Genomic DNA, 71,732 nt, shown 5'->3' with positions numbered 1-71,732 from the left:
TAACCCATTCCATAAATATTGTCACAAACGAACATAAGATATTTAATCCTTTGAACTATTTGAAGGAAAATACAAATGAAAACATAGTAATGTTTTTAAAAAAAACATAACCCAAAAGGAAAATCTAAAATCAAAACCAAAAACGGAAAATAAAAAACTAAAAGTCAAGCTGGCGCTACCAAAAATATATCCTCACATGCACCCATTCATCCACACACATACGTACACACATCATTTACAACCACATACTTTCTTGAACCAGTCTCTTTATCCTTAGGTAGAGGTATGACCTATGTAGTTATATTTGAGATGTTGGTTATCACGGTGGGATAGCGGTGAAAACACTAAATTTGATATTATGCAATATGACAATATCTACATCTATATATATATATAGATAGACAAGTGAGTATGGGGCTGTTATGCACCTAACTTGAGTGAAAAACCCCTCACATATCAATATTTTAATATTTTGAATAAATGTTTGGCCCCCCATGATTTTTATGGTTAAAAAAACGGTATGTGATGGGTTTTTCACCCAACTTAGGTGCCTAACAGCCTTATATTCTCATCCCCACATATATATATACATATATATATTTATTATAAATATATATATGTATATATATATGTGGGGATGAGAATATGAGGCTCTTAGGTACCTAAGCTTAGATGTCGCACACTAACATATTAATTTTTTAAACCATAAAAATCATAGGGGCCCAGGCAATTATTCATTAAACAATATATAATAAAATATTAGTATTTGAGGGGTTCCACCTAAGCTTAGGTGTCAGACAGCCTTATATTCCCTTTTCCCATATATATATATATATATATATATATATATATATAGTATAATAATTAATACTAAATAGAAATATCAAAAGTCTAAGCTTGAGAGTGTTGATATCTGATACATGATATAAACAAATCATAAGTCTTGGATAGTTTCCTTCGAGTCCACATTACCTAAGGCTTAATACTTGTAAAATATATATATATATATATATAGGGTAGAAATCAAATGAGAAGGTTCTTAAGGAAAGAAGGTCCTTTTTTTTTAGCTTGTTTTTTTTATTTTTTCACTTTTTCCATTCTTTCTTTAATTAACTCAATCCATAAAAAATTTTTAATAAAAATTAAATTTTTTTTTTTAACCCGAGTTAGTGAGTTATACATGTAAGGGTACGGTACGGGGCTTTGCCCTTAAGGATATTAATAAGGGGTAGCTGGTGGGAGTCATAGGTCATAGAGGGGTGATAGGTTATAAGGGGTGATCGGTGATGGGGTGATCTACCGAACAGGCTTCGCCCTTAACCATCATGGCTCCACCATAGACCGAGAGGTTTCGCCTTAAGCTAGCTTACGGGCTACGCCCTTTGATTTTTTTAATTTTTAAAATTTTTATATGGAATTAGTTAATTAAAGAGAATGAAAAAAGTGAAAAAAAGTTTAAAAAAAAAAGCTAAAAAAAACATCAAAAACGAACCTTGTTTCCCTTCTTTCCTTAAGGCACCTTCTCATTTGATCTCTATCCTATATATATAGTATAATAATTATATATATAAACTAAAAACCAAAGTCGGCTGCTGAGGGGGTGTTACTGTAGCTAAAAGTACACCCCCTCATGCAGGAGGTACAACTTGCAATAGCACAACTAACAAACTAACGGCGGTTAAGTCAGATTTAACGACAGTTAAATGTTAGTTGAATAACTAACGGTAGTTACAAAAGAGTATTTTGATATTTGCCACTAAACTTTTGATTTAGTTACTTTTTGCCACATTACTTTTGTTTTTTAAACTTTCGTCACACATAATTTGTTTTCAAGTTTAAGTTTCTTCACTTTTCTAATATTTCTCATGTAACTTTGTGTTTTTTAACTCCTTTATCACATAACTTCTGGTTTTTAAATTTTGTTACCAAAATTTTTTTTTCTTTACTTTTGACCACAACTTTTGTTTTCTTAACTTTTGCCTTCGTTTTCAGCTTAATGTTATTAACCTTTGTCTCTAGAGTTTTGTTTTTCACTCGGGGCAACGCCCGAGTAAAAATACTAGTTAATACTAAATAGAAATATCAAAAGTCTAAGCTTGAGAGTGTCGATATTTGAAACATGATATAAACAAATCATATGTCTTGAATAGTTTCCTTCGAGTCGACATCACCCAAGGCTTAATACTTGTAAAAATTAGTGTTTATTATGTTATGTCAAAGTTTGTGCCAAAAAAAAGTAAAAAATAAAAAAAGGAGAAAAAACCTAGGAAACTGCTATAGCACCTGTATTTGGACCGCTATTTTGACCGATATTCGTGGGATACTGGGATATCGGTAAATAACACCAATAATAGTGGGACCACTAGCCTGAAGCCTAATAACAGGTTATTAGCAGCCATAGCGCTGCTATTGACTACACAGGGTATGACTATCTACATTTTAACTTAACTACACCCTATCCATGACAAGATTGGGTATCGTTGTACAAAAAAATGTTGTAATGAATAAAGGATATTTAATATCAATTCATTTAAAATTTAATGTGAAAGAAACTTTATTACGGAAGACTTGGTATTCACCTATATATGGTAAGTGGGTGGAACCCTCTCGTTTCATGTACCGTCTTGGTACCCAGAGCACACACCACATAGAACTCATGTACGGTGGAGCACCATTCTTATACATGAATCACAAGATATAGTTTCACCACTTGCCTTTAGCAAGTTTCGAACTTGTGACATGCTGCCTTCATTTGTGGGCCCATGTGGTCACATGTTAACGGTACCACTAGGGTGGTGGTATTGGTCTCTATATAAAGCACATTGTGGTAGAAGAGGTGAATATCAAGGTAGTGTTAGTGCTTTGTTTTCTCCCTATCTAGCATTTTACGATAATTTGTGGTTTTCGTTTTTCTAGCATTTAGAAACATGGGTTCTTCAAGTGAAAACATAGGTGAATGGTCTTTCTTATCAAAGTTTTCTTATCGTTTTATAACTTTCTGAAAATACTCTCCATATCAAATTAGTTCGAACAAAATCAACTTTTTAATTGAATCCGTCAGGAGTGTTCATTTTGTCAATGTGTTTGAAGTTTAATTCATATTTGCTCAGATATTTCTCTCCTCCATAGAGTTTTTAATCATATGAAATGTATCGTTCAACTTGTCTTTGTATCCATATAACATTTGTACCCAAAAGGAAATTTTCAAATTCTTCACGTATACCAAATTTAGTGTTCAAAAGTCAATCTTTGCACATTAATTTACGTAATTGAAGTTAAATTCATACGCTCTTTGTACTTTTCATTGGGTACATTGTTTTTAATCAATGTTCATTTTTAATCTTTCATTTAACCTGTCCATATATGTCTATAAACATATCTAACGCTTAGTCAATATCCCCTGAGAAGATTGGTTTGGTTGTTGTCTGTAAGGCTTAGTCAATTGGCTGTTTTCATAACTATAATGAGTTTGAAGTAAATTTCATGTTTTTTCCTTGATGTGTAATTCTGAGGAATTTTTTTTTTTTAAATCTTTTACCATGCCATTAACACAGAAGAAATTAATAATTCCATCGTTCTGCTGACTTCATTTTTAAATATTTTGTTTTTATAGTTTTAGGTAATGACGAGATTGATCTACATAATCAACTATGGTTTCAATGTGCTGGCCTCACTGCCAAGGTCCCTTCTGTTGGTGATAAGGTGTTCTACTTCCCTCAAGGGCACCTTGAGCAGGTTGGGTCATCGCTTATTTGATTTTTTCTGAAGTGAAGATTGTAATCTTATTAACTTACTTAGATATATAAGCACACGTACTTTAATTCATTTGTAATCATGTATTAGACCACATTCAAGGCACTTTAGATTGCAAAATCTCAAACTAGATGTATTTTAAGGTAGACCATTCTGCGATGATCTTGAATTTCGTTTTAGGTTGCGGCATGCTTACATGAGCAACTCGGCTTGGAGATACCCACTTATGATCTACCTCCAAGGATTCTGTGCAAGGTCACAGATGTTCAGTTAGAGGTATGCTTGACCATTGCCTTCCACTTGATCAATCATTAAATTTTGTTAATTAATGATGCAGGTCTTGCAATATCTTCGCCAATCTTATTGTTTCATTTGTAACTTTTGCAGGTGGAAGCTGTAACGGAAGAGGTTTTTGCAAAGATTACTTTGCTCCCGGATGTAAGATTTACAGCTGGAAGGAGTTTATGTCACCATCTTTATAACTAAATAGTTCATTTAGAACAGTTTTTTGTTGTATTTTTTTAACTGTGGATCTGATCTGGAAAACTGGATGATATAGCTTGAAGAACCTGGGGAATCAGCTGTTCCAACTATTCCTGAAAAGGTTAGTTCGAGCACTTTCCGCAAGATATTGACTGCGTCTGATACAAGCACGCATGGGGGATGCAGCGTACCGAAGATACCTGCTGAGAAAACCTTCCCGGCCCTGGTATTTAATTATAACATCTCTTCAACATCTATCTTGTCAAATTCGTATTTTATATTTAGCTTTGTCATCTGCGTTAAAAATACATACAATTTTCATCACCAGTATTTTCAAGACATGAGAGCAAGGTTAAATGAAACCACTAGTAGTTTTTGTGAAGAAAAAACGAAACTCTTTTTACGCCTTCAATCACCATCACAGTGGACTGTGAAACTTATATAGAGATTATAATCACTCTCTTTGTTGGTGCAGGACATGAGTCAGGAGTCACCATCCCGTGGGTTAGTTGCCAAAGATTTACATGGGGCCACATGGAATTTTCAACATGTCTATCGTGGTAATGTCATTGGATGTATTTCATTCAAGTGAAAAACATCTTAACTATTCAGTCTGATTTCTTTTTTCACTGTCATGCAATTGCAAGCAATGTTGCACGATGTGGGATTAGTTGATTGGCGTTTTTGTAAGTTATAAATGCAATGAATTTTAATACTGGAACTCATAACGTGCCCAGTATGGGTAATAATATTCAATGAGAATTTCCAGTGTGGTTTATTTGCAATAATTCCTATTTTCTAAGGCACCAAAAATCCTGAATGATTTTCATTAATTATTTTTTACTTGAAAGTATAGGTACTCCAAAAAGACATTTACTCACGAGTGGTTGGAGTAACTTCTTGAGTGAGAAGAGGCTTAGAGCAGGAGACACTTGCATTTTCATGAGAGGGATGTAAGTATGCGTGTTTGTGTGTGTTGCGTTGCCCGATTGACAAGATTTGTCACCATAGTTTATTGTGTTGTATGCACTAATTATCTGTATAAAATGACCATCTATTTTCTTGTCACAGAGGGAGGGATGAAATTTTGATCGGGATAAAACGAGCTGTTAGACAGCAAAATCTGTGTACAGGCATATTATGGCCCAACGTGCAACATGGCATCCTATCCAGTGCACGTATAGCCTTGGACACTGGAACCGAGTTTACTGTGTATGACCATCCTCAGTAAGCTTCTTTATCTCCCCTTCCTTTTTCCTCCCCAAAGAAATGCAAAATAGCTATATAATATGATATTGAATCTATGGATTACCACAGATCATCCGCTCCAACTTTTTTAGTGGGATATGATGAGGTCATGGAGTCATTAAAGATCAATTATTTACCGGCAATGCATTTTGAAATGCAACTGGATATAGGAGAAGACGACCCCGAGCAGATCTTGAAAAAGTTAGCACTTTCGCTTAAATATGAGTATGTTATGTATATTTTATAACTTTTTAAAAGCTAAAGCAAATGCCCCCACCAGATTTTCAGGGACCATAACTGGCAAGGATGATGTTGATCCTGATAGGTGGCTTCATTCAGATTGGCGATGCTTAAGGGTAATTGAAATCCACATCTTAAGATAGCGAGGGATATGATATTATACGTATGCTAATATTAGAATTTGCTATATGAGTAGTTACCAGATACTACCTCCATCTCAAAATTATTGTGCAATTAACCGAACACATGTATTTATCCTTTCAAAATCATGTAGGTTCAATGGGATGCCAGGCATGCCGCATTTAGACATTTGCTTCCTACCCGGGTTTCTCCGTGGAGCATCAAACTTCTTCTTTTAGCCATCCAACATCAGCCACCATCTGTTTCTGTTCGCCAGAAGAGACCAATGCCTTTCGATCCAGACATTCGTAACAAGCCTAGCTCTTCGCGTCAAGATGGGACAAATTCAGCCCATAAAATCAAGCTGTTTGGAAAATGTATCGGATAGCAACACGAGTGAATGTAGGTATGGTAACCTCACTTATAATTATCTTATTCAATATGTGGATAATGATCTAATGGTTGAATGTTCTAGCTGCAGAAGCATGGAACTGTTGTTGGAACTCCATGTTCAATTTTGGAGATGGCAACAGTGTATGGCTGGTAGCATTTCGGTGATAAATGTGGCATGGTGATTTCCCGTCATTGTAAGTACCTAGTAAGTCTTTTTTCTTTAGTTTTCCATATGCAACACAACATTGTTAGTTAAGGGCAATATCAACCTACATATGTGATTATGTTTTTAATATATTTTTACTAAAAGCTAATGAGCTAAACATTTAAAAGTCAGCAAGCATATTTAGTTGTTCACAGCCTTCTAAGTTGCTCTCTTTTATACTAAATTGGATCATCTTCTTATATATTGGATTATCCACCTTTACTTTAACGAATTTATACTCATTACCCAACCCATTCTTTTTGTCATATCTATTTGTTAGTTTTGCAAGAATCCAAGCTAACTTTGCAATTTTGTACCATGAGCAGGCAACATTAAGTTGTGGTACGTTAGAATTTTCCTTCCTACAAAACAAGAGGTTGCTATGGTGAACCGTGGTGGCTAGTCATGTAGCCAGCAAAGATTGATGGCTTTGGGCATCCAGTCCCTTTCATGTATTCACCTCTTGTTTATGGCTTGTTATAAAATATATTCATAGCTTGAAGAATGTTTGTAATGTATTCCTCGTAAAAGAAAAATCCAATTGTACTATCGTGTATGGTAAACTTAATGTATCTGGTCGTGGGTTAATTGTGTGTACACCAGACCATGTATCCTGGCGATGGTTCAACAAAATTAAAAAAAAAACGGTCAAGTAACCGAGTCATATATATCAGGTTAAAAGAATATCTAATCTAAAATTTGAATAAAGCTATGTGTCACTGATTCATACAGATCAAGCTAAAAGAATATCTAATCTAAAATTTAAATAAAACTATAATGATCGATTGATGGTTTCTGCAATGTAGCATCGAAAATATTTTTTGGTCACTTCTCGACTTGTCTGACATTATTATGAGATATTAAAAATGATATTTATATGATTTTTTAATGTATATCTAGTTTGTTAGAGTTTACAAAATAGATTAATGATTATTTAAATTAGATAATGTTTGAATTTAAATTGATCTTAATAAATATATGGGTTTTGCTAAACAAAGCCCTAAAGGCTTTTGTTAAGATGTACGAGTGTTAATTAGTTGTACAATTACCATAAAAATCAGGTGGGCCGTCATTTAATATAGAATTGTACAACCTTTTAAACACGTTAAATGAAGCATTAAGGACTTCATTTATCATTTTTTTAAATATAAATAGTTTACATTTAACTTTAGTTGACTATTAAGAGATTAATTATACCCGTAAAAAAACACATTAATAGAAGAAAGGGACAACGATGCTAAAGTTTGAGTGGAAGTGATTAAAAATATTTTATTTCAAAAAATCTATGTGTTTTGATTATATGAAATCTAAAATTTTTATGAAAACTGGAAAACTGGTCAAAATACATTGTGATTTAAATTTAACACAATGTGTTTTTAATGTGTTTTTAGAAAATATATTATGTTAAGTTCATATCACAGTGTGTTTGAACAATTTTCTGATTTTCACATGCTATCAAAAACACACTGTGATTTAAAACTTAACACAATTAAAACGCATTGTGTTATATTTAGATCACATTATGTTTTAGTCAGTTTTCTGCTTTTCACATAAATTTTAGTTTTCAAATGAATATTTCAGCTCCCTTATTATACTATATATTCTATTTTTGTAATCTTTTAATTTCTTAAAATATTTATAATATATATCTTTTATCTACTAAATTACTTTCATGAACTCCTTAAATCACATAAATTATTTTACATCAATTATCTATCTTACTCGCCGTCGTTCCCACTACAAGTTGTCACCGCCAACACCAACACGCCGCCTACACCGCCGCATTGTACGGGTATTCGTCTAGTTTATATATAAGCAGATATTATGTTTGCAATATATTAATTTTAAAAATGGACATTATCCATTCTAATTAATGATATTTTGTAACATGTCAAATCAAGTGAATTTAGTTATGTTAATGTCAAAAATATAAATTCATCTGAAAATGTTAAATTGAATCTTATTTAATCAATCATGGTATATAGAAAAAAATAATTTTATCTAACATGGAAAACACCAGTCTTAATACTAATAGAGTTATATAACATTTCCTCTTTGTCATATTGGTAGAATTCTTTTAATCAAATTTTAACAATCAATGAAATATTGTACAGTATAAGACATAAACTATATTAAAGATTTTTTTTTTCCTTTTCTTAACAAAGAGTATATTGGTCACATGTAATGTGAGTTGTTAAATTTAAATGATATTTGTTGTCATCTTGGAAACACATGTTTTATGAGGTAAAAAGGAGCAAAAATAGTTCATGAAATAACATAATGTATTATCGTATTCGTATTTATATGAATGAGAAATGTGAGGCCTTGTTCATGTGGCTTTATATGTTTTTTTGCTAACATATAACACATGTTTTGTGAGTGTGTATAATGAGTATGAGTTAATGTGAATAGCAAAAGATGCTGTATTTTCTATTTTTATAAAAGTGTATCTTTTTCATATTTTATTTATAGCATATGGCTTTACATAAAATGATATTGGTGATATCTTGGTAACACATGTTATATGAAGTTAGATATTATGGTTCATATGATAAGTGTGATGTGTATCAATATTATTAATATTTTTTTCCTTTCTAAATTTAATACACATATTTCATTTGGCTTTTGTTTTTAGTTTAAACTTATTTTATTTGTATATAACTCTTAGAAGACATGATTTTCCTCTAATATGTTGTCGTGTCTTTAGTGAACTTTTAGGGGGTTTTTCTTCTACTCGTATTTAATATTGAGTGAGCGGACTTTCTAACTAAAACCCGGTTAAGACAAAATAATCTAAACTTTTCGTTGTGATATTCAATTCGTACTTTGAAAAATAAAATAAAAAGATGTAATGATTCCTCTTCAAAGGGCATTGCTACTGATATATGTTTGTAATAAAGATGAATGATTTTTAATTTCTAGCAATTGTTTTGTATATAAAATAAAAATATATATTCTCAAACTTAAATCCTATTATCCATAAAAAAAAAATAGAAGAAAAAGATATGATTTTAATTGGTCAACATAAATTATTTTTATTAAATTTACTTTGACTATAATGATATGAAGATTATATATAAATACTATAATATATAATATATATCATATTAACTCATTTTCTTAAAGCAAGAAGGTTTTAGCTACGAGCACTATAAGATTAATAAAAAAAATAAAAATTAATGTCAATTACAACAAGGCCTAAACATGAAGGAAAAAAAACCCAACAATTTAAGGTCGATTCATATTATCACTTCATATTACATTACAAATTACATCATATTATTAAACATTTAAAGACAAACTTAAATACATTTACGTTTTGATTTTTTTTTTCTGTACATTATATTTGCATTACATATTATATTGCATTGTAATGTACATTACATTGAACTATACATTACATTATGTTATATATTAATATTACATTATAGTATACATTACATTAAAGGTAGAAAGGCTTTAGTTGTGAGCATTACAAAATTAATTAAAAAAGAAATTAATGTCATTTACAACAAGGCCTAGATATGAAGAAAAAAAAAACCTTCAATAACTTAAGATCGACTCATATTTTCATTCATATTACATTACATTACATATTGCATCATATTATTAAACATTTAAAGACAATCTTATATACATTTAAGTTTTAGCTTTTTTTCATTACATTATATTATATTACATTACATTGTACTATACATTACATTACATTAAAGACAAATAGGGTTTAGTTGTGAGCATTACAAAATTAGTTAAAACAAATTAATGTCATTTACAACAAATAGATATGAAAAAAAGACCTCCAACAACTTAAGGTTGACTCATATTATCACTCATATTACATTATGTTACATATTATATTATTAAACATTTAAAGACAATCTTATATGCATTTAATTTTTGGCTTTTTTCATTACATTATATTACATTACATTAAAGGCAAATTAGTTGTGAGCATTACAAAATTAATTAAAAAAAATTAATGTCATTTACAATAAAGCCTAGATATGAAAAAAAAAACCTTCAACAACTTAAGGTCGACTCATATTTTCACTCATATTACATTATGTTACATATTATATCATATTATTAAACATATAAATACAATCTTATATACATTTAATTTTTGGTTTTTTTTCATTACATTATATTATATTACATTACATTGTAGTATACATTACATTAAAAGCATAAAGTCTTTTAGTTGTGAGCATTACAAAACTTATTAAAAAAAATTAATGTCATTTACAACAAAGCCTAGATATGAAAAAAAAAAAAAGAAAAAAAAAGACCTCTAAGAACTTAAGGTCGACTCATATTTTCACTCATGTTTCATTACATATTACATCATATTATTAAACATTTAAAGACAATCTTAAATACATTTAATTTTTTTTTTAACTTTTTTTTTCATTATATTTGCATTAATTACATAACATATTTTATCACTTTATGTTATATTATAGTATATATTAAAAGATTAGTATGTGTGATAGTTCTATACATACTTATACTATAATATTATTTGTAACCAATAAATCTCTTTTATTACATTTTTTGTAGCTAACTTTCATCTTTATAAGTTTATACTTATTTTAATATCTAATTTTACACTTAATAATTTACAATTTATATATATAATATATTTATAACAAAGTTTTTATAAGTAATTTGGAATACAAATCTTCTCTATATTAAATAAAAAATAATTGTTATGAAATAAACATTATATAAAAATAGCTTATCACGTTCTTTTTAAAATTTAGTTTTTTTTTCAATTACTTATAATCTTATAAGAACTTCTTTAAAATTTTTTATTTCAATTCAGTTTTTATTATTTATGATGACTCTTTCTATTTCACAACAACCTTAAAATCTTAGAATATATATAAAGGATGAATGTTATATAATTTTTTGGAACCAATATAGTGTTTTATCATATTAAATGGTGAGTTTATTTCATATTATTGTCAAGTAACATGCAAATCTTATAAAAAAGAAGGCAAATTTAAGACTAGAATTGTGGAAAGATTTAAAGTTTATATTTTATCATTCAATCTATATTATAAAAACGAGATAAATAATATATTTTAACAACCTAATAAATTATTTCTCGTCGTTGCATTGCATTGCGTTGTTATCTTTTATTACACTAGCTAATCAACCTGGATTCAATCCAGACTGTTGCAAATATGTTTCGTTACAAATACAAAATATATATTGTAATAAGATACAAACTTTGATCTTAACATTACCAAACATTGAACTTAATAATAAACAAAATATCATAACTATAAATTTGTAATTAATAAAAATTGTTGTAAGTGTTGATATTAATAAAGCTGAAACTTCAAAGCCGTAAAATAATATTAACATCATAATCAGTAGATAATAATTATAATATAACCTGCAACCTATAAAAGCAAAACACGATTTAAGTATCTATAACCATAAAATCAAAACATCAAGGGAGCTAAACCTATATGGTTATGTATTTTAACTTCATAATAAATTTTTACGGAGATAGATATAGAAGATATCATTAATTTAAATTTATAAATATTTAATCAAGACTTAAATCATTACTGTAAATTTGTAATTAATAAAAATTGTCGCCAAGAGAGCTAAACTTATGTAGTTATGTATTTTAACTCCAAAATAAATTTTTACTTGAAGATAGATATAAAAAAAATATCATTAATTTAAATTTATAAATATTTCATCAAGACTTAAATGAAAATTTTGAACTATGATAGACTAAAGAAAATATATGCTAAATTAGAATAAATGTATTTTTGTAACATGTCATCATCTTTAATTATAAAAATTGTAGGAAAAAGTTATAGAATGACACATCATATTTTTTCTTCTAGAAACAATTCTTCTTTATTAATAATAGAGATTATAAACATTTGAATAGTGTCTTAAAATTTAAAATCCATATTTTAAAATGTCTAAAATGCTCTTAATATATCAACATTTCTAACAAGTATATCAAAAACGCCCTCAATAAATTAATTAACAACATTTATCCTTTTAACTTATAAAATAACTACACTATCTTCATTTATATTAATAACATACACCTTTAGCCTCCGTCACCTTCATTCTTGCCGCTGCATTGTGCGAATATTTATCTAACTAGCTAATAACCCGGGTTCAACCCGGGCTTATTAATAAAAGTTTTGTAATACGGAGTATTAAATTACGTCGATTTCTAAGAACTATGAGATAGTTCAACCATACTCATAATCTCGAAATAGTATACCTTAAATTTCGAATATAAGAGCATGGTACCTGAGCAATGCGATGACGGTGGTGGGGAAGACGGTCTAGTGGTGTCGGTGATGGTACTATTAGTGGTGGTGACGGTGTCAAGTGGTGTAAGTTGATGTAATTGTGATAGTGGAAATTTTTTAAAAAATAAAGACTTAAAGTGTTGATTATTAAAATAAAGATTTAGAGCATAAATTAATTCATTAAGGGCAAATTTGGTTTTTCATAAAAACTTTTTCCATCGTGGGTGTTTATTAAGGGTACTTTAGTAATTCCGTATGTAACTATCTCTAAAAATGGAGGGTGTGATAATATTTATAAATGAGTATAGATATAATTAACTTATTAACCTGCATAATATGTAGATAATTTAAAAATCTATCATGATTAAATTATTCAAATGATGAAAATTTAAAAGACCATGTATAAATTGCTAGAGTTTTCAAAAGAACATAAGAACTTAATTTTTTTTTATAAAACTGACATCATAAATAACAAAAATAAAAATGAAATAAACTTAAAGAAAGAAAGTTTAGTATCATAAGTAAATTAAACAAAAAAATCTGGAAAAAATAAATTAAATAATTACATTTTAATTTACATTGGGCTTACGTTAGAAAAAGACAAATTATAAATCAGTTAGAAAATAATTTAAACTTTAAATATAATGATGTCATAAATCAAAAAGGTAAAAAAGATAAACTTGACTTAAATAAGTGTAATAGTGACAAGTAAGCATTATTTAAAAAATAATGATGTCATAAGAATCTTATTTTATTTATATAAGAGATAATGCAAAATTAATTACATTAAAAATTCAAGATAACAATAAATGAAAAAAATATTAAAATAAAATAATTTACTAGCATAATTCGTCTCTTACGAAATTATAAGAAATTTTTACTACATTATAAAACATTTTGGATCTCTATTTATGGTATGTCTTAAAACTCATATTTTAAAAATGTCTAAAATGCGTTTAATATATCAACATTTCTAACAAGTCTATCCAAAATACCCTTAACAAAGTAATTTACAACATTTATTATTTTAACTCATAAAATAACTATACTATCCTCATTTACACCAATAACGTACACATTTCGCCGTCGGCACCTTCACTCTAGCCGCCGAATCGTGTGGACATCTATCGAATAATACAAAATTAATTACATTAAAAATTCAAGATAACAATAAGTGGAATAAATATTAAACTAAAAAAATTTACTAGCATATAACTCCTCTTTTACGAAACTATCAGAAACGCTAGAAGTCGTCAACTTCAACCTTTTAATAATGTGTTCTTGATAAACAATATTTGAAACATATTCAGTTGCACCGCATTGCATGAGACACTTCGTGTATAGATACTAACAATATTGTATTAAGTATTAAGAGGATGTTTAAGATTACATTTTAAAATAATTATGGTGATTAGAGTATTTGCATTTTCATAAACACAAAACGCAGCTTTAGAAAGTTAGGTTGGAACATGTTTTTCAAAACACAATTTTTAAACCCGATATTTATTTTGCAAACGCAATCTCAAGTACTCTGCATTTTATTAATTGTATTTATTTATTTATTTATTTCGAATTTAATACCACTCCCTCTATAAATTGAGGGATTTGATACAAGCATACCACACTCTAATCACCATCACAAAACCTTAACAGAAAAAAATATTCATTTTCTTTCCTTTGCATTTTCATAAATCAAAAGTATGGAGTCAACTAAGGTTTTTCAGGGAGTTCTAATTATGCTAAGCACAACAAAGTAATCTATGAAATCAGTGCATAGTTAATTTATTTCATATTTTACTGTCTTTATAATTAAACAAAGATTTATATTTGTCATGACATTTTTATTCACAGGAATCTCGAGCTCCACAATTTCCATCTCCAGCTTCACAATTTCACACCTCATGATCATATGAAGAACATCCATGAAAGTGGAAATCATTTCATGGACCAAAAAGTCTATAAAGAAATAGTGAGCATTGATCTAGCTACCTGCTTATCATCTTTTCATCCATATACATATGGATATTATATATACGAGACTATTCAAGTTTATACTATTTGAAACATATCTATAGCAAGATTTTCATTTTGTGTTTATAATATTTGAAACACATCTATTGCAGTTACTACAGTGCTTCGTAGTTCAAGTTGTATCGGTAATGGGACTTATTACGGAAAATCATTACCTTGGAGGGCTTCAATCAGGTTATCATCTGCTAGCTACTTTATAAATATCATGTACTAATAAACTTTCCTCAAAAAAGTTGAACTTTCATTAGATCTCTTGAATAAAAATCTTGTAAACAAAATTTAGGGGAACGTTGTTATGGGCTTTAACGCGGGAAAATTGATTTTGAACTCAAGCTAGAAATTAAAACAGGGGATTTCCTAATATAGTTATTTGGAATGTACGTGGTCATTCTACGCGCGTAAATGCTAAATTATCCAAATAAGATTTTCATCCGTACGTTCCCTTAAAGCGGTTCGTTAACCTCTTGTTTTATAAAGATATCATAACCTAAACCAAACTACATAATGCAGATGAACAAATAAGCTATATAATCTATCATTCATGTTTCTTCTAATTAATTCTGCATATCTTTCTTTCTTTTCTTTTGTTGTAATGTATTTTTTTTTACAGGGTCCTTGTATGATGTCCTCCGGGTTTACTACTTCCCCAAAGGTCCCGTCACCAAAGCAGTGCCTCTGATATCGAGGAAGGACGATATCATCCAGCACATTTCATTGATTGATCTACATAATCAGCTATGGTGTGAATGTGCTGGCCTCACTGCTGAAGTTCCTTCCGTAGGGGATAAGGTGTTTTACCTCCCTCAACGGCTCCTACAGCAGGTTCAGCCATCTCTTTATTTGGTTCTTGCTTAATACTAGTTAATTTGTGTTACTAATTATCTGTAATCTTTCAACTAGACTAAATTTAAGACACTTCATACTGCACAAGTTTAGCAATGTAATCTTTCATTTAACCCAACCCATGAATAAAAATCTAAAGATGTTCTGTATTTATGTTTCCTTGCAAAATCATGTAGGTTCAATGGGATGCCAGACATGCCACATTCAGACTTGTTGCTTTGGCCGTCCAACATCAGCCGCCATCTGTTTCTGTTGGCCACAAGAGATCAATGTCCTCTGACCCAAACATTCTTGACAGGCCTAGCTCTTCACATCAAGGTGGGACGAGTTCGGCTCATAAAGTCAAGCTGTTTGGAAAATATATCAGAAAGGGGCAAAGGCGAATAAAGGTATATATATTTTGTGATATACTTATAATTAATCTTTATACAGTTTGTGAATAACGATCTAATTGACTAGCCGGGTGTTATAGCTGCAGAAGCATGGAACTGCTCTTGGAACTCCATGTTCAAGTTTGGAGATGGCAACAAGCAATGTGGATGGTTGGGGAATTGCGTATACAGAGGAACCTGTGGAATCAATCGTCGGTACTAGTCCTGAGAAGATTAGTGCAAGCACTTTTCGGACTGAATCTGATACAAGCACACACGGGGGATGTAGCCTACCGAAGATACCTGTTTAGAAAAGATATCCGGCTCTATCAACTATCAAGTGATCAATGTAACCAATTAAGGCCACCATATTCCAGCACCAAGTTTATCCTCATTCAAATACTTATCAGTTACGCCCTAGAAATGGAAATATATGACATGGTTCTGTATCAAATAAAACAAGTATTAAAGTAAAACAAATAAAACAATCATTTTTTCTTAACAGAAAATCATTGTATATCATGAAAATTTTCGTGTATTAGTGTATGTACTCTGCTCTATGAATCTTCGTGCATTTGTTTTATCATTATTTAATGGTCAAATTCTTCTTTCATTTGTTTTACCTTAGTATTTATTATATAATAACTATATATATTAGTACTTATTTACTCTTGAGGCCGTTTTTTTTTTTAGGCATTAAGTGCTGAATGTATAAAAGTGGCATGTTTATATGAAATTTGACTGAATGATTAAGTTGTTAACTATTAAGTTTATTAAGTAAGATAACATCAATTTTTACAAAAAAATTTTATTTCATAAACAGCTTATTTTCAACCAGCATAATGGTACAAAAACTTGAAATGAAGATTAAACCATTTGACCCGAGGTAAATGAATACGGAGCAAAATCTATTCAAGTTGCCCACTTTCTGTTTTTTACCTCCAAACCCTAAAATGTTATCAATCAACTTCACTGTCTACAATGAAACTACGGAAAGGTAAAATTTTATAAACTCCTTTTTTTAATCTCTAATTTCTTATATATTCATTTGTGTGTTTTTCTTTTTGCATTAACCAATGTTTTATTATTATTATAATTATAATTATTATTAGGGTTTTGTTTTCTTTAATGCAGACAACCAATGACAAACACTTTCTTGAATTTTATTTTCTGGAAAAAATCCTGAAAAACTCAACTTAATTTGTGTATTTTTATAAAGAATTAACACTTTAGCATAAGTAGATAACTAATATATGGTAGTGTTTTGAGCTCGAGTGGTTATCGAGCTTTACAAGCTTAGGCGTATTATCGCGATTTTTGAACTTTTGAAGCTCATGATGTCTTGTGGAAAGCTTTACAAGTTTGTTGTTTCGTTATTGTTATCAATATTTTTTTTGGAGTACTGGGTTTTTGGATCTAGATGATGGATACATCCAAAAGTTTCAGAAATAAAAAAATATTTGTAACTAGCCGTTCGTTTTATGAAATATGACATTGTCTATCAAATAGGTATTTCGAATATATGCATATATCGTCGTTGGCAATACTTGTAGTTGGATTGCCAGTCTGCCACACATGGAAAGAGAAGCAGGGCGTTGCTATGAAGTTGATCCTCTTCCTAAGGTAAGAAGTACTTTTGTTCCTAATCCTGTATAAAGCGTTAATCTTGTTGGCCGTCCCAAAGTTGAAGACGATGGTCTTAAAAGTTTTAAATAAGCACAAAATCAATTAAAGTCGTTAATTGCACATAGGAATAATGTTGAGATAATCTGCATTTCCTGTTAAGTGTCTGGATTTTGCTTGCCATTTGCTAATATGAGTATGTAGTTCATTATCTCTTCAACAGGTTCCTTGCTAGAAAAAAAATGATAAAGCTTGCCAGCATATAATCCGGTATCTTTACCATACCATTTGTACCTAATGCTTTGGGATTTAGTTTTAAAATCAGCCCGCGTACTAAACATACCATTACCTAAATACGTAACTCAAGTTATATTTGATGGGTTGTTACATAGCTAAGTAGTATAAACCTTCACAAACGACTAATATTTAACAACCTAATTTGCTTCCATCTTTAATCAACAATCACTTATTTGATTTGCAATATGTTATTCTTAGGTTGTATTTTTAAATGTTATGATGTTAAATTAATTAAAGTTGGGTATTTTCATTTTTTTCTCTAATCCCATTAAACACATATTTCAGTTAAAAGGTAATATCAAGGGTATTATAGTAACCTCACGTGGTTAATGGATGTATTTGGAAAAATATAGCAACCATAAGGACGAAGTTGGGAAATCTAGACAACCACAAACATTAACAGTAGTGAATTCTTTGCAAAACTAGTAAAACATAAGGACGATTCTTGAAATTTACCATTTCGTGGATAGTGTTTCAAAACCTCATCGAACGCTTTCATTGAGATTAACTATATGAGACCCACGTGATGCGGCAGCGACAATACACATGTGCGAGTTGTCGTGACGACGTTAATTCCAAACCAAATACTTGTTTAGGAAAATGATAGCATATTACCCACGGAAAGTATTAGAAGATAATGTTTCGATGAATTAAAAAATATATTATTATTTATAATCATAAATTATAAATTATTCTATAATCATAAATTATAAAATATAGATTATATTAAATTAAATTGATAATTAAATAATGTAATTGCAAAAGAAGGGAAATTTGAATAAACGAATAAGGTTGATATAATTAATAAAGGTATTATAGGTATATCAAGTGAAAATGTTTTAAATAGTTAACAAAATTGAAGGGCAAAATAGAGATATCAAGTCATGCTTCGAAGAGGAGAGGAGAAAAAGGGGGGGATGCTTTGATAAGTATTATAGATAACTATATAAGTTGTAAAGTTTTCATCTATATTTTAAGTTAATAATTGGAGTAGTTATTTCCAATTCTTGTCAAATATGAAGTTTGTAATTCATCTTGTTGTATGTCTTTGTGTGTTTGTAACTTTGTATGATGAAGCTATTAGTATAATGGCAAAGAAAAAAATGCTCTTACTAAATTTGGATTTTTGTGATATGAAATTGAATCTTGAGAATAATTTTGCTATTATTACTACTAGATTCAAGTAATATGAAATTGGATCTTAAGAATATATGTTAAACATTTTTAAAGAAAGTAATGAATGTGACATATATTTGGTATTGAAACTGTGTTGCATCATCTGTCTAGCTAAGTTATGCCATGTCATTTCTAGGTGAACAAGATCTTATCGTCATCTTAGGTATTCCAATCACACAATGGTAAAAAAGGGATAAACTTGGATGGTTTTTGTGGAATCATTAAAGTAATTCGCTATCGCTAATAACATAGTGTGCTCTTAAATAATCAACCCTTAATGATTTTACAGATCTTAAACAGAATTTGAAGTGTCAAAGAAAAGAAAGTTGCAATTCTCGGTTGGTGCATATATAAATGCATAGTTTTGCATATGTGAGTATCTCGATTGTATTTGCGGATCATGATCAATTGACAAGAGATTATTGCTAAAATAGCAACCTACTTTCTTGCTTTTAAAAATCGCGATTTAAGCGCGATTAAGCGCTAGCTTAAACGCTTTATAGTACATCAAGCGTAGGGTGTACAGAAAGCGTGCGAGTTGATGCATATATAAATGCATAGTTTTGCGTATGTGAGTATGTCGATTGTATTTGCAGATCATGATCAATTTACAAGAGTTTATTGCTAAAATAGCAACCTACTTGGCTACTTTATTGTTTGTCCCGTCTAGACCATCAAGTTTACTTCGTTGAATTAATTATGTAAGATGTTTTGTGTTCTTTTTGAGCCATTGAATTTTATTGTTTAATGAAGTATCTTATTATATAATAGTTATCTTTGATTGCAAGTCTAGTGTTGTTTTTAAATTTATCATTTATTTATAATATATTTATAGGCATTCTATGAACTTATTCTTTTACATAAATTTGATTTGAAAAAAATTAACAGAGTTCCTTGTTTGAGTTGTGTACAACATAACCAAAGGCTCAACTTTTTGCACTTAAATGGTTCATAGCTTTGGTGCTATTGGGTATTTTTGTGGCCATTCTCAGAATTTGTTTTTCTTGTACAAAATTTGGAATCAAGGAATATCAAGTGAAAATTTTCAAATGAAAGTAATAAATATCACGTTTTACAGCACGTTACACTTTTTGCATGAAATTTTGCACAAGTTTTGTCTTTTAAGTCGTTTGTAGATTAAAAAAAATGGATGCTTTGAGGTTATATTGTCACATGATATTTATCTAAACATAACTTACTTTCTCATTTGTCCATTGTAAGTGATACTTTTTTCCTTCCTTCTTAAGTCATGAAAGTATATTTGGGACTCGTTTAGTCCATTTGGTAAACAGGAAACTAAATTAACTAATATATTCTTTTTTATTTGCATGTTTGAAGGTTCGGTTGGTCCAATATATTTAGCTTATGTATTATAGTGTCCCTTAGGTAGACTTATATAAACTTAATTCATTATATGCGTAAGTTCATGTATGTCTATATGTTTTGCATGCTTTTATGCTTTTAAATGTTCAACATGTACTCTATATTTGCATATGCCCACATACACTCACACACTTACATAAATACATAGTAGCGTATCCTTTGGAGACCCAGTTTGAACAAAAGAATTTTATTGAGGAGCTTATACAAAAATTTGATGGACCCTCGTTAAATAATCCAGTATAGAATGGACTATCGACCACCTTTCAATTAAAATTCTATTACAAAGAAGCCCAAGATGGTAACAAAAAAGACACTATTCATGGACTATGCATAACCATTGTATTAGCTCTTTCATAATCCTAAAATAGGTGTTAAAATGGATTCTTTCTAATATTTGCTTGTTACATTTATGGTGGTATGTATGTTAATCTTTTATGTATAGTTTCTATGGGTCGATACTTAAAGATAAACATATATTAAAATTATGTGTTCAGTGTGAAGTTATTGGTTATGGGAACTGCTTTTGGATGTTTATGGAATTGTTATTTTTTAATTCCAGAGTAGGGATTGCAATGAGACGGGTATTATCGGGATCTCAATCCCCATCCCCGTCAGGGAATTAACTTACATCCCAATACCCATTCTTATCGGGTAATTGAAAGTATCATGTTTAAATAAATATAAATTCACTTTCATAGGCTTGATATGCATATATACTTGTGAAATGAGAACTAAGTGAAAGTGTTGCTCGACCTTTTCATTCATAAAGTACAAAATTATGCACACTAACTAATATCTATGTTAATTGATTGATAAACAAAGTATGACACATAAAAAGTTGGGTTAAGTCAATGGATGAACAATGTACTTTCCCTCATTTACATGGTTGCCCGTTGAACTAGATTATTGATGTTTATCACCCATATACTTTTCAATTTTTTTTACATGGTTGACCAACTGTTGACCTGACCTGCTATAACAGGTTAATCTCTATTTACATGGTTGCTCATTGAACTGGATGACTAATTTACTTTCCCTCATTTACATGGTTGCCTATTGAACTGGATTATTAGTATATATCACCAACATACTTTTCTAAATTTTACTTTTGACTAAATGTTGACCCGATAACCTACAATAATAGGTTAAACTCTATATTTACTTTTTATTTTTCTTTTCATCATCTTCGTCAATTTTCAAGGCGAAAATTTCGATAAAAATTCCGGCAACCATGTTCTTTAGTTTCAAATTGACCCAAACGTCCATAAACTGGCAGTTCAGAAATTTGGGTGATACTGGACTTTAAAATATTTCAGGTGGGATATTATTGATCAAAAGGAAAAGTGAAATTCTAGAGGACGGGTCATAACGGATTCCAATTGTTGCTTTTACATTGCAATTTTTTATGGAAAATTGATGAAGAGGATGAAGTAGAAATTAATAAATTTCTGAAAAAATAAAAATAAAGATTAACCAGTTATTGTAGGTCATCATGTCAACAGTTGGTCAACCATGTAAAAATTAGAAAAGTATGTGGGTGATGTATATTAATAATTCAGTTCAATGGGCAACCATGTAAATAGAGATTGACTTGTTATAGCAGGTCATCAGGTCAGCAGTTGGTCAACCATGTAAAAAAAATGAAAAGTATATGGGTGATGCACATCAATAATCCAGTTCAATGGGCAACCATGTAATTGAGGGAAAGTACATTGTTCATCCAGTGACTTAACCCTAAAAAGTTCTAAAAGAAAAGTTAATACTTAAAATAGTAGTAACTCCAATGCCATCTTCGACGGTGTATGAGGAGGTTGAGATGTAGATAGTCTTACCCTTACCAAAGTTAGGGAGGCTGCTTTCAGGTTCTACCAAAGGTAGAAAAGGACCTCCAGCCTTGATGGGCATGATGATCGAACCCTTTCTGTTTCTAGAGGTAAGGACTCCAACCAATTATCCAACCCAGCTGGTTTAATACTTAAAATGATTACCTTAAAGGACAACATAAATCGTATGTAATTAGATTGATATACACGAGTATATATATAATAATATTTCCACGTTTAGATATAGGGATCAGGGATTTATGGTTTTTGCTGCCGTCCCCATCTTCATCAGGGAATTAAGTTAGATCACGATAGCCGTCCCCATCCTAGGTCAATTCGGGGATTCCGCAGTCAAAGCGGGTTTTGTTATCGGATTATCTATTGGGTACAAAGCTTTGATCTTAGATCTGTACATTCCCACATCATTTAACACCCCCCCCCCCCCCCCCCCCCCCCCCGGGCACACACGCACACTTTTTCTTGGAAGCAATCTCTCTACCCGTTTGTAGAGGTATGACTTTCTATATGCCACCTCGCCCATACCGGGATTGGGTATAATTTTTCTAAAAGAAGTTTGTAATAAATATTGGATATTAAATATATAATTCAATGCAAATTTAATGGGAAATTAAAAAATTTATGACAAAAGACTTGTATTGCTCTATATAAGGCACATTGTGCCCGAAGAGGTGAATACCAAGGTAGTGTTAGTGCTTTGTTTTCTTTCGTTTTACCTTTTCACGATTATTTGTGGTTTTTATTTTTCTAGCATTAAGAAACATGGCTTCTTCAAGTGAAAACATAGGTGAATGGTCTTTTCTTATTAAGGTTTTCTTATTGCTTTGTAACTTTCTAAAGACACTATTCATACCAATTCAGTTGACACATAGCCAACTTCTTGATGGAACCAATTTGGGAGTTTTCATATTTGTCAATGGCTTTGAAGTTAAATTCATATTTAGGTCACATATTTCACTTATCTCAATATTTTGAGCTCTATTTTTCTCCTCGGCGGAGTTCTTGATCATAATGTATCCTCTCTTTATATCCGTATAAACATTTTTACTCAAAAGGAAATTTTCATATTCTTCGGTTCAAACATACCAAATTGAGTTTTCATAAGTCAATTTTTCCACATCTATTTACGTGTTAGAATATAAATTATACGTTTTTTAAAAAAAATATTTGTTGGGTACAATGTTCTTGATCAATCTACATTTAAATACTTTCTTTCAACTTCTTGTCCATATGTTTATAAACATCTGAAGGCTTAGGCAACCCCACCCCGACGGGATTGGGTATCGTTGTTGTCTTTAAGACTAAGTCAATCAGGTGTTTTTATAAGTTAAATGTTTTTCCTTGATGTGTAATTCTGAAATAGTGTTTTTCGTTGATGCGTAATTATGAAGGGGTGTATTTCGTTGATGTGTAGTTATAACTTAAATGTTTTTGCTGACTTCATTGTTATTTTTATCTTTATAGTTTTAGGTAATGACGAGATTGATATACATAATCAGCTATGGTGTGAATGTGCTGGACTCACTGTCAAAGTTCCCTCGGTAGGGGATAAGGTGTTTTACTTCCCTCAAGGGCACCTTGAGCAGGTTGGGTTATCATTTTATTTGGTTTTTTACTTGATTGAAATTTGTGATCTTATTAACTTACTGAGATATTAAACACATAAATGGTTAGATTTGAGTTATTTATTTGTAATCTTGTATCTAGATCACATTCAAGACACTTTAGATTGCACAATCTCAAACTAGATATATTTTGAGGTACACTGCTTTGCAATGATCATAAATTTCTTTTAGGTTGCTGTATATTCACATGAGCAACTCAACTTGGAGTTACCCAGCCATGGTCTACCTTCAAGGATTCTGTGCAAGGTCACGGATATTCAGTTAGAGGTGTGCTTGCATCTGATCAATCTTTGTGTTTTTTTATTTAGCACTCTGTGCAATATCTTCACCATTCTTAATTCATTTGTAACTTTTTCAGGTAGAGCGTGATACTGAAGATGTGTTTATGAAAATTACTTTGCTCCCGGATGTAAGATTGACGCTTGAAATGCGTTCATGTGACCATTTTTTTTAATTAAATAGCTCACTTAGAACAGGCAGTTTTATTCTTAATGCCGATTGATTTGGATTTTTGGATCATATAGGGTGAAGAACCCAGGGAATCAACCATTCAAACTCTTCCTGAAAAGGTTCGTGCAAGCTCTTTTCGGAAGATTTTGACGGCGTCTGATGTAAGCACACATGGCGGATGCGTCTTACCGAAGACGCGTGTTGAGAAGGCCTTCCCATCTCTGGTACGTATATTGTGACATTTCTTTAATATTTATCTTGTTTGTATTATATTAATAGCTATGTTATCTTGTCTAAAACCATTTTGTAACTTAAAATTGCTATAAAAAATTTAAGGTGTAAATGAAACCAATTTAAGGTGTAATTGAAACCAATTCGTGACTCGGAATCGGATTGACGAGGGGGGGAGTCCGGATTTTTTGAAAACTCGGGATCGCGGAGAAATTGGATTGGGTTTTTTTATACTCGTATATAAGAATAATAATTTATGAGATTATATGTAAAAAACTTCAAACTCAAACATAATTGTTTAGAAACATTAACATAATACTGCAAACTTTAAACTTAATTGTTTAAAAATATTAACTTAAACCAATTTAGGATTTTGTCAAAAGTTTATTAAAAAAAGAAAAAAAAATGTTGACCCGATTCGGCTGATTTTCGACCTAAGCCGAGTTTGACCAAAGTTGACCCGAGTGCTGACCCATTGACCATTTTAGTCCGATCCCTTTGAATGAGTCCTCTAACGCCCGATCTGGCCGAGTTTTACAACCATGCTGTTATGGAAAAAAGTTGAAAGGGAAGAATTCAAGAAAATCTGTTTTGCACCTTCAACCGCCATCACAGTGGACTGTAAATCCCTTACAGAAATTATAATAACTTTCTATATTGATGCAGGACTTGAGTCACGATTCCCCGTCCCAAAATTTGGTTGCCAAGGATTTACATGGGGCAACATGGGATTTCCAACACATCTACACAGGTAATGCTTTTCATACAACTGGAAGATGTTTTAATATTAGATTTCAATTTGTTTTTATTGCTGTTGTATAATTGTAAGTAATGTGCATCCGTCTATATACTTATATTCTTAAAGTTGAAATGCTATGAATTTTACTCTTAATAGTTATAACACATGATTAGAATGATTTATTTGCATTAAGACCTATATGACACAAAGTTCTGAATAATTTTCATTAATCAAATTTTACTTGCAAGTACAGGTATGCCGAAGAGACATATGCTGAACAGGGGTTGGAATAGATTTGCAAGTGAGAAGAGGCTCAGGGCCGGAGACACTTGCATCTTTATGAGAGGGATGTAAGTATGTGTGTGTGTGTGTGTGACTGGTTGCCCAATTGATAAGATCTTCCGCAATAATTTACTTTTCTTGTATGCGCCAATTATTTGTATACAACCATCATTTATTTTCTCATTTCTTGTCACAGAGGGAAGAATGAAATTTATATTGGGTTAAAACGAGCTGTTAGACAGCAAAGGCTGCCTACAGGTGTGTTGTGGCCCAATGTGCAACATGGCATCCTTCTGAATGCACGTGTAGCTGTGAATTCTGGAACTGAGTTTACAGTTTTTTCTCATCCACAGTAAGCTTCTTTATCAATCCCTCCATTCTTTTACCCAGATAAATGCAGTAGCTTAATAATCTTATAATCCAATATTGAATCTATGGATTTTCTGTAGGACATCCACGCCAGCTTTTGTAGTTGGCTATGATGAGGTGATGGGTGCGCTGAAGAAAATTTATTCACCTGCAATGCATTTTGTAATGCAAGTTGATGTAGGAGGAGACGATCCCGAGCAAATGTTAAGAAGGTTAGCATTTTTGCTTATATATGAGTATGCTATATATAGTTTATAAATAAATGTTTAAGAAGCTAAAGCAAATGGCCCTAGCAGATTTTCAGGGACCATAACCGGCAAGGATGATGTTGATCCAGCTAGGTGGCTTCATTCAGATTGGCGATGCTTAAGGGTATTTGAGTCGTAACCAAATACTCCATCCGTCCCATAACAATTGTGCAATTTATTTGGGATGCAGGGAGTATTTGATTTATACATTCTGAATATCTGATGCCATATAATCATATATGTTTTTAGTTGAGCACTTCAAATATCTCCATTTATGAAGTAGAACCCATAAATAAAGATCTAAAGGTCTAATTTTCTGTAAAATTAAATTTAATAATCTAAAAGTTAATAATGTACTGTTTTTATGTTTCCTTTCAAAATCATTTAGGTTCAGTGGGATGCCAGTCATGTGAATTTCAGACATCTGCTTCCTGACCAGGTTTCCCCTTGGAGCATCAAACTTCTTCCTTTGCCCATCCACAAACAGCCGCCATCTGTTTCTGTTGGCCACAAGAGATTAATGCCCTTCGATACAAACTTACGTGACAGGCCTAGTTCTTCACATCAAGGTGGGACGAGCTCGGCTAATCAAGTCAAGCTGTTTGGAACATATATCGGATAGGGACAGAGGCCAATAAAGGTATTGTGACTATACTTGTTATTAATCTTTATACAATTTGTGAACAATGATCTATTGACTGGGTGTTCTAGCTGCAGAAGCATGGAACTGCTCTTCGAACTCTGTGTTCAAGTTTGGAGATGGCAACAATTGGATGATTGGTAGCATCTACAGATGAAGATTGGAACAAACGTGGCATAGTGATTTCCTGTCATTGTAAGTAACTATGAAGTCACTTTTTTCCGTTTTAACGAGTTTTGTTGGCGAAGGAATTTTAAACTATCTATGTGATAATGGTCCTAACTGGATTATATTACATGTTGGTCACGTATGGGTAAAAGGTAAAAAAGAAATATTTACTAGAAGTTATGAGCTAAACATTTAAGAGTCATGTTCAGTTTACTTATTTGTTCACAAATAACAACCTTTTAAATTTGGATCATCTTTCAAGAAATTTAACCATTTTTATTAGAACAACTTTAAATCCATTACTCAACCCGTTCATTTTGCCATCTGTAAATTTTAGGTTGGCAAGATTCCAAGACAAGGAAGCCAAGTTTATGTGTACCATGATTGCATCATTGCATGCAATATTGAGCAGTGCTGCGGACAAATTTATCTCCCTGTGAAGCCAGAGGTTGCCATGGTGAACTGTAGTGGCTAGTTGCGTATCCAGCCAGATTGATTGCTTTTGTGTATCTAGTCCTCCTTATTAACTTAGCATTAACTGCTTGTTTATGGCTTGTAATAAAATGTTTCATGGCTTGAATAATGTTCATGTCTTATGATGTAGTTCTCACAAACACTTCCAATTTCACTAAGGTGTATACTAATCAAGTTGTGTTTGGTATTTAAAATTCAATTAAAGTTATAATGAATATGAATATCTAAGTTTTGTTTTAACATGATAAGTACGGTTAATTAGTTAATTAGTTTTCCCTGTCCCACCTCTCATGTTGTTTATTAATCATAGCAACAGTGAATTCACTCGCATGTTGACGCTAGATTCGTAAGTGCCTCTGGAAATGAGGTCACATATTGATTGAACCTCCATGAATTACACCCAATGATGAAGAAATTAACCGTGACGATCTTCTTCAGTAGACGGCTATCCGACCTCTCCACTGATGGTGAGCCTCCAGCAATTCTTAATTCCATTCATAAACTCATGACACTCGAAAGAGAAGAAAAAAAGGCAACTCACAATTCCAGTACTAAAATCACTACTATAGTATTTGCATAATTTACACGTATCGTTCGTGCTTGTTATCTTCTCAGCTAAATATATAACTCAAGTAAGTCAAGTTAATTAACATCTTTTCGCATAAATAGCAGTACAAATTACTCCTTTACTGACTTGAAATCACAATGGTAAGAAATATATCCACAAGGCTTAAAGAAGCTGTATATTAAATTGCATATATTTTTTACTTAATCCTTTTTATCTGGTATACTAAATCTAATGCTTTTGACAGATGTAAAACCGCCATCCACCACCAGATTATGCCCATTAACATATTTAGCGTCATCTGAAGCAAGATAAAGAGCCGCGTTTGCCACATCACTAGGCTCACAAAAACTTCCCTTCAACTCACCTGCATTTTGCACCATTTCTATAATTTCTTTATCTTCGAGACCCGGAAAATATTCTTTCATTTCATCCATCACAAATGAGGTTGGGATAGCAAAAGGTGATATACAATTAATCCGTATACCATGTTGAGACAATTCGGATGCCAAAGACTTCACAATGCCTACGACCGTAGACTTTGATATTGAATATGTGTGTTGGGCCAACCCGCCTAATATTCCTGTTACACTAGCAGTGCAGAGTATAGAACCCGTTCCACAGGGGATCATGACACGTGATGCGTGTTTGATACCCGCAACGACCCCACGTACGTTGACCGACATGACCCGGTCAAAGATCTCGAGATTGAGGTCAACTATGGTCATTGGAGTTCGACATGGTATTCCTGCATTGTTATACATGATATCAAGTTTTCCATATTTGGACACTGTGAAATCAACTGCATTTGAAATGTCACACTCTTTTGTGACATTGCAGGGAATAAATGAGGCATTCGGGCCAAGTTGTGTGGCGGTGTCATGGCCGAGCTTGTGGTGGACGTCGGCTATCACCACCTTGGCACCGTGGTTGATAAATGTGGTCGCGGTTTCTTTGCCAATGCCACTTGCTGCCCCGGTAATCAATGCTACCTTGCCTTCTAACTTGCTGTTACAAAAGGCACAATCTTATTCAAATTTATGTACTAGTACTTAACTATGAGCCAAAGGGTCATACAAACCAACTTGAAGTGAAAATTGGCCTCCTTTGTTGATGAATAGAGGCAAAATTGGAATCAAATCAAACTTTCCCAAAAGCTTCATTACACATCCTGCCAAACATAAGGTCCAAAAAGTGTAATGCCTTTATTAAAGACAAATTTTTAGTGGATTGGTTTGGCACTTTGGCTTATGAACAATCTTTTTTTATTATTAATTTCTTTTTCTTTTACATAACATTTATCCAATAAACATTGGCCTTTCAGATTAAAATATAAAAAAAAACATTAAAGATTGAAACATAAATAAGTCTAATGTTGATAATTATGTAGAAAGTTTGAACTTTGTGAAACATGGATGAGTCTTGTCTTTGTGTGTGAAAGAATCTCAAATGGCCGGAAATCATGGAAGACAGGCTCCATGTTAATTTGTATCTATCATGCATGACCCACATGGCTCATACACCCTTCCCAATATCTTTATTCACTATCTTTCTACGTAGTACTGTATATACATTATTATATATATTATATTTAATTAAGAGTTTATACACTTTCATTTTGCAATTTGTGTATCAAACCTCATCAGAAGGTTTTCATTCACTTTTTTTACATTTTTATTTTATTTATATACAATAACTACAAATATTCTATTACGTACTAAAAGTATCATATATATCACATGGTATCTCTACAACTTTTATGACAAAAAATATGAGAAAATTACATAGTAACAAATGTTTTCATTGTAGGATTATGGGGAACAAACCTTGGAGTAGTGTGATGAGAAGAAAAGCTGCTAAAATGGTAATTACTTGGAGCAATCACACCTCTTGAAATGGATATGCTTCATATATATATATATAATATAACCCAAAACAACAAGCTTTAAGTATTAGATTTCATTTTTGTAAGTATAAAGAGATTTGAATAGCTAGGAAGTTACTAACCAAGTAGATCTGATTGATCTTAGCATCTTAATTGAGAGAGAGAAAGAGAGAGAAAAGGAGGGTTGGGGGTTAAAGAACAAAGCTTACAAGTTGCAAATGGTAGGGAATGATAATTTTTATTAATTATATATATACATACATACATACATACATATACAATGAATGACACCCACATGCAATGGCATCATATGTTATAAACTTACGCTACCTATATACGTTATATAAAGTTGTCCATGATAGAAACAAGTGACACGAAAGATGGTGGTGTAAAAAATATTGTTATCTTTGTGTGTTTACTAGGAATGATCGATAGAAATAAGGGAAATAATTGTTGTGACTGATACAGTCATACTGTATGTAGTCTTATAAACATTAGTGGATAGAATTTCTAGAAAATGACATTTATTGTTAGCAATTCGAATTTTGTTTATTGCTTAAGACTAAGAGGAATCGGAAGAAGGGTAGGAGGGGGCGACTTGTGCCATGTGACATGGAGGGTAAAAAGAGTTGCCTTTCAAAAAAGATGGAAATGAGTGAGTTTTTAAGTAAGGGGCGACTTGTGCCATGTGGCACTTTCAATGATTGGTTTTATTTTTGTTTTAATTTTTTATGATTTTCATATTATTATAAAAATAACAAAATTTCTATAAATAGTAAAATAAAATACTAACCATTATGTTGTGGGTTTGCTAAAATAAAATAAAAAAATTATTCGATACACAAACACAAATAAATAACTAATAACTAATCATCATCGCTAAAGTAATCATCGACTTCCAGTGGCACGTATGGTGGATGATTTCCCCTCTTGTTTTTCCCAAAGATGATCTACCAAATCCGCTAAGAGCATATTGTGGGTTTGGCTATTTCGTACGGCTTGTGAATTCGCGATCCGTTGCTCCATTGAAGTTTGTTGTTCCCAATACGTCGGGGTCTAGTGTCGGGTCTTCATCGTTGAAGTCTTGACAAAAAGCTTTATCTTCATCCTCCAATATCATGTTGTGTAGAGTGATACACGCGTATATCACGTCATGCATCCTCTGCTTGTCCCAAAACCGTGAAGGAAAACTAACAACTTTCCAACGCTTTTTAAGAACCCCGAATGCTCTCTCAATATCCTTTCGCGTCGATTCTTGTTTTTTCTTAAAGTATTTTCTCTTTTCGTCAATCGGGTCAGTAAAAGTCTTCACAAAGGTGGAATACTCAGGGTAGATGCCATCTGTCAAGTAGTATCCAGCTTTGTAGTAGTTGTTGTTTGCATAAAAACCCGCTGTAAATTAAACAAAAGCTAATATTAGTTAACAAAAGCATATATAATATATTACTACATATTATATACTTAAACGTTAAGTACGTAATTAACCTGTAGGTGCCAAGCCAAATATAATTTCTTCCAAGACTGGGGACGCCTCAAACACGTTGATGTCATTGTTAGACCCCTGCTGACCAAAATATGCATTCCAAATCCACAAGTCAGTAGACGCAACCGTCTGAAGCATCAATGATGGTCTACCAACATCCCCTCTGGTGTGCGAACCGCGCCATGCGGTTGCACACATCTCCCATGGCCAGTGCATGCAATCAATACTACCAATCATACCAGGGAAACCATGAAGCTGCTCATGCACATCGTATATTCGCTCAAGATCCATAGATGTAGGTCTCCGTAGGTATGTCGGTCCATACAATTCATTTATACCTATTTAAATTATTTATAAATACGTAAAATTAATATATAACTATATAAATGTAAAATTAACTATATAAATAATATGTACGTTACTAAATATTATCTACCTAACCAAATAATATGTAACTATATATAATGTACGTAAGTATTTGATATATAACTATATAAATATAACTATATAAATGTAAAATTAACTATATAAATAATATATACGTAAGTAAATATTATATACCTAACTAAATAATATGTAACTATATATAATGTAAGTAAGTAAATAAGATATGACTATATATAAAATGTACCTTTACAAAAATAAATCAGCGACTCCCGGGAAGTCCTAGCCGACATCTCCAAATGCTCGTCAAACAAGTCGACGCTACACCCATATGCTAATTGACGAAGCGCGGAGGTAGTCTTGTGTATCAGCATGAAACTCAGCTTCCCACGAGCATCCATTCTTTGTTGAAAATATGGATACCTTTCTTCCAAATCATTTGTAATTCTCAAAAATAGCCGCTTGCTCATACGATAGCGCCATCTAAAATCTCTCGCGCCAAATACGGGTCGCTCGGCAAAGTAAAGGCGGACCAATCGCGCGTATGCCTCTTTACGTCGACGTTCCAGAACCGTTCTTCTTCTAGGCGAAAGTTGATCTTCCTCGTCTTTCGCGGCTTGAATCATAGTAGTAACCGTCAAAGCAACGGTACTAAGAATAGCGTCGTCGAGATCGATTGAATCATCGGATGAAGAGGGTGATGGAGGATCCATATCCGTAATATATGTATATATTTATGTAAAAATGGAAGAAAATTTATGTGTGTGTGTGTGATGGTGTTTTGTATATATGTATATGTTTTGTTAAAAATGGAAGAAGATGAAGATATATATAGAAAGGGGAAAATTAAAAAAAAGAAAAAAAATAATTAGCCGTTAATGGCATTGGAAAGGGGGGAAAATTCTTGAAGTTTGGAGTGGTCAAAGGTGGAACGGGTGAAGGGAAGAAGTCGGGCAAAAGGGAAGTCGGTGGACGGGGGTGGTGTGGGGGGCGACGTCGAGCGAAATGGGGCGAGAGTTGGGCAAAAAGCTAGCCACTCCGTTTAGTCTAACTATCTCCTAAGGACACATATAACAAATATTAATTATACCACATATTCTTATTGGAATTAACATTGTGTGTTAATTACATTAATCTTTCATATTATACCAAAGTTGCCCTTTTTATTATTCCCTTTTAGATTTTCTTTCGTTCATGGCTATTAGTATTCTTTAACTCGTATAACTACTAATATTTCAACAATTATATTATTTGTTGGTATTCCGTTTTCTTTTAGACCATATCAAGTGCCACCGTTTTGATTAAACAACTTACTACTAGCATTTAGATTAATTAGGTTTTTCTCTATATATATATGTACGGTACTGTTCACCATTACTTTTGTACACTCCATTACCTTTAATATTAAAATAAGATATGAAACATCAAAAACAAATGTAAAAATGTTTTTAAAAAAAAAAACAAATGCAAAGCTTAACAATGAAAGATGGTGGTATGATAACAAAAGGTAAAGCGTCATATATAAATCATAATATTATTACAATATGGCATTTGAAATAGAAACTGGGGTTGCAATCTATACTGTTCATACAATTTTTTTTAGACTAATACATAAATGTTATAATACTAACAGCGATGAACCGAAAAAAAATGTAAAAGGGAATAATAACAAGGGCAACTTTGGTATAAATTATATGAAAGATTATTGTAATCAATACAAAATGTTAATCCCAATAAGTATATGTTATATAATTAATGTTTGTTATACGTGCATTTAGGGCATATATTAGAAAAGTTCAATGTAAAATTAAGTCTGTCAATTATGAAACTAATATGTTTAGATTTGAGTATAATTTTTTCTTTTATATAGTTTATCCCAATTAAATGTCGTGTATTCGGGCGGTTTAGATGGGGGTTTCTCCTCCTACTAGGTATTGAGGGTGAGGAGACTCTCTAGCGCGAACCCGGTCAATAAAACAACGTAAGCTGGATCTTTGTTGCGAGCAAATAATCACACCTTTCAAAAAAAAACTTTTTCTTTTTTAATTTTCATGAGAAAAAGAAAAAAAGAGAATAGTTTGAATTATCTATTATTTTATTCTTTTATAAATATTTGTTGTACCGTTAGTATAAGTTCTATATATTTTATATATTTTTTCCTTTTAAATAGATAAAAGATAACAAATTTTTATTAGGATGCTAACCAATTAGGCGTTGCCATATTGGCGTTTATATAAATGCAATGATAAAGACAAGATTTTCATTTTGAGGTTACCGAAGAGTCTTTATCATACTAACAAATATATATAAAACTAAACTACAAAATTAAATAGCATTCAAGATTGCTAATTAATACTTTTGAGCTAAATAAATAATAAAAAATAATAATTTTATAGATATAGAGTATTATAGATACTGGGGTACATTGCCAATTTGTCATGACTTGATCACGACATGTCTCATTATGCACCTTATGTATCCAAAGTCCAAACATGACATTTAGCTATTATGCTTTAATATGAAAGTCGGGAAATGATTCATTATCCTAAAAGAATAACTTAAAAATCCTTTTAACTAATGGACGAAGACATGTGATAAAATCATGAGGTAAGATTAGAAAAGAGAATTAATAGATAATACATGTTACCTTCTTATACTTTTAAAAGGATTTTTAGGATTTAAGAAGACTTATTATTTTCCATGAAAGTCTAATCGGTACATAACACACATAAGTACACATGCAGTTAACTTTTTACCATGCATCAATGAACATCAACATGATTAATTTAACCCTAAATTTACACTATAATCCCTAAATTTGTATGAGCATGATATACTTTAATTTCATGTAGGGCCAAACTAAAAACATGATTTAATTGGCATAGAAGACAAAAAGGTGAATAGACTTTTTAGAAAAGAGAATGAATGATTAGCATACATAAGCAAAAAACAAATCAAAACATTGAACCACTCCCATTGGCTACCGTAATTATTAATTATACTATAATTGTATACTAGATTTTAGGCCCGTATCAAATACACGGGTTCTACAATATTATCAATATAAGAATTTTTATATGGAACAGAAAAAAGACTTATACGTTAAATGTAAAAATATATCCAAAAAAGAAAATTGACATATTCAAATGTTAATACTGAATGTTAAATCATATCAAGGCTGGATGGTGTAGCAGAATTTTTTTTATAAAAACTCTTTTAATTAATCAATATCATAACTTTTATTACACAATTGACCGAATTTTTCATTGATGTCTTGCAAAAAAAAATTTTATTTTCGTTGGTCATGGTTGTTAAGAACAATAAAAGTAACAACTAGTTCGTGGAGTTTTCAATGATTTTGTGTGTTGTGATTTTATTTTTAGGATTCTGTTTATAAAAAAATAATTTAATTGGTATCCTAAATATAGTTTAATTCAATTACAAAAAAAATAATGATTAACCTAATTATAATCTGATACAATTACTAAATAACAACAATATTACAATTATTTTTATTACAATTACTAATTGTAATCAAATTTGGTTACAAATTTTTTTTATTAAATTAAATAGTTGGATATTTCGGATAAAGATAAGTTTTATATGTTATCTATTTTATTTTAATAAAAAATATTATTTTAAGGAAAAGGTTTAAAAGTGTAAATTGGTGATGGAAAATCAAAAAGTGTAAATTAATTTCGACATGTGCCGATTTAATTAATTTTGAGAAATTGAGAGATGTGATTTGTCGATTGAGTTTTGTCAGTTGTCTTTTAGTATATATAAGGATAAGGATAAGGATTTGTATGGGAATATGATTAAAGGTTGTCTACAAAAAATTTGAGTTATAACCCACCATTTTGAAGAATCAAAGTTATATATCAACTAACGGGGTTTCAGAAATCCCGAACATGTCATAACTAATAATAAGGGTGTGTCACAAGAAGATTTGGTTAAGTAAAAAAGTTTACCTTCGCTAATGATGACTAGTTCAATTGGTCAGAGGCATCCCAGGTTTTACCTAAGGTCTTGAGTTCGATCCTTATAGATGGCAAGTCTTGGGGTTTTTTCCTCCGAATACTTGTAACAGCCCATGGTCAACATCTCGTTGTCTAGGGTACGTGCAAAGCTTCACTATTATTCGATGAGTTTTCCCCGATGTTGCATACCGACTAAATGTTCAAAAAAAAAAAAAAAGTTTACCTTCGAGTTTAATTAGTCAAGTCCTAATTATGGCAAATTGTAACATGAATCTTGAGATTTTGCAAGATTTTTTTGTAAAAATATTGATTAAAAACGGAGCTATATATGTAAGGATGGGGTTGACTATGATCACTTCAATTTATTATTTTTTTAAAGTTGTGGATCATTAACTTGAAAAAAAGGATATAGTTTATGTTATCTAAATTAGGTCTGCGCCAGAGAGCCCCCTCACCCTTAATAATTATTGTGAGGCGAAACCACAACGAAACTAACCGAAGACATAATGTTTATTTGGGATAAAACTTTGTACCTCTACAAAACTCAAATTTGTTTGACTTTCCCATATTTTTTTCTTCAAAAATTTAAAAGTAGTATAATAAGGGTATACATTTTTTTCCTTGCTAGCCAATATTTTTTAAGCTTAGTTATAAGATAAAATTAAATGATTTAATGGTTCAAGTGTACATCGTTTTTCGCCAAATTAATTGACATATTGGCCCGCCATAAAAGAAAATCTTGGCTCTATAAGTGATTACTGCATTTAATTATTAGTCCTTAAGCTATTTTTATTTTATTTTATATTTTTATTAATGTTTTGTTAAAGGTGAATTTCGCTTGAAATTTTGTGTCGATTCAACAACGGGAGGTCTAGCATACGTTGTCTTAGTCGGGTTCGCGCTAAAGAGCTGTCTCGAAGTAGAAATGTCTATTTCAAATACCCGATGAGCGAAAACCCCCTATTAATCCGCCCGAAGACACGAAGATTAAGAGGGGTAAACCCTGCCCCTCAGACTTGACTTGGGTATACCCAAGTCAAGCCCTCATAAAGGGACTTAATTCCTATGCCCCCCAAGGTTTGAACACAAGACCTCATGCAAAAGGGAATGATCTTTTAACCATTGAGCTAAAGCTCAAAAACATCTATATTTAATTATGTGGTATTCGGGTATGGATCGATGGGTACGCGCGTTAAACTTAGGGCTTGCTCTTTTTTTTTTTCCATTAAGTACTGAGTGTATTAAGTGGCTGAATGTATAAAGAATGTCTGAATTGATTAAGTAATAAATAATTAGTATGTGTTTCTTTTTTGTGCTGAATAAACCGTCTGAATAAATAAAATTACAAATCTACCCATATATCATTTTTTTTTATTAGCAACCGTGATCTTAGGAATTAAAACCCATATCATACTCGTGTCACCATAAAACACCGTAGACATAAAAATATACAACTTTTTTTTTAATGACATAACTAATTTCATTTAGTTGTTACTATAAGAATATTATATTAGACCCTATCCAGATAAAGGGGTACAAACTTTATGATCTAGATAAATTTTACAAATTTTGATTAAATACTTAAATAGGCTCAAGATGCAATATGCTCTCTACAAGTGAGCATGATTTAACTGATTGCTCTTTACTCCAGGTTCACTTTGACTGTGGCAAAACATAATCACCAGAAGCCTTGAGCAATAGAGATAAGATCTGGCGGTAATCTAAAGATTTTGCTGCCAATAAAAACGTGGAAGTTTTATTGGGGAAGTTGAAGATAAAGGGTGGGTTAAATTAGAAAACAATAGGGAGCTAGGTTAAAACCCCACATGAATTTATTAAGTCAAGGATTTTCATTAAGCTTAAAAAAAAACATAAAAATGACTTAATATATTAAGTGATTAACTATTAAGTGACTTAATATATTAAGTTGGAAATAAGAACAGGCCCTTAGGGGGGTGGGAGTCGATGCGGTGTGAGAGGCGGTGAACCCCGGCCCCGCGTGGGAACACCGCCGCCGGTGGGTCGGGGTGGGGAAGAGGAGGAAGAAAACGGGGAGACTTCACCGAGGAGAGAGAAATTGGAGTGGGGCCCGCGCGCAGGAAAAGAGCCAGTGGTGGCTGGACACGTGGCGAGGGGGAGCGTGTTTCTAGCCATTGCTTTTTTTTTTTTTTTTTACCTCTTTCTCTATATATATACACACTCTTTTCTTCTTTAAACAACACACAACTACTTTCAGTTTCACTACATTTTTATAAAATTCAAACACCCCAACCTTTTCATTACTAATTTCTTACACCCAACACCAAAAAATATGGCTTCCGGTATTTTGGATAATTCGAGCGACTCTCTCGACGAGTCAAACGATAGCTCTATGGAATTCTTTGTTAACGCGTTACACTTTCTTGAAGATACGACAACTTCTAGTGCTCCTCAAACTCGACGGTATACGGACCGGCATTGGGAAATTGGTCTTGATACTCTTTTGAACGATTGGTTCGTTCAACAACCAAAATACGAAGACGATTACTTTCGAAAGAAGTTTCGAATGGACAAGACCATGTTTTTAGATATCGTGCGCGACATTGAAGCAAACTTCCCGTATTTTCAAGAACGTTACGATGCAAGAGGAAGAAAAAGTTTTACGGCGATACAAAAATGCACATCCGCCGTTAGGCAACTCGCGACGGGTAACGCACCAGACGAGTATGACGAGTATTTGTGCATGGCAGCCAGAACCGCACGAGAGACCCTTGATTATTTTTGTGACGCCATCATTCGGTTGTATAGCTGAGAGTACCTACGCAGGCCGACGTCACACGACGTTGCACGCATCTTCGAGGCCCACGAGCTTCGTCATCATATGCCTGGGATGCTTGGTAGCATCGATTGCACACATGTCGAGTGGTCGGCATGTCCTAGACGTTTGAGAGGGCAATACACGAGGGGTGACCACAACGGTTCAACTATTATGCTTGAAATCACCGCGTCACATGATTTGTGGATTTGGCATGCTTTTTTCGGTGTCCCGGGGTCGAACAACGACATCAACGTGTTGAACCAATCCGATTTGTATGTCACAGCGCGTAACGGAACGGCTCCGGATTCTTCATTCCACGTGAATGGGCGAGATTATAAACGTGGCTACTATCTTAGTGATGGGATCTACAACAAGTGGTCAACACTTGTTAAAGCATACCCGTATCCAACCGACCCTAAGGAAAAAAGATTCAAGAAATTGCAAGAGGCGGCTAGAAAAGATGTCGAGCGAGCTTTTGGTGTCCTCAAAGGTAAATGGAAAATTCTTCAACGACCTCTTCGACCTCTAACGAAAGACAAAATTGGAAAGTATGTTCATACATGTATTATCTTACACAACATGATCATTAAGAGGGACGGGAGGGCAATCTCACCGGTCCATATAATGGACCCGCCAGTGCAACTGGTGTTCGATGAAAGTGTGTATGCGGAGTTGATTGACGAAGAAGTTCACCATCGCCTTCGATATGATCTTACGGAGCACGTATGGGCTCAAGATTTGGCGTATCTCGATGATTAGTTTTTTTTTAGTATTATGTAATGTTTCTTTTTTTTTTAGTTGATGAGTATTTATTTAATGTTTATTGTTTTTAAGTATTATGTAATGTTTATTTTTTTTAAGTATTATGTAATGTTTCTTTGTTTTAATATAATAAAAAGGGTATGTTTTTTAATTTTAAAATAATTTGTGATTTTGTTAAGTAAAAATAAATGGAAATAAAAAAGATGATGTGGAAATTGGGGTTGTGGTGAGTAGCGCCACCATTTTGGGATGATTTGGGGTGAATTGGGGAAGTTTGAGGTGGAAAGTTTTTATTGGAAGATGGTGATATGGATATTTGAGAAACTTTGGGGTTGGGGAAACCACTCCCACCCCCCTTAGTGGTATTAATGATAATACAAATTATTATAGAACTATATATGGATTATATTTCAAATAAGAAAAGGTAGTATAAAATTCAAATTCTTAGACGTTAAAAAAAGAAAAAACATACACTCTCGTACATCTTTGACCATTTCAAAGGAAAAATAAAAAAGCGCAAGTTAAAAAGCCTTTTGACAACTAATCTATTTAAGTAATATAATAGAGTTAATCTATTCCGTCATTAAGCAAAGTTTATTATAAAGAATAAAGGTGTAATGGATATACTTTTATCGGTACATGGACACTTTTTGACATATTGGTTTTTTTTTACACAAAGTGGCAAGACTTTCATCGACATACCGGAGCCGATTGTGGCACATTTTGGCACATTTTTTAAGCATGTGATCCCACCTTTTTGTTTGTGTGTGTTTTGCAATTTTTAGCAACTTTGGCACTTTGACATATCAGTTTCCTTATAGTCTTACACCCTCACAATCTGGCTCTTTTTGACTTTTTTTTTGACAAATGTAAGAGTGTCACATGTTGAAAGCTTATTAGTTTCACGAATTGGCCAAAACTTATCAAAATATAACTCTTGGCACTACACTATAGCCCTTAATATACATGAGGAGTATGACATCACTTTTACTTATAATGTGTTTTTTTGGATGAGAATTCTCTAAACTTGTTTTCAAATTTATAAGTAAATATAGAAATATCCTGATCATTGAATTACAACTAAAATTCAAGATTCAAAAATTACCTTTGAATACGCTACTTTTGTCAGATTGTTGTCCGCACCCATCATATATTTTTCCTCCAAAATTTTTTCCTATTAATTTTAAATCTATTTTAGTATAAAGCAGTGTTATAGTTATTGTTACTTTTTTTTAGACGTATACAATACTACTTTGGTTATTTCTAAACTTCATGATCAATATTACCCAAAAGAAATATTACAAAAAATTAGGGTAAAACTGTATTTAGTTGTAGAAAACCGAAAACATTTTTTAAGAAAATTCTAAAGAAACATGAAAAAAAAACATGTTCAAGTGTAGTTTTTTTTAAACCAATAATGTTAATGAAAACTGAAGAACTTAGTTTTCTAATCTATAATTATCCTTTGAAAAATTCATTTTTGAAATGTTTTCTTTAAAAAACTAAATTTTTTCCGAAGAGTTTTTCCAACGATAAAAAAAGAATTAAAAATGAATCAACTTTATGTAGGGTTTAGGTAAAATAAAATAAGTATTAAAGTAAAACAAATAAAACAATATGTTTCTAATATGTGAAAATTATCGTGCATAATGAAAATCATCGTGCATCAATTTAACCATGATCTAAGGGTCATGATCTTGTCTAATTTGTTTTACTTTAATACTTGTTTTACAATACCCAACCACGCTTTATGTATACTTGATTTCTTATTATTTTTCTAGAGGCATTACTTTGGTTAATCTTTTCCATCCTTCAATAATCAATACTTACAACAGCTAATAAACAAAAGTGGGCATTTGGTCTAGTGGTATGATTCTCGCTTTGGGTGCGAGAGGTCCCGAGTTCGATTCTCGGAATGCCCCTTTTTTCTTTCCATAAAAAACACTTCATTTCCCTCCATTCCCTCCCAATTATTTCTTCCTTATTTTTTAATTCGATAAAAATAAATATATTTCCCCCAAAAACCCTCACTCAAAATTCAATTCACCCCCAATTTCACTTTCCTCGCATTTTCATGACCAAATTTTTTTATGGCTGCTTTTGATCATCTTCAAACTGGTATACCCCACTTCTCTCTCTCTCTCTCTCTCTATATATATATATATATATATACACAGAGAGAGACACACACACAAGTGTATGTTTTTGTATAAAAAGAAGTTAGAGTTTTGATATTAGGGAAAGCTATATAAACACAAATGTATATACAATGTTAGTATCCAACTTTCAAATTTTTACCTTTTTAGTGTAAAATAACATTAAAAGATAGAAACTTTTTGCTTGCTACTATTGTATGTATTTAGTGACCTTTTTGTACTGTAAACCGTACGTTATGGGTTTTGCCGTTTTGCCAGACAAAACCCATGTCGTCGGTTTACAAGTTATAAGGAAACGAAAGTATATTTTTTTTCAAAAGACTTTTTTATTTTAACTTCTTACATTGAAAAGGTTAATTTTGAAAGTTGGATACATAAAATAACCAAACGTGTATTGTTAGATATACATTTGTTTATAGCTGGATAACTTTTGCTTTTTAATGTTAAAAAAGTTATAATTCTTTTGCTATTGTATGTATCTGGTGACGTTTGTTATATCGGGTAGCTGTTAAATCACCGATTTTTAATGATGTGTGGACTTCGTGTTAGATACAAACAATAGCAACGGACCGAAAGTTTTGTTATGTCAAATGGTATAAGAATGTTCGGTTCATATATCAGTGTAATGTATGTAGTTTGATACATTGTTATGTAGTTTGTAATGGTATGTGATTATATGAGGTTTTTGATGCGAGTTTGTTTGTGATTTAACAGACGATAAGGTTGATGCAAATGTTGAGGATGGTCATGAAATTGTCACGGATTTTGCTTTTACAGAAGCGGAAAGCACTTCAAGTGAAAGCGAATTTGTAAATTTGGATGGAGATACTGAGGAGTTGGATATACCGAATTTTGTTGGCGACTTGAGAGCCTTGATGGTGGAAGATAGTGATGACGAAGTTGTTTTGGATAGTGACGATGATTTGATATCTGAGCAAAAAGTGGGAAACTGCAGAGGTAAATAGTAATTTTATGTCAAGAGTTAGGTGTTCCATTTGAATATCATGGTTTGTGCATATATTTTCTGCTTATTCATCACGAATATTATTAGTCACAATGTCTTTCAGCTGATATATATTTTCTGCTTATTCATCGTAAATTTTATGAGTGTTATCGTTGGATAAAAAAAATATTTTTATCATTAACAATGCATTTCATGATTGTGTTTTTTGCTTGATTCATAGAAGTGTTATGGTTCAAATGTTTTCTTCTCATAAAGTTTGATGCATTATAAATTACTAAATTGGTCCATGTGCTTTGTGGCAGTAACGAAGATGTAAAAGATGGTGTTTTGGTGTGTGTGGTCCAACTTTAAGAGGGAGTTTGTGGGTGTGGCTATGTTAGAATGCTATATCTGCATAGTCGTTTTGCATATTGTTTTGTGCATGCTATAACTAAAGAAAATGGCTCAAATGTGGTTTTTTTTATTAGGGGCCATAAAATTTCTCTATTTCCATGTTTGTTGCAATATTTTTTTTTTTCATGGCAGTCACGAATTTAAAGGGTACAGGGTTGTTATATCATGAGCAAACTGTAACGAGTTACAACACACTTATTTTGTTTTTTATTTAGCTGCTACACTTTTACAAAGCTTAATCATTTTTTGTGTAATTTTGACTTAAATGAAGTAACATGTTCATGAAGTTGAGTAGTTTTTGTAACGAGGTTTCTGGGAGTTAGATCTAACGATCTGTGAATTCCAGTGACCAGATTATAAGTGCAGTCATAGTTGTTTGCTATTCAGTAACCCCTTTCTGGTCTGATTTAATAATAGATTCTGAAAGAATTTTTATATTGACTTTTTGCAACTGTGTTTTTATCAGGAGGTTTATGGAGGCGTGCTAGTGCAGTTGGTCCACAATCATCTGGAGTTTGGTCTTCTGCAGGAAGTAATTTGACAGACAAAAAATCTGATAATGGTTCTAATCTTGCAAGTGTTGAGACTCATTACGAGGAAGCACTAATTGTGAGACCAACAGAGGAAAACTTAATATCAAACAATGAAAATGTGGCTATGCCTTACCAGGACCAGTTTATTAAGCAATGCAATAAGTTTGAAGGAGACGAGTTCGTTATTTTTCAGGCACCTTGCAGTACTTTTGAGAATGAAGTTGGTGTTTACTATGAATCTCAAGAACCTGGTGAGGCATCACAAGCTAATGCGTTGGAATTTGTAGATCGTTACTTGTCAGCTAGTGTTGTCAGTTCATCTCCAGAAGCCACGATTCCGAAATTTGTTGGGATGAAATCACCTCTTGCTTCATGTGCAAAGGGGTCCTTAAATTTAGCAATGAAAACCAACCTTATGTCCAAAGTTGGTATTTCAACCTTTGAGTGGGATGATAAGCAGCTTGGTCATGGAGAAGAGTTATTTTTAAATAAGAAAAAAGAACTCTACAATCATAAAGAGAAATGTTTGGGTGCAAAAATTGAAGATGGACTTGAAGGAAGTGTGATGTTTAATTCAAATGAACAGTTTAATGTAAATGAGTTTGATGAACAGCCTAAGGAAATATTACTGATACCCCCTGTTGAAAATGACACCAATGAGAGGGATGCACTGGATTTGTTCGGTGTTGGTTTGGACACCCAAATGGCTGCTGAAGCTATAGAATCCTTGTTGTACGCTCCACCTCGTATTATTGATGCTAATGAAGATGAAGGTCTCGAGAAGAAAGCATCCAAACAATGTGATTCGCAAACTGAGGGAATAAGTTATAACCAAAACAATGTTACTAATAGCCATGAAATGTCTACATTCTTAGATGAACACTCTAAAAACCAGGAGCTAATGAATGTTGAGTTACTGGGTACCAAAAATTCAACAAAAGGAGAGCCATCGACTGATAAATGGAAAAAGTTACATGATAAATCTTTGAAAGTTTTTAGCCGAAGGAAGCAAATGAAAAAGTCAGCCAAGGAAGTTCAAACCTTTTCACCTGTAGCTTGTCGAACTAGAAAAGGGTCATCAGTAAAACTGCCAAAGAGGACTGGAGGTACATATAACCTGAGAAATGTTACACATGGTAAGCTGGATCATGTTCATAAAAGAAAGTTGGATGATTTAGATACAACTTTTTCATTGGAGAACTCAAAAGATTCTTCAAAGAATGATGAAAATTTTGGTCAATGGAAGTTCGATATATGGAATTGGCCTAAAGGGAAAAGGACATGTAGAAAAATGAGGCCAGACGTAACATTAAAGAGTACCTCCAATACACCATCCCTAGTTCTAGAATTTGGCAATGAATATTCAGTTGTGGAACCTGGTGAAACTGAAGGGAACTTCAGGGAAGCTTCTTTCTTGTCGAATGTAAAGAGAAAAGCTCGCTCTGCTTCCATATGCAGCTCAACAGCTCTAAAGAAACTTGTTAAAGGGCGGTCAATACAAAAATCTGGTCAACTGAGTCTAGCAGATGTGACAAACACCAAATGTCTTTCAGTGAGTCATATACCATCTTTAGGGGGTGAAAACAAGATGACAGATTCATTATTGAAGGGAAAGAAACTAATCAAGAAAACGTCTACAAGTCCCTCTCTTAAGAATGAGCTTTCTAGATCTGGCTTTGCAGAACCTTTCCCGGATTTTATATCCAAAGACTTAAGAAGACGTAGAAGTAAGGTAGAAATTCGTGTGTTGTTCAGCCAGAACCTTGATGATGATGTGATTAAGCAGCAGAGAAAGGTTTATAGTTTGTTTCAATTGTCTCATCTATTCTTAGCTAGAGGTGGCAAATGGAAGGGTTGGGTAATAGTTCAAATGGGTCCAGGTCATAACAGTTTTTTTGGTACAGGGCAGCTTGATCTAAACAATTTTAGTGTGAGATATCTGACATCACTGGTGTGTTATGTATGAATACAAAAACTAAAACAGCACGAAGCAAATTAGGAGGTTGTTTGCATTAAGAATACATTTCACGTGGCTTTGGACCCATTTCACCTATTCGATCCGTTTGAGATACAAAGTAACCCATTTCTGCCTCTAAGCATAGCCTTTGTTTCTTTAACTTGTCTTCGTAAAGGTTTATTAATCATGAATTCCCTTTTTTGCCCATGCAGTTCATGAAAAAATTGGGAATTTCTATGGCAAAAGATTGCTCTGATGCTACACATTTTGTGGCTGATAGATTTGCAAGGACAAGGAAGATGTTAGAAACAATGGCTTTTGGTAAACCAGTTGTGACACCATTGTGGCTACAGATCTGCGAGCAAGCAATGTCTGTTATTGACGAGAAAAATTACATCCTTAGGGATGCTAAAAGGGAAAAGCAGTTTGGCTTTAACATGCCCATTTCGTTGTCTCATGCAAGAGCACATCCACTTCTTAAGGTAATATAGGGTGTTGGACATAATTTTCGAAGGGGATTATCTGCTTATAGTGACTTCAAGTTGCAGGAATTTGTTTTAGCTTTTGTCAGTTTGGGTAACCTTTTAGTCTAAAAGTGGTAATTTGTACGCGTTTACCTATGAATGGGTAGTTGTGAGTTATGTTTTTTATATTTAACCAGGTAAAGAGGAAAAATTAAATTAAAATGATAAAGGAAACAAGTCACATCATGTCGATAATTCAAAATTACCTGGGTAGACATTTGATGCACAAAACCTTTTATATCTTTTACTCACAAAAGTTAGATTATCATCAGAACAAGGCTAATTTCTGTGATTATATTTGAGTCATTACTCATCTGTGAAAATTTGGACAAAAGTGTGTTAGGTCAACCCAACCCTATCTGTTTCGACCTTTACCAGAAGATTACATGTTTTGACCCATTACCCACCCGGCCCATTTGCCACCTCTACTGCTTTTGCTTCTGTTATATGTCATATTGCAGGTATGATACTAGATTTATTCATGTAACAAAATTTGCTTATCATGATATATAGTAATATTACTTATATACCGTTATTTACCTTTTATGTTTTTAAATAACCAGAATTAACACCCATGATCACTAAAGATTATGTGATTCTAATTTCTCAATTTACATACACCCTGTCACCCTCTATATGCCCTTATGATCTATTTGGTGCTGGCTGCCAGGACCGAAGAGTTTTTATTACCCCACAAGTCAAACCTGACAGAGAACTAATAGGAAACTTAGCCAAGGCAGTTCAGGGCCAGGTGCTATCCCTGCTCTTACTATTATATTATTCATTATATTCTCTAAGATCCATTGTAAACTACTGTGCAAAATATACCTATCAAATTTGGTGTGATGACTTACACACTCATTACTAGATCTACAGATGAAAATTTTGAATGATTTGCTTCCGAACGTTTCAATGTTGGTTGCGTTTAATATTCAACAGGTTAAAAATCGTCAAAAGTGTTCTTTCGACGCATGCAACCTTGTAAAATGCTTAATTTAATTTTTCTGATTATAATTTATTTAAAATAGTTTTCTACTGCTATATACTAAATATTCCACATTTCGACCTGAACTTTTTTATCGGCCTCATAACCCACCCATCTTGCCACCTCCACCATTAGGTGTGTACCATGTGCTCCAACAGGTCACACCCGGGAAAGTTATTTGGAAGCATTTTACGGTGTAAAAAAGCTGTTATTTTGAGTGTTCCTTGAAAATTGAAATATATATGTTATGGCATTGTATCCTTTATGCAAGTTTCTATCCAGCACTAATGATCATGTTATAATGAGATGTGTTTCAGGTGATAACAGACATTCAACAAGCCAGCATGGAATATAATATATCAAATAACCTCTTAATATTGTCCTGTGAACAAAATTATGAAGCATGTGTTCCATTCTTAGACAAAGGTATAGATAGACACTTATTGCCATATTTTATTATTTGAAATTTGCAATGAAATCATAAGGTTTGTATGTCATGTGTACTTGCAGGTGCAGCAGTCTACAGTTCAGAACTCTTGCTAAATGGGATCATTATTCAGAAACTAGAATACAAGAGGTAAGTTGAAAACAATGCTAAACATCTTTATTATCCTCTCCATAGCTTTGTCACTGTGCTGTTATTCAATGTTTTTAGAGGGTTTATATATGCTAAATTGCTAAAAGCCACACATATATTATGATCCTGTGTCTAATAGCCTAATATATGTGTTCCATTTACCTAATGCAGGGAAAATTGATATTCAAAAATATAGATAATCATAATTGCTAAAAGCCCATCTGATTATGGTTGGGTAGATTTGGGTATGTTCTTTCTGATGGGTATAAAACTAAAATGAAAATTTAGCTTAAGGAAATGGGAAAGTTGCCCAGATTGTATCTTTTTAGCGAAGGTCACTTGTTTGCATCCAAGTTTCTTATGCACTGTCAGATGAACTGTTTTTCTACTCAAATACGATGTTGAATCTTTGGTTTTCGACATTGCAGGCATCGACTCTTCAGTGATCATGTTATAATGAAGCGTTATACTAGACTTCGGAAGAAAAATGGAAATTAAAATCTTAATGGAGCTTAGGAACATGAGCCAATTTCTTGTACATCTGTGCACATATTTTTGCAACGTATCAAAATGGCCATTTTCAGCATCGGGTTTATCATCATTTTTGCAACTAATCCCAAATGCCATTTTAATTATTCACTAGTAGTTGATTAAAAATTTTGCGAAATACCCTTTCTCAACACCAATTTAGTGAGATGCAATGTATTTTTGTACAAGATCATTAAGTTGATTGCTTTTTGGTGTTAACAAGGGCCTCGTTTGGATTTGTTTTTGTGTATTTTCGTTTAATTCTTGAAAATACGAAAACGCAGCAAGAAAATGGTCATTTGTCAAGTGTTCATATTTCCAGAAAATCTGTTGGCTTGGCCTGAAACATAACATCCGGATTACTTGGCAGCGTATCGAGGAAAAGCCCAATTAACCTGATTGTGAAGTTTTCAGAGTACTATATATTGTTGGTATATCCAAAAATTTTAAAAATGACTTCTACTAAGGTCATGGTTGAGTTTGTCTTTGATCTGTAAATCACATATTTATGACTATGTATGCAACAAAAATTATAAATCTGTTTGCTGACTGTCTCCATAGGTAATTTCAGTTTACATTTTATATTAAAAAAAAGCATTAATTTATTGTAGGACTCGGTTATATATAAGTTCACATAATGAATTACAAGTTTATAACATTTGGGTTAAATTAATAATATTATAGATCAACATTAAAGAAATTAAAAAACTCACATTATTATCTTATATATATATAAAATTTGTAAAATAGAATCAATGCTGGAGGATTAAAGATTAATTGAGGATTAAAATCATTTACTGGTAATTAAGATTTTACTTATTAGTCTTCTGTTAATGTTAGGGTTTTATTGTGTGGTAATTAGGTTGTGTGGTTATTATGTACGAAGTGTATGTATATATGAATGAATTCATTAGTATGTGAATGGATTGGTTAAGGACCTTTGAGTTTCCTCATTTATTATTAGTTTAAGAAAAAGAAGATGCATTTGATATATCATCCAATTGATTTCTTTTTGTCATTAAATTATGTTACCATCTGATGAAGTTTTGCTTTCTCTATGCGTTTCCTACCCCCTCCTGATTTTCCTGAGTTGATATATTTGGTTGTTAATGTTGATTAATTCATATGGAGGTATAGAATTCTAACGGGTTTCAATCTCCTCATTCTTACTAGCGATATATCTTGCACATCATATATACACTCTATATAAATTTTTTCAATCCGAATTCCATGGGAAAGGCAACCGATGATACCGCCAACAAATCTGATCATATATTCATTGATGATCTTCATGAAGGAATTGATGGACTACTTACTGTGTTGGTGTGTAGAAAATGGGATGTGCTTAGCATCAATAAGAAGGACATGAGTACAGACTACATAATGTCTGACAAGAAGGTAAGTAACTATAAATTATGCCTTTTAACATATGTTATGAACCGTTTCTTACTGCCAAATAATTAATCTGTTTGCAAGGAAGCGTTATTCACTGTTATGCAAAAAGCTTCATTGCACATCGCTTCCAGAAGATTCTTGAGGAAGGGTGTTTGTATTCAATTAAGGGTTTTGCTGTTGTTCCCAATCCTGAAAAATATAGGGTTCTGAAGGACACTGATTACATGCTTGAGTTGCAGGGGTCGACTGTTGTGCGAAAGGCGACTGATGAAATTGAAAAGTTCAATCGATACCCTTTCCAGCTGGTTCCTTTTGAGCAACTCACCCCGACCGGTAACAAGCACTTTGTTGGTATGTTTTTATATATTTACGCTTATGTTATCGTCTTCTTTTGTTAAGATTTGTTATGATAGTCAGTTTTTTTTATATGAGTATATATGGTCTTAAATTTGTCACTTTGCTGGTCCTATATGGGTTGTAAAAAGATGAAATTTTGCAACATGTGATGCTATAATGCTATAATGTAATTTTGGGTAAAATAATCTCAGACTTTTTGCACTGGTTGTGTGATGGGACCTTTTTTGTTGGATATTCTGGTTTCTGCTGCTAATACACCAATGATTGATGTTGAGTCTGGTTTTAATGATGAAGTGTGGGCTGATTCTTGGTTGGTAAAAGAGTTAGATTTGAAATTTTTGATGGTCGTTGAACTTTGAGAGTTTGAAGGGTTTTTTTGGTAAATAGTTCACTCTGGTTTTTTTAACTTTGATTTTCTTAATGTTTCTTAATTTTTATGAATGTGACACTTACCTGAATATGCTATCTGTTGTGTAATTACATAAGCTAATACACGAGATAATGGTATCTATGTGTTTGATCTTTATGCATATCATGTTTATGAATTGTTCTAAATGTGTTACATTAATTTTATTCTTAGGTAAGACTATGAGATGGGAATAGATGTTGATCATTAGCCTTCATTGTATGTTATTTGGTCATCATGGAAGGATCCAACCTTTGAAATGGCAGTGCACGGGTATGGTGAGGAAATATAAATGATATTGTTACAAAAAATTAATTATTTGTATATGTCGCAGAATCACAATTATGCTACTGACTCGAAGTCACTTCCCAATGGGGTGGATGTAAAACATGTTAATCTGTATGATGGAAGTTGTGTGGGTCTTTCCTTCCATCAACAGAAGTCATGTTTCTTCATTACCACCAGAAAGCCTCTCATAGGCCTCATGATTTAGATCTTGGTAAGTAATAACCGTGATTCCTTTATGCTTATAATCTTTATGCCTATCCAGGAAAACGTAATTTTCCTATCACATATTCACATCATCCCCACTTACATAAGGATGCACCCCTCCCAGTCTTTTTAAGGATTTTCCTTTTAAAGCTGCAACAATTCCCTTTCTGGAAACTTTTCTTTAAAAATTTTGTTTGCTACTTTTGTCCTGCCAATAAATTGATAAAATATTCAGTCGTAGTTCTTTTGGGATGAAAGAAAATATAAAATTTTGTAATCCTATCAGGGAACTTCTGAAGCAGAGGAAGGTCAGAGCCAACATAGAACAAAGAAGCGAAGTTCATACATATTTAGCTTAATGGCTGAGTTCACCAGATGGTTATAGATTTATAGTCGAAAGTTAAATTGTGCAGGCAGGTTTGGCAATACTCATTGGACTTGCTGGGAAGACCAATGTCCAGACAAGTTAGACGAATCACACCTTCTCTAATTATATATGTTGGAATTTTTGGTCCTTCAACTTTATCGTGTGATTGTTCTGGTTGCAGGGAGAAGAGCAGAGAAATTGGATGTTCTGTCAAATGAAGCTTTTGTGAAGGCTTTGGTCAGCAGTGGCAGAACGGTGAGTGTTTCGTTCTCGGGTTTACATATTTGTACTGTTTTTTTTAATGTGGCACATTTGACCGTTTTATATATGGGTGAAAATGAATAGATAAAGGGAACTGGCCATATGGTTCGGAAGTTGGCCAAAGTGCATTACTAATGCGTATTACTTCATTTGAAAGTTTAGATTCTTAATTTATAGTAGTTTAATCAAACCGTTTGATTACTTATAAAGAAGCTGAAGTGTATGGTAGCGCCTGCACAGTGAGAATGATCTATGCTTTTAGGCGGCCCTTTTAATGACAACTGGGTAGATGTGAATTGTATTTTAAACTATAACTCAAGTAAAAAAAGAAGTCGAACTCCAAGTTTTCTAAAATCCATGTAATAGTAGATGTAAAAAAAAGGTTTCCAGAGACAGAACTTTCAAAAATTTATCCCCTCATCAGCTTGATGCCTTAATATCGAAACTTTAAAGGACTAGAACAATATGGCAATGGCCGTTTTTAACGGGCTAGAGGGTTCAATAAATATCTATAGTCATGTGGTCATGAACCCAAAGGGAAAGTTCCGACACTTTTGTGGACTGTAAATAAATAATAATACCTGGCCCCAACGAGGTATGCGAATTCCTTGTGCGACCGTTCAATGTATGTTTCAAATAAATATGTTTGCTCCATGTTTGTTTATTTTTGCCTAGAGTTTTTATAACTTTCACCCGCTTTCTATATACACCCCATACCGAAAATGGTCATTCGATTATTAGGTGAACCGACCAATGTAGACATACCACCCAGCCTTCCAAATGAGTCGATTGGCATTCACACACACACATGGCTAACGGAAAGATAGAGACGTATTGTGGATTGAGCGTGACAAACAGTGACATGGGTAAATGTGTTGGTGTCATTCAAAGCTCAATAGGTATCAATACGAAGCATACTATTAGTAGAGATGGAAATATGATAAAAATAAAAATTAAGCTTCAAAAGATTTTAATGTTTTCCTATAACATTATATGATACCAAACATCCTGAATCGTGGATCTCTTTGTGTATAAATTTGGTATTCTTTTATATGCTCGGGGTGTAAGAATAAAGATCCCAAGGAAAAACGTCGTAAAAGGCGTTATGGCAAGTTTCGAGGTAAACGTGACCTCATCATGTGACTATCATTGTATGTCTTGATATGATACAGGTCCCTCGGTAGGGGTGTGCTTCAAGCACCTAACGCTGTATACATACATCTCAATTATATGCCTTATGATGTTTACTTTCATGGTCAGACGAGTCGTCATCAATGATGAATACATTATCGACCATACATGTGCCGCCGAACAAGGCATCCACTTCCCATGGACGACAATTTTTGGTGTCGGGCGTGTGACGCTGGTGTAACCTTCCCATCAACAAGGTACCTGTCTCATGTTACATATTACCTGGCATGAACATCTTTTACAAAATATTTGTGCTTTGAGAAAATAAGATAGAGACAAGTTGTGTGTGCCAAAGTAGATGCTTCTCCTTGCTGTAAGATATCCTAATTATGTGTTGCTTATATATTCTGGACCAAATTTATCACAGATTTTATTACATTAATAATAAAAACCTATATGACTAAGGAATTAATAGGCTGTATGTAGATTATTTCACCACCATTTCAAGTCATTTGACTCATTGCTTTTCATTCATGTATATATATGAGATTAAAATACGTTAAATTGGCCCATTCATAAGTAAATTGGTCGGATTTTTAATTGATGTATCCAACACTAACTTTAACTGGTTTTATGCTTATGCAAAATGTACAAACAAGCATCATACCCGGTTTCATAGGAAGAAGAGACGGGCTCAAATTAGATGCTTCGTGGGTTTACATCCCTATACCCTCCATCTCAATGGAAACTGCTTTGGTGTACTTCACTTCTGAGGTATAAATATGTCGAAAGTGGGACGAGAACGTCCATGGTAGATACATGAGCACTGAATTTGTGCTTTCTAATGAAAAGGAAAGATTTACTTATCATGGTTTAAATGAAAGACATGTTACTTTTGGCTATATTTTCCTGCTTACATTCTGGTTTATTGCATTTTATTTTTATTTCTTTTGCTGTTTTTAGAGCTTTATTCCTTTTTTTTTGTGTTTTGCCGTTCTTTTGGTATTGTCCAGGAGTATTTGCTTTTTCGTTTGAGAGCTGTTTTGCAGCTCTTTAGGTGTTCTTTGGGAGCCGTTTTTGCATATGTTTTGGTGCTGTTTGGAGCTGAATGTGGGTGTTATTGTTGCAATTTATGCTGTTTTTAAGCCATTTATGGTGTTGTTTGGAACCTGTTTTGTGGTATTGGTACAGTTTCGATCCATTTTGCAGTCGTTTTTGCTATTGTTTGGACGTTGTCATACCTGATTTATTGTTTTGCCCTGTGTAACTCAAATCTCTGGATCCGCCTGTGAGGGTATTCCAAATATAGATGTTACTAAATGGGTGGGATGGGTAACAACCCAAAACATGCAAATCATTTTGTTGTGTTGGTTGTATATATACCTTTAGTAAACTACGTAATTGTAATAATTTATTAATTGTTTAAAAGCACTTACTGAACACATATTTGGTGACTTTCAATCCATTTTCATTTTGTTTTGGTTTGTGAATGTTTCCACTTTACAAGTTTGACAACAAAATGACATGTGGGCTGGTGCTTTAAGGTATAACATTCTTCTCCAAGATGTGCTCCACTATTCAAAGCTGTTATAAGGAGCTTTCAAAGCAGGTCAAGGCTAAGCTCGAGAAGGTTGATGACTCCTTCAACAAGTTGGCTGATGTCATGGTCACTTGGATTGAAGCATGAGACTCGAATGGGTTAAACGTCGCCCTAAGTGTACATGAATCCTCGAAGCATCCTAATTCATTGTATTTAATGACCTAAATTGTTCATGAAATGAAATGAGTTTGTTGATAATAAATACCAGACTAAGTATCAAGATATGAGTATGTTTTTTTAAATATTAGACTTCTAAATTCCAATTTCTTTAAATTTCAATTCCTTTAACGAATTTCAATTCTTTCAAAAACATTCAGCGACCAAACGCCCCTAAAGTTTACCATATTACACCCCTTTTGAATGAACACTTATACTGCCCCTCTTGCCACTCCACATAGAAGAATGAACAAAATTTCATGAACACATATTCCCTTAACCATTTGCCCCATTTGGTACATTCTCGTATCAATAACTCAGCCTTTGAGTTGCATTACCGATTTGAATAACATACAACATTATACATGCAACAAATATATTTCAAACACGACGTGCGTAGCACGGGTATTTAAACTCTCGTATTTTAAATAACTAATTCTCAAGTTTTAGTTAGTTACATTATATAAAAAAAGATGATGTCATTATTGACTTGATTATTGGTCAAACCCAATATTAGTTTGTTACTTTTATATAGTTTACATAAAATACAATTTTATGTTTTTATTTAATATTATTTTTATGTAATAAAAACAAGGTAAAGATTATTGACTTGATTATTGGTCAAACCCAATATTAGTTTGTTACTTTTATATAGTTTACATAAAATACAATTTTATGTTTTTATTTAATATTATTTTTATGTTATAAAAACAAGGTAAAGATTTTTGGAGAAAGTAGTTAGAGAATAGAAAAAGATGATCTTAATTTTTTTAAACTTGTTTTTTTTTCTTTTATTTAATTTAACAAAACCTCGTTAAAAAGACTTATAATATGTAAGGAACAAAAGTAACTGCTCAGTGTCGTCTTCCGTGGGTTTTGAGCCCCAATATCTCGACGGTGTATGGGGGAGGTTAAGATGTAGGCAGACCTTACCTCTACCTAAGTAGAGAGGCTGCTTCCAGTTTCTACCTAAATAGTAGAGAGGCAGACCTTACCTCTACCTTTGCATGAGATGAGGATCGAACCCATGACCTCTGTCTCCAGAGGCAAGGGTGTTTACCACTGATCATGACCTCTGCCTAATATGTAAGGAACCTTTTTTTTAAAAAAGATAAAAATAATTTTGGAATGAGTTTTTTATTAGAACGAATTGCATTTTTTGTCCTTGTGTTATCACACTTTTTGCAAGTTTGATACAAACATGTGCAAAGTCGCGAAACGCATCCCTGTCATATCACATCTGTTGCAATTTTAGTCCAATAGTAACGTTCCATCTATTTTTACTGTTAAATACATCAGGTGCCCCTCACGTGAGGGGCAATACTGTCTTTAAAGACAAAAGGACCATTCTTGCTAAAAATATTTTTATGTTTTTTCATTTAAATTTAAAAACTAACTAAAAAGGTAATATAGGAAATGAAAGATTATTAGTTCTGCTTTCGATGTTTGACCAAAGTAATTTCATCATCATTTTCATACTACCAACCAAATTCTCCTTTTTAGTTTGGATCAGATCTGAGCATTACCTTCATCTCAACTAAGCACCACCACCTCTCTTGCAACAGAGCACCACCACGATCACCCCTCTTACCAACCACCATCATTGATGCAAATATATATACATATATATACACATAATAATCACACAGAATAAATATAAAAAAAAAAAAACCACTTTACAAAAACACTAAAATCCCAATACAGATGTAGATATATACACATACAATCAGAGTTTTGAATCGGAGATGAGCCCACAAAAAAAGGAGAAAATGTATCGATTTGGGTCGGATCTTGAATCTGATGCGTATGTATATATACTCTTGTAGATCTTGAATCTCGAGAAAATGCCACACGAATCACCATCACAACCAACACCGTCCCCACTCACACTTGTCGGGGTTCTGATGCCGTCACATAAGAGAGAAAGCTCACATGGACATCACAGAAAAAAAATGGCAAGAGATGGGCTTTTTATCACTTTATCTTTTAACTGGATTTGGAACTTTTTATTTATATTGGTTTCATTCAATAAGTTAAATGACTAAATAAATTATGCTATGAGGATATATGAATTCTATGAAGGAGGCGCTGCGAAAAAAAGGGGACCAAACCCTTTTTGGTTTTTCTTTCTTTTTTATACGAGAGCAAGTGAGCAAACATAGGTGTGAATGTGTGATAATGATTGATGAGGAATGGAAAGAAAAGGGTGGGCAGGTGAGTATTATATATATATATATATAATAGTAGTGATGTTGATGATGAGGAATTGAAAGAAAGGAGATGAACATATGTATGAAATGAAAAAGCTTTGAAGATTTATTTGATGAAATAAATCTGATATTGATGAGATATGTATTTTAGTTAGTTGCAATAGTCTTTGTTTATAATGAAAAGACAGAATTACTCTTCATGTGAGGGGCACATAATGTATTTAACGGTAAAAATAGACGGAACGTTACTGTTGGACCAAAATTGCAACAGGTGTGATATGACAGGGATGCGTTTCACGACTTTGCACATGTTTGTATCAAACTTGCAAAAGGTGTTATAACACAAGGACCAAAAATGCAATTAGTTCTTTATAATAATCCCTCCGTCCCACATTAAGTGTCATATTTTGATTTTTTGAGTCTTTTTCTTTCAACTTTGACCGTAAATATTTTGTTTGTGATATATAATAATTGATATAACATATATGAATTGATTGAGTTTTAAATGTAATTTTCATTGATATAACTTTCATCAATTAATACATAACACAAACAAAGATATTTAAGGTTAAAATCGAAAGAAAAAGACTTGACAAGTCAAAATAGGACAATTAAAATGAGACGGAGGGAGTACAAAATAGCGAGAAAAAAAATTCATAACAAAAAATCAATGAACACATTAGGTGTATCTACATGTTGGAATAGTCTGATTTTAATGTACTATATCATAATCCCTACATTATATAAATCTTACTTCAAAATTTGTTAGTTATTGCCTATGTGGCATGCTTAAAAATGCAAGAAAGCCCAAAAATCATGAAGAAGAAAACGAGAGGGAAAAGATTTGTTTTATTGATACAAAAATTAATTACAATAAAATGAATAATACATAAATTATATAATCGCTTCTAACAAACTTACTTTTAGACTTAACACTATTGGTCCCTCTAACTTCTAACTTTACTATATTTACATTTCTGGCACTAAACTTTGTTACAATATACTAAACGCTTTTCCAATACATTTTTCAGTTTTGTACTATACTTTGTAGTTTGACATGCATTTATTTTCGATTCTGTTGTCTGCATATTAGATACAAAACTTGTATCTTCATCCCCCCCACAAGTTGAGAGGTTGTAGGGATTGCAACAACTCAACTTGGAAAGACAATTGTAGTGTAGAGCCTTTGATAAACCCTTGGTAAGGATGTCTGCAACCTGCATTTTTGTGGGAATGAACTGAGGACTAATATGGCCAGATTTGATCTTTTCTCTGACAAAATGGCAATCTAGCTCAATATGTTTAGTTCTAGCATGATGAACAGGGTTGGAAGCCAAAGCAATGGTTGAAGCATTATCACATAGCATTACAATTGGTGTTGGAATTGTGACAGAGAGATCTTTGAGAAGACAAGTTAACCATGTGACTTCACAGGTGTTATCAGTAAGGGATCTGTATTCTGCTTCTGTGGAAGATCTGGAAACAACTGTTTGTTTCTTGGATTGCCAGGAAATTAAACTTGTACCCAAAAATATTGCAAAACCTGAAACTGACCTTCTTGAGATTTGGCATGCAGCCCAATCACTATCACAGAAAGTAGTAAGAGTGAGACTGTTGTAAGCAGGAAAGTGAAGGCCTTGACCTGGGTTTAATTTGATGTATCTTAGCACTCTGAGTAAAGGTTTCATATGAGCATCAGTGGGGGAGTGTGAAAATTGACTGAGATGTTGAGCAGCAAATGCTAAATTAGGTCTAGTGATGGTAAGGTAAATCAATTTACCTACTAGGGTCCTGTATAAAGTGGGATCAGGTAGTGGTGTTCCTGTTGTGTGTGTGAGTTTGTGAGTGGGATCAATGGGGGTACAAGCAGGCTTGACATCTGTTAGTTGAGCATGCTGAAGAAGGTCAAGAGCATATTTTCTTTGTGTCATTGAAAGTCCTGACTTATTCCTGAGAAATTCTATACCAAGATAGTAATGAAGGGTGCCAAGAGCCTTAATGCTAAATTCTTGATGAAGTTTGGTTTTGACAGAGTCAATTAGGGTTTGAGTTGTGCCACATATCAAAATATCATCCACATAAACTAATAAAGCAAGAAAATCATGTTTTGAATGATATGTGAAGAGAGAGGTGTCTGCATAACTTTGAGTGAACCCTAGTTTAGAGAGAAAGGTAGTTAGTTTGGTGAACCACTGCCTATTAGCTTGTTTGAGTCCATATAAGGATTTGTTGAGCTTGCAGACTGTGTTTGGTGGCAATTCAAGTTGATAACCTTTAGGGACTGCCATATACACTTCCTCAAGAAGATCTCCATGCAAAAAAGCATTGTTTACATCTAGTTGTTCAATCACCCAATTCTTGGTTACTGCAATTGCTAGAAGGGTTCTGACAGTGACCATTTTGGCCACTGGAGCAAATATCTCTTTATAATCAACACCTTCTTTTTGTGTGAAGCCTTGTGCTACAAGTCTGGCTTTGAATCTTTCAATGGATCCATCAGAGTGGTATTTAATTCTGTATACCCATTTGCATCCTATTGGTGTTTTTCCAGGGGGTAGGGAAACTAATGTCCATGTATTATTATGTTCTAATGCTTTTATCTCAGTGTGCATGGCATCTACCCATTTAGGATCCTTGGATGCTTGATTATAGGTGCTGGGTTCTTTATGTGAGTCAATTGAATTGACAAAATGAAGAGAAGGAGGGGAAAGGTTGTGATAATTGATGTAGTTGTGGATAGAATATTTAGAAGAGAAAGAATTTGCAGAATGAGAAAGAGATGATGGAAGAGAACAGGAGAAATCTTTCAATTTGGTGGAGAGATGTTTGGTTCTGAGAGATTGTCGAATTGGTGGATCTGGTTGAGAGATTGGAGGAATTAGAGATGAGTTTGTAGGTTGAGGGGGTTGAGTTGGAGATGGTGGTGTAGGGGAAGAAGGTAGTGAAGTGTCATCAGTGTTATTAGAGGTAGGTGGAGTGTTTGTGGAAAAAGGAGGAGGATAGAAAATTGGAGTTGGTATATTATTGGAAACAGGGGATGGTTCTTTGTGAAGAAAAGGAAATTCAGTTTCATGAAATGTTACATGTCTGCTTACAAATGATGTGTGTGTATTTAGGTTGTAAAGTAGGTAACCTTTTTGATTTTGAGGGTAACCAAGTAAAACACAGGGGATGGATCTTGGTGCAAGTTTGTCAGTGGTGTTTGAAGAAGTAAAACATTTGCAGCCAATGACTTTTAGGTGGGAAAAATTGGGAGGTTCATTATGGACAAGTTCATAAGGAGTTTTGTAGTTTAAAACAACACTGGGTAATCTGTTTATAATATAAGTTGCAGCCAGAATTGAGTATCCCTAAAAATGAATGGGAAAATTAGCTTGCATCTGGATGGCTCTAGCAACTTCTAATAGGTGTTTGTGTTTTCTTTCTACTCTAGCATTTTGCTGTGGAGTATAGGGACAAGAGGTTTGATGAGTGATACCATTTATTTGAAGAAAATTTTGGAGGTCAGAATTGGTAAATTCTGTTCCATTGTCACTCCTCAAAATTTTGATAGTGGTTTTGAACTGATTTATGATGTAATAATGGAAAAGTTTGAGAGTAGAGAATACATGACATTTATTTGGAATCAGAAATACCCAAGTTGCCCTAGAATAGTCATCAACTAAGGTAAGGAAATACTTGCATTTGTGTAGTGTGGGGTGTTTGTAAGGACCCCAGACATCAGCATGTACAAGATCAAACAAATTTGAAGCATGAGATTTACTGGAAGGAAATAATAAATTTTGTTGCTTAGACAATGGACATACATCACATTTTACAACATTTGTTTTATTGAAAGAAGAAGAAATACAAGGAATTTTCTGCATGACTTGAAAAGATGGGTGTCCAAGCCTTGCATGCCAGAGACTGGTATTGCTTGAGCTTGATTGAGTGATTAAATTGCAGACAGAGGATGAAGGAGTGAAAATATAGAGCCCATGAGAGATAGAGCCAAGAGGGATTACTCCATCATGGGCCTGCAAGTAACAATTATTGTCAGTGAAAGTTACTGCAGACTTTGTGGATTTTGTGAGTTTTCTAATTGAAATTAAATTGTAAGCAAATGAGGGAATGTAGAAAACATCATTTAGAATGAGATTAGGTTGAAGAATTACTGTTCCTGTTTGTTTAACAAGAACATGGTTTCCATTTGGAAGAGTAACCTGAATAGGTGTGGGACAAGTGGTAAGAGTGGCAAAATCAGATTGTTTAGTACAAATGTGATCAGTGGCACCACTATCAAGAATCCAGGCAGCTATAAAGGCAAATGCACATGATACAACATGATGATAAATGCATGCAGATATAAATGAATACATGACATTAGTAAAAGAGTTGGTTGTATGGTTACCTTGAGCTGTGTTTTGCATCATCAACATAAGCTGATTGAGTTGATTTTGAAGTTGATCCATTCTGTAGTGCATGTTTTGATCAGAAGTTGATGGCTGAGGTGTATCAGTTTCCATGAATGGAGTTGAAGAAGTTGCAGATGCATTGATGACAGAATTGATGGAATTGGCTTTGTATGGAGTTGTATTGCTGAAGTTGGTATTATGTTTGTATTTTCCATGTAAGGGATGGCCAGGTGGATAACGAACAACTTGATAGCATTCTTCCTTGTAATGCCCTTCTTTATGACATTTGCTGCAAACTACTCCTTTCTTAAAGATGCTCTTCCTGTCATTTGGTTTGGTTTGGTAAGTGATTCTTGGTTTGTAGGTGTTATTGGGGGTAAACCTGGAGGTTGATGGAGTGTATGTAGAGAGTGTAGCAGGCATGGTTGTTGGTTTGGGCAATATGCCTTCCCTTTGTTTTTCTTCCTGTTTGATCATACCATAGGCTTTGGGAACAGCGGGTAAGGGTTGTTGGAGTAAAATTTGTCCCCTAATATTTGAGTAGGACTCATCTAAACCCATCAAGAATTGAAGTAACCTTTTCCTTTGCTCCCTTTCACCATTGGTTTTGCCATTATCACAAACACAAGTACAAGTACAAGCATATGGTGCCTCTAATGCATCCAATTCATCCCAAAGTCCTTTCAATTTGTGATAATACACCTCTATGCTAGTATTTTCTTGTTTTAGTTGTGTGAGATCAACAGTGATTTGATAAATTCTGTGGCCATCTAATTGTGCATAGTGTTCACTTAATTCTTTCCAAAGACCAGCAGCAGTGTGAACAAAACTCAAGCTATTGCCAATAGATTCAGATACAGTATTTAAGATCCAGGAAATTACCATATCATTGGTTCCGTCCCATAGTGGCTTCAAAGGTGAAGTTGCAGCAGGCTCTTTGTATTCTCCATTGATAATTTTGACTTTATTCTTTGCACTTAGGGCAATCAACATCGATCTTTTCCAAGAACTGAAGTTTTCTGAACCAGACAATTTCTTAGCAATGAGAATAAGCCTTGGATGATCCGTTTGATGAAGATACAGGGGATGATGGACAGATTCAGCATCAGTGAGTGATTCTTGAGTAGTTTCTGTATTTGGAACCGATTGATTAACATCCGACATCTTGATTTTGATTAATTTTGATCTTCCTGAAAATTAGGGTTTTGAAGACAAGATTTGGGGATTTTGAGAAATTGAAGAGATTTTGTGGATAGGGTAAGATGATTTATATATCGGACGATAAAGGAGGAAGTATAGATCAACTTTGATGAACAACTCGTCAGAAGTTATGGCCGATTCCGGCAGCCATCACCGGATCTTTGCTCTGATACCATGAAGAAGAAAACGAGAGGGAAAAGATATGTTTTATTGATACAAAAATTAATTACAATAAAATGAATAATACAGAAATTATATAATCGCTTCTAACAAACTTACTTTTAGACTTAACACTATTGGTCCCTCTAACTTCTAACTTTACTATATTTACATTTCTGGCACTAAACTTTGTTACAATATACTAAACACTTTTCCAATACATTTTTCAGTTTTGTACTATACTTTGTAGTTTGACATGCATTTATTTTCGATTCTGTTGTCTGCATATTAGATACAGAACTTGTATCTTCACAAGCTATTACAACAGCTATAGCACTTGATAGCTCTCTTAAGTTTGCCAACTTCAACATTCTCAAGTTTTTGCTAATTTGATAGATGATTATATTAGATAAAATGTTCAAGCTGTGTGAAATATAGGTAAAAATACTTGCCCATTAAGCAGTGACCTGTAAATTTCTGTCATTCAGCAACAAACAAATGACCCTATTGAGTTGATAATCGGCACAATAAGTTTAACTGCATTGAGGTCTATATATGTTCTGTTACTTCATCTGAGCATGTTGTGTCGACCCAAGAATCCAGAGCTGCTCTGTTTGATGATGACAAGGTTAAGGAATCAGGTACAAATTTAGTTACACCTCAAGAAACAAGTACAATAACACTTTTCTTGATTCTGATGGATTGGAAAACCAAGATGTGCAAGAGTTGGAGCATTATGCTGCTTAGAAAGCTGAAGAGACTACAAAAACCGTTCACAGTGCCTTAAAGATTGCAGAAAATGTACGTGAAGATGCCACCCAGACTATGATTACATTGCATCAACAGGGTGAGCAGATCACTAGGACTCACATTACTGCAGCTGATAGCCTGATATCGAGCAAGATCTTAGCAGGGTAACATTCTTTTTATATCAATTTCTGTGGGTTTGAGTGATGCTAGACCACCAGAGATTACAAGATGGGTGGGTCTAGCCGGCTGGGTAACTGGTCATGGTGGGTTTGGTTTGAAGCTGGTACCATATTTTAATCACTCGCAGAAATGGACTAGAATTGTAGTTTGGGACATGGGACAAAATAGATTAAATGGGTCATAATAAGTACGAGTCGTTTTAGTCATGTTGGTTAACAGGGATGGGTTTTAACAGGTTGAAACGGGATGGGCCAGCTCATGTTGAATCACTTACACTTTTTAGGTGGTTATATGCATAAATTTAGACTTTGGGATACTTTTAAGTTTTAACCAATCAGACCCATTTGACCCGTTTAAGATAAGAAAAAAAACAACCAAAATCTACCCTTTCATAAGTGAAATTGTTTAAATCTTCCATGTGTGCGCACCATAGTGGGCCCCAAGAGGTTGGGGGTTCAAGCGTCATTGCATCCTATTGTGTATCAGGATATTGAAGTTATATTCTTTGTGGTGCAGGGTGAGAAACTTTTGGGAAGCCTTGGAGGGAATTTTTCGGGTGACATTCTACCCATTTCACCTATTCGACCCGTTTGAGATAGAAGCCACCCAAATTAAGTGATTCATAAGTAAATGGGTGAGTTCTGTAAGCATAGCCTTTGTTGTTTTAACTTGTCTTTGTAAAGGTTTATAAATCTTGAATTCCCTATTTTTGTTCATGCAGTTCATGACAACATTGGAAATTTCTATGGCAAAAGATTGCTCAGATCTGCATAATTTGTGGCTGATAGATTTGCAAGGACAAGGAAGATGTAAGAAACAATGGCTTTTGGTAAACCAGTTGTGACACCTTTGTGGCTAGAGATCTGCGAGCAAGCAATGTCTGTTTAACGAGAAAATTTACATCCTTAGGGATGCTAAAAGGGAAAAGCAGTTTGGCTTTAGCATGCCTGTTTTCATTGTCTCATGCAAGATCGCATTTACTACTTAAGGTAATATAGGGTGTTGGACATATATTTTGAAGGCGGTTATCTAATTATGGTTGCTTCACCTTGCAGGAATTTGTTTTAGCGTTTGCCTGTTTGGTTAACCTTCTAGTCTTAAAGTGGTTATTTATACGCGCTTACCTATGAATGTGTTGTTGCGAGTTATGATGTTATGTTTTACCGGGTAAAGAGGTGAATTTGAATTAAAAAGTTTAAAAGGAAACAAGACAAATTTTGCGAATGGGTCACAAGTTATGGGTAGACTATTACACTTTTAATGCACATAACCTTTGATATCTTTTTATTCACAAAAATTAGATTATCATCAGAACATGGCTAATTTCTGTGATTATATGTGACTAATTACCCAACCCTGCTTGTTATGACCTTTACCAGATAGATTTTGACCCATTAACACCCCACCTCCCAATCCATTTGCCACATCTACTGCTTTTGCTTCTGATTATTTGTCACATAGCGGGTATGATACCAGCTGTAGTCATGTAACAAAATTTATTTATCAAAATATACAGTAAAATTACTTATATATACCCTTACTTACCTTTAATTTTTTTATAAAAAAATCAGAACTAACACTAACCAGAATTAACACTCAACATCACTAACGATGAACGTCACAATTCGTGGCATAGGCACATTAAAAAGCTATTTCCTATTCGCATTTTAGCACAGCTGATATGATCATATCATTCTAATTACTCGATATGCGTACGCCCACTCACCCTCTATCTGCCCTTATGATCTGTTTGGTGCTGGCTGCCAGGACCGAAGATGTTTATTACCCCACAAGTCACACGTGATAGAGAACTGATAGGAAGCTTAGTCAAGGCAGTTCACGGCCAGGTGCTATCCCTTTTCTTCTTCTTCTTCTTCTTCTTCTTATTATTATTATTATTATTATTATTATTATTATTATATTCATTATGTTTCACTAAGATCATGTAAACTACTATGCAAACCATACATATCACATTTGGTGCAATGACACACACACTCATTACTAGATCTACAAATGTGACTGTTTTGACCCATTTGCTTCTGAATGGTTCAATGTTAGTTATGTATAATATTTACTAGGTTGAAAGTTTTCAAAATTGTACTTTTAACGCATGCAACATTTTAAAATGCTTAATATATTTTTTCTGATTATAATCTATGTTAATATAGCCTTTTAGTCATATTTGATGAATTAATTATTTATAAAATGCAATGAAACCAAATGAAGTGGTTTTGTGCCAACCAACCCCATCCAGTTTTGCCATTTACTTAGTGCAACTAAAGGAATCGACTGATAATGGAAGAAGTTACATGATAGATCTTTGAGGCCAAAGGAAGCAAACAAAATAGGCAGTCAAGGAAGTTCAAACCTTTTCACCTGTAGCTTCTCAAACTAGACACAGGACATCAGTAAAACTGTCAAAGACTGAAGGAACATATAACCTGAGAAATGTTGCACCCGGTAAGCTGGATAAAGTTCATGAAAGAAAGTTGGGTGATTTTGATACAACTTTTTCATTGGGGAAGTTAAAATATGTCTGTGTGTGTGTGTGTGTATATATATATCTACAGACACATGTATATGTATGCGTGTGCTAATCAATTATGTGCATGTCTTTGCTGTCAGTCTCGTAGACCTGTTTGGTATGGATGCAGTGCATTATGGGCCGAAATTGAAAGGCTTGGGTGTAGCTTATGAGTGATGATGATGTCAACTTCCATCTAGAGGGAACTGAACGTCTCAAAAATATGACGACAGGAAAATTACACCAAATACTGTATAGTCCAGTATAGAGGGAGGACTTAAAAGCACAATGGTGGAACTTGATGCATATGTTGATGCTGCAAGTCTAATGACAACAGCCACATTGAACACGTTGAACCTGGATCTTCTATTTGCCGGGTCCTCTCCAAGTCTATTTTAAGAAAGACTCTTCGTGACTTCAGGATTAAGAAAGATCATCATAAAGAAGCAAGAGGAACGGGTAAAGCTGCTGCAGACAATAAACATGTCCGATCTGAAATATTATCTCCAGAGAATGAAGGGGTGAAGTTGTTGGAAAGATTAGCCCTCTGTGTGTACCTTTTAAAGTTTATTTTATATACGTAGCGGAAGACTAAAAATACAAACATGTATATATTATTTATAAAACTTGCCCATGATTAATATTTCCTCCAGGATCCAAATACACCATAATAGTTGTCATAATAGATGGACTAGAAATTATACCTTCCAAGTAGATGAAATCTTGTATGACAAAAATAATATTCAATAATATGAATATCTGTACAGTTGATCCACACGAACACCTCAAACAATACCTGGAGGCTGCTAGACCTTAGTTACCAAAACTTAAAGGGATTAGTTTTCATGAATGTCAGAAACTTTGAACGAATGTCTATAGTAGGAAATAACTAAAGTTGTGTGTATTGTATGGAAACAACTTTGAAATAATGTTTATTGTATGTAAGAATTTTGTTTCAACCAATTAAAATCTGACAAGTAGCACATGTATATGGTTGTCACGTATGTTTTTTTACATATAATAAACATTTTTTCAAGTTGCTTACATACGATACACATAACTTTAGTTTTTTCCTACTATAGACATTCGGTCAAAGATAGTTACATTCCAAAAAACGAATCCCAAACTTAAAATACCAAACTCTTAGTTTGGTGCTTTTGTTTGCTCGGCCGTAGTCATCAAATGAAAAGGAGAAAGTTCCTTTAGTTTTATTTCTTAAACATGAACTAGTAAAGGAAATATTGTCATGTTGTGATACAAGACATTGAGCTCCTTTTATACTGCAATTTGACGAGCAAGTGGTAGAATCAAATCCATGTCCAAGATTTCCCAAATCCTATTAGATATCATGATATCATAATAAGATCCACTTGAAGATTTTATCAGATTTGATACATCGAATACATTACCACTTGTATTCAATCTACATTGAATCTAAACTATTTTGGTGTATACACTATACATATATCCGGGTATTTAAGTGTTCATTGTGTGTGACCCCGTAGGCTCGTATATAAGCGGTAGTATAGTTTTGTGTTATGACGTACACACTAATCCAACAGAAGTTGGGTAAGGAGAGTGTATCTTGTGTATGTCTGCTGCTTAATTGTTTTAGGTTTTAATGTTTCCCCGCATCTGAATCATTGTTAATGTCTTTTTTCTTGAACAGCATCGTAATATATTAATACTAGCAAGTTAGACACTTATTGATGATGTTTTTTTCCGCTTCTGGATTGTTTGTGTATGTTTATCTTGCCCCTACATGAATTTGTTAACTTGCCACAAGTGTTTGAATGACTTATCATTATACCAGTTTTTCACTTTGTTAATCGTTACATTTCTTCATGGTCTGAGTCTTGAATTAAGTTACCAGTCATTTTCAAAAAATCCAGGATTCCTAACAACGTATATTGCCTTGTTTCTATAAATGAAGTGGTGAAGTGGGGCAAGAGGAAGCCAATTGTTTGTACAGCGAATTAGGTTAAGTGATTTGGAGGTGTTTGATGGATTGGACGGTGATTCCCTGTCGATAGGAGTTTTTCTCCATTGTACGCCGGTTTAGATGTGTTTAGATCTCTTAGGATTTTTCCCGGAGATCTAGTATGTGTTTTAGGGTTTTTCTCGTAATGAGTCTGATGATTATGATTTATGGTTTTCCCCTTTTTATAGTGGTTTTTCGTGGAGAATAAGTCTCCATACGCGTTCCTTATCTTTGGCAACGATCTCCCTTATTTAAGGAAGTGATATGATCGTATCTCTTTATGTTTATCTTCTTTAACCCGGGCTGTGCAATACCCTGGGTGACCTCTTAGCCTTCCTAGGGTGAGGCTTTATCCTAGGTGACGGTGGATACAACATCACTACTGATGATTTGTGTTTGTTTATGTTTACCGTGGTTTTTTTTCTCGTCTTTTTTTGTAGTCATTAGCGGTCATGATTCTCTTTTGGGTCTTGTAAGCGTGGTTTGAGATTGGTCGTGTATGTTTTATAGTGCGATGTAATGCAATTTTACCTTATCCAAGAATTTTTGAATCTGTCTTGGCAATGGGCTTCGGATATCACAGAAGAAGGGGTGGACCATGGTCAATCTGTACGTGACTACTGCAGTTGCCAGTTTGCCACTTTTGAGGAGAAAAGGGTATTAAAGTATTGATCATGTCGTTCGACCGATCAAAATTATAAACTAAATACCACTAATAAGTAGGGTAAGTTGAGTATCGTTTTCACAGAGAATCAAGGGAAAGTGTTAAATAAGTTGTAAAAGTTAATTAATTTAGACATAAATGTAAAACCGATTGTTTGATTGATTTGAATTAAAATTACAATTGATGGTTGAAATAACAAACTTAAACAACAATAATAAAAGGGGATCATTCTCATGCTTCAAAATATGTTTTTAAAAGTATAACCTAACTTATATTCGTTATAAATCACATAGACATGATTCGTTATAAGTTTGGATTGAAAGAATGTTAAGAATTAATCAATTAGGTTGTGATGATTCACGATAACGAAAACCGGGGAATTGACACAACTAAATTATCCTTTCATTAACGAGATTACAAGTTTATTAGAGATTCTTTTAATAATCCATGATAAACAAGAATTTGAAATCAAAAAATAGATGAAATTCATTCAAAGTTATAAGCAAGTAATCATTCATCAAACCAAACAACATTAGATGCAAAACACAATTAAGAATTAAACATCTAATCCAACTTGAATATAAGAAAAGTTAAATACAATTGTCTTACATAATTGTTCACATGAGAATGATCAAAAGAGAATTAGCCTAAAATGTTCATCATTGAATCTTTAAATTGAATTGTCATCTTCATGAATTTGTGATTTGATGACGAAATTGGGGTGTTCTCTATGTTAGGAACCGCTATTGTGAGTGAATATTCTGAATGGTTAACTTCCAAGTTCGTGTTTGGAATGATATAAACTGAAAATTAATTAAATCCTCCAAATTTGGATTTTTGTTCGGCACCTGGTGTAACCTGCGCCCCATCTGGGCGCCCCTTCAGATTTCACCTGGCGTAAGGTACGACAGGCGTAACTTACGCTCCCTCTATTTTCAGATTTCCAGATTTTCCTTCCTTGAACTTCATTCGACTTGTTTGACTTGCTTCTTGACCCGATTAGTTCCATTTCATCACCTAGAACCCGAAATCACTTAACAAACATAAAAACGTCCTAATAGTCTATTAATCTTCACAAAAAATGTCATTTTCATATCCTAAAGTTATACGAATTAGGCGTTTATCAACTATTATTACGTAGCATATATAGTTTAGTCAGGGGTCAAAGTGACTCTATAAGTGTATGCCTAGAGCTCAATTCAACGGTAACTCTGAATATTGATACAATATCTGTCTCTTAAACCAATAAAAAACAAAAGAAAAAATGTCAAATAAAATCTTAAAGGTTCACTTAACGCACATTAAAAAAATAATTCATTTTTATATCAACAACTCACCAAAATTTTTTATGATAAATATATAAATATTTAATGCATCTTAATATGTTTCGTCTAACAAAAACACTTACTTTAATAACAAAAATCATAATTTAGGGACCGAAAGTGATAATAATTATAACGTGATTAAAGAGAAAAAATAAAAATCAAACTAATAATTAAGGGACGCTTTTGAAAAAGCATATGTATATATACCCCATTTAATTTCCCTCGCTTAATTAGTATTTAGCTAGGGTTTATTATTAGCAAATAATCAATCAATCAATCGGTATGTGGTTTTCTCATTATTATTACTCCAATTGGTGATATTTTTTATGACATTCCTCCTACCAGTGATTATGAAAAACTCCAGCATACCTTAGGACGTACTATACGTTGCCTTCGATCTTTCTTTCTAGACCATTTGCGTTATAATTTTTATATAATATCATCATTTATATATATATACACACATGCATGGAGTCCACATTTAATTAATTAAGTACATGCATGGTTTATATATGCTTGTTTCTCCAGGAAGACAAATCATCATGAAAAAGCAAAAGATGCTGCTGGAGATAACAAAGAGGTCCGATCTGAAGCATTATCTTAATTTAGAGAATGAAGGGCGTAATTAAGTTGGGCAAGAGGAAAAGAATCCGTGATGTTTAATCGTTCTGATGCTCAACTCGTTTTAATGCCAGTTCATAACTCTTGTTAAATGGGATCATTATTCTGTAACTAGAATACAAGAGGTAAGTTGAAAACAATATATGCTAAACATCTTTATTATCATTTTGTGGAGTTTAGGAACATGAGCCAGTCTCTTGTACATTTGTGCACATATTTTTGCACTGTATCAAAGTGGCCATTATGAGTATTTGTGCTATCATCATTTTTGCAGCTATTCCCAAATGCCATTTTGATTATCCACTAACAGTAGTTTATCCAAGGATTTATAAGTGAAATGCCCTTTATCAACACCAATCATGAAAATTCAGTGAGATGCAATGTGTTATTGTGCAAGATAATTTAGGTGACTATATATGCTTCGTAAGTAATAATGTGATATTGATGATGGTTGTGCATTTGAACACTTATTTCTCAATATTCTTACAAAGTACAACAAATTATTTATCAGAGAAACACTTGAGCTGGAACTGTTCATTGCCGTAATTAGTGTTTCTCATGTTTTTTCTATATAGAAGTTGTGTTTCTGTATAGAAAGTTTCATTAAGTTAAATGGAATTGTTTCAAAATTTCAACAGATATCGAACACTTGAAAGAATTTGAAATTGAAAACCAATCATTATCTTGACCTCAGTTGTTAAGACTCTTGTTCAAGATCAATCTCGATCAGTCGCAAAAGCAAGTATTATTGCAGATTTGTCTATATGATTTCAACATAGCCGATCACTATTCTTAAGCTTGAGAAGCAAATCACATTCGAGTAATAGAACCGAGTTTGTCAAATCCAATCTTTCCAGTTTCGGATCTGGATTCCATAGGGAGAACGACCTTAATTTGTATAGCAACTAACTGACGACTATAAAGACAACGCTTTTGAGATGATGAACTTGATTATACCGATGAAACGATACGAAAACTAAGCAAATGATATCTAAAACAAATCGACATTGATCAAAGATATGTATATCTATACCTATATACTACAGCTCCCTTGTTAGAAAATCACAATTTTGGGATATGAGATTTTACAATTTTGCAATTAACGAAATAACTTCATCACATTGACCCAAAATATCTCCTCCATTTTCAACTTTCTGAGTATGTTTGATAAAAGTAGCTGTAATTTTTAGTTGGAGTTGTAAGTTGTAGCTTTTAATCAAAGTTGATGACTAAAACTTTTATTTTTTGGAATTGTTTGGTATGGTAGCTCTAGCTGCAACTTTAAGAAGAATTAGTGTACCTTTAATGACTAAAAGTTTTATCGAAAAGCTATTCCTGAAACGCTACTTCAAGAAGTGTTTCATTTTGGAGCTTTTTCTTTCAAATAAAAGCTAAAGCTGGTTGCATCCAAACAAAGCTTTTAACACAATATGAGCTTTTTGTTAAAAATTTAAAAGCTAAGGGCGCGTTTGATTACAGAAAATGTTTTCTAGCTTTTCATTTCTAATTTTCTTGGAAAATGAAAGGATTTTTATTTCCTAGAAAACAAATAAA

The 71,732-nt window shown here is 33.0% G+C and overlaps 7 protein-coding genes, 1 long non-coding RNA gene and 1 other non-coding gene across 12 annotated transcripts; 7 read left to right on the top strand and 2 right to left on the bottom strand.

Moving 5' to 3' along the window:
* The first annotated feature begins 2,739 nt into the window (after positions 1–2,739).
* LOC122607496 (auxin response factor 2A-like) lies at positions 2,740–6,991 on the top strand. Its single transcript, XM_043780476.1, has 13 exons — positions 2,740–2,848; positions 3,614–3,735; positions 3,934–4,029; positions 4,141–4,191; positions 4,313–4,462; positions 4,712–4,796; positions 5,093–5,189; positions 5,308–5,463; positions 5,554–5,685; positions 5,765–5,840; positions 5,999–6,250; positions 6,320–6,431; positions 6,769–6,991. Exons 1-11 carry the CDS (start codon positions 2,740–2,742, stop codon positions 6,230–6,232), a joined length of 1,308 nt encoding a protein of 435 aa, XP_043636411.1. The 3' UTR covers positions 6,233–6,250; positions 6,320–6,431; positions 6,769–6,991.
* A 9,808-nt stretch (positions 6,992–16,799) lies between these two features.
* Positions 16,800–27,769, top strand: LOC122607497 (auxin response factor 23-like). 4 transcript variants are annotated; one of them, XM_043780481.1, is made up of 14 exons: positions 16,800–16,980; positions 17,493–17,606; positions 23,768–23,889; positions 24,100–24,195; positions 24,287–24,337; positions 24,453–24,602; positions 25,276–25,360; positions 25,602–25,698; positions 25,827–25,982; positions 26,080–26,211; positions 26,296–26,371; positions 26,636–26,686; positions 26,797–27,082; positions 27,393–27,769. In XM_043780481.1, the coding sequence occupies exons 5-13, from the start codon at positions 24,314–24,316 to the stop codon at positions 26,800–26,802; spliced, it is 777 nt and encodes a 258-aa protein (XP_043636416.1). In that variant the 5' UTR covers positions 16,800–16,980; positions 17,493–17,606; positions 23,768–23,889; positions 24,100–24,195; positions 24,287–24,313; the 3' UTR covers positions 26,803–27,082; positions 27,393–27,769. The 4 variants fall into 4 exon arrangements, with proteins under 4 accessions (XP_043636416.1, XP_043636413.1, XP_043636412.1 ...); XM_043780478.1 differs by having other exon boundaries at positions 26,636–26,887; positions 26,965–27,082; XM_043780477.1 differs by having other exon boundaries at positions 26,636–26,887; positions 26,959–27,082.
* Positions 27,770–28,166: 397 nt separating this feature from the next.
* On the bottom strand, positions 28,167–30,211 carry LOC122607325 (short-chain dehydrogenase reductase 3a). The gene is made up of 3 exons (XM_043780275.1): positions 30,102–30,211; positions 29,921–29,998; positions 28,167–29,102 (listed from the first exon to the last, which is right to left on the bottom strand). Exons 1-3 carry the CDS (start codon positions 30,125–30,127, stop codon positions 28,298–28,300), a joined length of 909 nt encoding a protein of 302 aa, XP_043636210.1. The 5' UTR covers positions 30,128–30,211; the 3' UTR covers positions 28,167–28,297.
* Positions 30,212–30,964: 753 nt separating this feature from the next.
* LOC122609421 (protein ALP1-like) lies at positions 30,965–32,559 on the bottom strand. Its single transcript, XM_043782466.1, has 3 exons — positions 32,094–32,559; positions 31,465–31,800; positions 30,965–31,371 (listed from the first exon to the last, which is right to left on the bottom strand). Exons 1-3 carry the CDS (start codon positions 32,557–32,559, stop codon positions 30,965–30,967), a joined length of 1,209 nt encoding a protein of 402 aa, XP_043638401.1.
* Positions 32,560–38,137: 5,578 nt separating this feature from the next.
* On the top strand, positions 38,138–38,617 carry LOC122609420. Its single transcript, XM_043782465.1, has one exon. The coding sequence runs from the start codon at positions 38,138–38,140 to the stop codon at positions 38,615–38,617; it is 480 nt and encodes a 159-aa protein (XP_043638400.1).
* Positions 38,618–38,686: 69 nt separating this feature from the next.
* On the top strand, positions 38,687–39,382 carry LOC122609419 (protein ALP1-like). Its single transcript, XM_043782464.1, has one exon. The coding sequence runs from the start codon at positions 38,687–38,689 to the stop codon at positions 39,380–39,382; it is 696 nt and encodes a 231-aa protein (XP_043638399.1).
* Positions 39,383–41,235: 1,853 nt separating this feature from the next.
* Positions 41,236–41,307, top strand: TRNAP-UGG. Its single transcript has one exon. It is a non-coding gene; the product is annotated as a tRNA-Pro (tRNA).
* An 804-nt stretch (positions 41,308–42,111) lies between these two features.
* On the top strand, positions 42,112–48,519 carry LOC122609418. Its single transcript, XM_043782463.1, has 8 exons — positions 42,112–42,168; positions 42,256–42,498; positions 43,365–45,226; positions 45,601–45,870; positions 46,583–46,663; positions 47,215–47,323; positions 47,408–47,474; positions 47,903–48,519. The coding sequence occupies exons 2-8, from the start codon at positions 42,417–42,419 to the stop codon at positions 47,970–47,972; spliced, it is 2,541 nt and encodes an 846-aa protein (XP_043638398.1). The 5' UTR covers positions 42,112–42,168; positions 42,256–42,416; the 3' UTR covers positions 47,973–48,519.
* Positions 48,520–50,438: 1,919 nt separating this feature from the next.
* LOC122606479 lies at positions 50,439–54,145 on the top strand. Its single transcript, XR_006324914.1, has 5 exons — positions 50,439–50,659; positions 50,939–51,117; positions 51,201–51,274; positions 52,541–52,668; positions 53,956–54,145. It is a non-coding gene; the product is annotated as an uncharacterized LOC122606479 (long non-coding RNA).
* The last annotated feature ends 17,587 nt before the right edge of the window (positions 54,146–71,732 follow it).

The sequence above is a fragment of the Erigeron canadensis genome, chromosome 7 (genome assembly GCF_010389155.1).
Source record: "Erigeron canadensis isolate Cc75 chromosome 7, C_canadensis_v1, whole genome shotgun sequence".
NCBI classification, from domain to species: Eukaryota; Viridiplantae; Streptophyta; class Magnoliopsida; order Asterales; family Asteraceae; genus Erigeron; species Erigeron canadensis.
Note: the sequence above shows the minus strand (reverse complement) of the source record. Positions and strands in the feature narration are given on the sequence as shown.

Excerpts from the sequence above, each read along its gene's own strand:
- LOC122607497 (XM_043780478.1), top strand. The coding sequence starts at position 24,314 with ATGAAAATTACTTTGCTCCCGGAT. Across the intron at positions 24,603-25,275 it reads AGAAGGCCTTCCCATCTCTG|GACTTGAGTCACGATTCCCC; the intron begins GTACGTATATTG and ends ATATTGATGCAG. Across the intron at positions 26,212-26,295 it reads CCCGAGCAAATGTTAAGAAG|ATTTTCAGGGACCATAACCG; the intron begins GTTAGCATTTTT and ends TGGCCCTAGCAG.
- LOC122609421 (XM_043782466.1), bottom strand. The coding sequence starts at position 32,559 with ATGGATCCTCCATCACCCTCTTCATCCGATGATTCAATCGATCTCGAC. Across the intron at positions 31,801-32,093 it reads GCTGATTTATTTTTGTAAAG|GTATAAATGAATTGTATGGA; the intron begins GTACATTTTATA and ends TAATTTAAATAG. Across the intron at positions 31,372-31,464 it reads ATTTGGCTTGGCACCTACAG|CGGGTTTTTATGCAAACAAC; the intron begins GTTAATTACGTA and ends TTTAATTTACAG.
- LOC122607325 (XM_043780275.1), bottom strand. The coding sequence starts at position 30,127 with ATGCTAAGATCAATCAGATCTACTTG. Across the intron at positions 29,999-30,101 it reads AGATCAATCAGATCTACTTG|CATATCCATTTCAAGAGGTG; the intron begins GTTAGTAACTTC and ends ATATATATGAAG. Across the intron at positions 29,103-29,920 it reads TCTCATCACACTACTCCAAG|CAAGTTAGAAGGCAAGGTAG; the intron begins GTTTGTTCCCCA and ends CTTTTGTAACAG.
- LOC122609419 (XM_043782464.1), top strand. The coding sequence starts at position 38,687 with ATGCCTGGGATGCTTGGTAGCATCGATTGCACACATGTCGAGTGGTCG.
- LOC122609418 (XM_043782463.1), top strand. The coding sequence starts at position 42,417 with ATGGTGGAAGATAGTGATGACGAAGTTGTTTTGGATAGTGACGATGAT. Across the intron at positions 45,227-45,600 it reads TGATTAAGCAGCAGAGAAAG|TTCATGAAAAAATTGGGAAT; the intron begins GTTTATAGTTTG and ends TTGCCCATGCAG. Across the intron at positions 45,871-46,582 it reads GAGCACATCCACTTCTTAAG|GACCGAAGAGTTTTTATTAC; the intron begins GTAATATAGGGT and ends GCTGGCTGCCAG.
- LOC122609420 (XM_043782465.1), top strand. The coding sequence starts at position 38,138 with ATGGCTTCCGGTATTTTGGATAATTCGAGCGACTCTCTCGACGAGTCA.
- LOC122607496 (XM_043780476.1), top strand. The coding sequence starts at position 2,740 with ATGCTGCCTTCATTTGTGGGCCCATGTGGTCACATGTTAACGGTACCA. Across the intron at positions 2,849-3,613 it reads TAGAAGAGGTGAATATCAAG|TTTTAGGTAATGACGAGATT; the intron begins GTAGTGTTAGTG and ends TTGTTTTTATAG. Across the intron at positions 4,192-4,312 it reads AGATTACTTTGCTCCCGGAT|CTTGAAGAACCTGGGGAATC; the intron begins GTAAGATTTACA and ends TGGATGATATAG.